The following is a 69120-nucleotide window of genomic DNA, read 5'->3' as shown; positions in this document are numbered from 1 at the left end:
CAGCTCTGCTGTGGGGACAGGCAGATTGTGTGCAGGCTTGGCCTTTGAGAGTTCTGCAGACCTCTGTCTGGCCACACAGCTGTTGAAAGGGCAGCATTTGCTCCAAGCCAAGTTTGAATGGTTGCTTGAGGCCTGGGTCCAACAATCGCTGAAGTTCACTCTTCAACATCTGCTTATGTGAGCAGGATCCCTCCTCTCTCTCCTTTTGAAAAACATTAGTCTGAATTGAGTGTCAATTATTCACATGAGCTTGTGTGTGTGTGTGTGTGTGTGTGTGTGTGTGTGTGTTGGGGGGGAGAAGGGAAGGGATACCACTGTCCCCAGAAGTGGGGATGCTTGGAGCAGGCTCAAGTTCAGGAGCCTCCTCCTGCCCCCTGCCCCCCCCCACCCACATGGGCAGTTGGAAATGAAGCAGAGCACAGGATCCAGAGTTCTGAGGAGAGGTGAGGCGGGCTGTGTGGTATGGGGGTCTTTGAAAAGGCTTGCAAGGGCCCCCTAGAGAAAAAGAGGCAGAGTCAGGGAGGCAGGGTGCCTGGCCAGGGATTAAGGGGAGCTTCAGGAGAGACACCAGAGAGTATCTTGGGGGGGGGGTTTCAGAGTACACAGCACTTGTGTGTGTGTGGGGGTGGGTGGGCTGTGCCACCTGCTGCCCACTGGCCGTCCAAACTTAGCACTGGGGCTTAGCGTGGATGAAGACAGAAGCCTGCCTGGAGGTGAGGCACTGGGGAGCAGCAGAGGGGTCTGGGTCAGAGGTCACAGGTCAGGGGGTCAGGGACCCGGAAAGTCTCTAGAGCAAAGCCTTCAGGAAAGGGAAAGTGACCATCTTGCAGGAAAGTTCTAGAAGGAAGGCAGAGGACAGGAGGCAGCCCCTGAGAGGGCCTGTGGATCTGGGGGGCAGCTGTATGTGTGTCTGGAGGTTGGCTAGGAGCTGCTGGACTTGGAGCACTGTGTTTATTTGAAAGAGGCCTTCTGGCTCCCGAAAGGAGGACTTTGATCTGAGAGTCCCCCTGCTGTGTCCCTTCCTGCTGTCCCTTTTCCTAGGCTCCTCTGGCCCCTAGAGGGTCAGGGCCTCTGTCCCCACTGCCTCTGATCCAAGCCAGGCTGTGGGGGCCCCCTGGGCCACCCTGCAGGACGCTGGGGAGAGTGGGCAGGGGCTGGGCGGAGCTACCATGGAAGGCCCTTTGTTTGGGCCTGTGTTGGTGTTTGATGTGGCCTTCAGGGGGCCGGAAGTGACCTCTGTCATCTACCAGACAAAGGGCTCTTGAGTGGCCAGGAAGTGGTGAGTGGGGGTCATCTGGGACCAGCCCAGGGCCAGAGCAGGCATCCTGGGCTCTGCTTGGAAAGCAACTGCCCTCCCCTGGGTCCCCTCTACTGCGAGCCCCCCCAGGCTCCTTCTGACCCCCTGAGGGGTCACTCTCTCTGTGCCACACCCAACTTTCAAACACTGCTTTCCCCCTCATAGCGTGGTTCATCTTCATAATGAGCCCAGAAAGGGCTGGCTAGCACCCCCACTTTAGAGCAGGGGTGAATCACTGGTCCAAAGTATGGACCAAGTATGTAAGATAGGGCTGGGGTGGAACCCAGGGGCCCCATCCAGAGTCCAACTGGGATTTCCATTAAGTCTAGGCCCCCCCCGCCCCACTTTATGGAAGCATCTCAGGGGAGGAAGTTGTGTGATTCACACAGTAAGTGAACAATGGCTAGCCCAGGCCTGTGGTGTAGCGGAGGCCCCGTTTGGGCTTCAAATGTCAGCTCTGGGATATTATTTGTATGGCCTTGGGCATAGCTGAACCTCTCTCTCAGATGCTTCTTTCCTGTGTGCCTGTCCTGGGGCTTAAAAGCATCCAGGCCCTGTCTCTAAGCTTTTTGTCTTAGGGCTGGTACTCTATCATCTGAGCCATGGCTCCACTTCAGGCCTTTTGGGTGATTCATTGGAGGTAAGAATGTCATGGTCTTTCCCGTGTAGGCTGGCTTGGAACCCTGGTCCTTGGCTCTCAGCCTCCTAAGTGGCTGGGATAGCAGGCGTAAGCGGCGCCTGGCTCCTGGATTGCTTCTCGCAGCGCCCTGGGCTGGGTGGGGGGCTGGCCACACCGAGCAGGCCAGGCGAGGGAGACAGAAGCCCCGCTCTCTCGCTGACATTTCCCAGGGCCTTTAAGTCTCAGCAGTGGCCTTGGAGTGCACCCAAAACCATGGTTTCATCGGGGTGCCAGCCCCCCATCACCTGGGGACTCCTTCAAGCCTTCATATCTAAAGCAGTGAACCCCTAGTCGTGAGATGCCTGGTACTATGTCAGATGGAGACAGAGGGACTTGGAAAGCGGAGGCTCTGGCGGGGGGATGGGGAGGGGGAGGTGGTCCCATCCCGTAACTCTGGGGTACTCAGCCTTGGCTCAAAGCCACTGTTGCTGGGTGTCCGGGCCACTGGAGTCTCCCTGGTCTTGCACTTAATTAAAGGGGTGAGGGTCCGTGTCCAGGGTTCAGGTGGCTCTGTCAGGGGTGGCAGTTCAGTTTTCTCCAGCAAGCCTCCTTTGCTCGTGTCCTTTCTTCAGGAGGACAAGGGGCTGTCTGCCCCCCCCCCCCCACTGCCTCGTGCCCCCTTCATTAGGAGTAGATGACTCTGTGGGTGGCTTCTGTCCCAGGCGGGAGGCACTGGGCGTGTTTACCTTCCTAGCCTCTCACACAGTGTATGTTGCATCCCCGTTGTCTCCATAGGGCAATGGAGGTTCTTGGACCACAAAACTGCTTGCTTGAGGCCACCCAGCGTTGGTCTGCAGGCTCTCTGGTTGGCACGTGGGTCCAGGCTGGCTCTACCAAGAGAACAGCTGAGTAACAAGGGGTCTGTTGCTCTGACACCATGGGAAAGCTAGAGAGGGAGCAGCATCAAGGAACAGGCTCTCCCACGCGGGTGGTATTTGTCTTCCAGCTTGCAAAATGCTTGCTGTGCCTCCAGCATTCACATTTATATTCCAAGCTCAAAGGTAGAAGAAAGGCCAAAGATCTTCTTGTGAGACTTTTGTGTCTTAATTTGGGAAGAAGGTCCTGCCTGGTAGATGTGTACCACCAGGTCTGAGTGAGGAGTTTCCCTCTGTACCCCCTCACCCATTGCTTGAAAGGCACGCATGGGGAGATTGTAGCCTTCTAGCCAAGGTATTGGGGTGGGGGTGCAGTTCATGTCCTTGTCTGGCTGTTGTAGTCTATGGGGGTCTTTCTGCTGTGCCTGTCGGTGGCCCCATTTACCCCCAGAGGCTGCACTCCAGGTCCCCTTCCCCCTCAGTGGGGGGAGGGGAGGAAGGGTGTCCTTGTGCCTCTGCTCTCTGCAGGACCAGAAGTCAGGAGAGCTTGGAAAGTTGGGACTCAGTTGCCTTCTCTGAAAACGGAGCCTCCCTCCTGGGTGACTAAATAGTGAGCCAGATGGGTACACGGGGCAACGCAGGGCACAGCAGCCTCTTCATCTCCCCGTGCCTCAGTTTCCCAGTGTCTCAGTATCCTCACTGTGTGTGTGTGTGTGTGGTCGCCCCACAGTCCGTCAAGGCTGAGCTCCCTGGGGTGTAGAGCGGAGGGGGAGGTGTGTCCATCTGGGGGACCTGGGGGTCGCTAGGGCTCCAGTGTCTGCCCTGCCTTGCTCTGCTCTGCGGCTGTGGGCAGCCATCTGCTACAGCCAGGGCCTCAACTGTGTGAAAAGTTCCTCCGTTCCACCCAAGTGCTAGGCCGCCTTCCAGCTCGGACATCCCTGAAGGAAAGGGTGTTCTTGGCACAGGGGGAGCTGTCGACGCGAGCCCAGAGCTCCCCTCATCCCCTGTCCCTCTGTCTGTCCCTCCATCTAGAACAGGAGACAATTGGGTTTGTGGGTGCCGTGCGCCCTCTGGTGGTTTCAGGCACATACTGCTTGGTCCTGGCCCCGGTGGTGGAGTTCTCCCTGCAGGGCTGGGATGGGTGAGGCGATTGAGCGTGGGGGTGGGTGGGGATGAGTGTGTGTGTGGGGGGGGTATACCGAGGTGACACAGTTCTCTTTCCTGTTGGGAGGTGAACGGAGGTGGTGTTGCTGCCATTCCCAGAAAGAATGGTCTCTATCCCCCGCCCCTCCCCCCAACCCAGGCTCCCATGAGGTCGGTCCTCAGCGAAGCCCAGGCCAGGGCTGGGATGTTCTTTTCTAGTAAGCTGGCTCCAGTGAGCAGGTGTGACCTCTCAACCTTCCCGGGGGGGGGGGCACTCTGCCCTCTGCTTTCTGCCCTCTGCCCTCTGCCCTCTGCCAGGGACATCTCTTCTTTTTGAAGGAGAGTCTGCCCTGGAAGTCTGGCCTCAGATACTCCTTAATTTATTTAAAAAACTCTGACAGCACACATACACACAACAGCATAAAGTTTGTCACAGTCATCATCTCTTATGTACATTCAGTGCGTTCACGCTGTTGGGCAACCATTGCCACAATCCCTTCCACTGCATTTTCCTGTTCACAAGCTCAAACTTGGTTCGCCACTAACAGCTCCTCCCTTTCCTCCTTCGGCTCCCAGCAGCCATCGATTTCCGGTGTCTGTGAACACCTTTAAACGAAGTCACACAATGTGTGCGTCCTTCAGCTTATTTCACTGAGCGCACTGTCCTCACGGGCCATTGCTGTGGTAGTATATGTCAGAATCCCCTTCATTCTGAAAGGCTACATAATATTCCATCGCATAGCAGGGTGACACTTTGTTCCTCCATTTCACTCTTCATAGGTGCATGGGCAGCTTACACCTTTTAGGCTATTGTCAATAATGCTTTTATAAAAACAAGGTGTTGAAAAAATTATCAGTTGAATTTCCTGCTTTTGATCTTTTTGGATAGTTACTCAGAAGTAGAATTTCTAGAACATAAGGCAATTCTATGTTTAATCTTTGGAGGAATCTCCATATGGTTTTCTAACAGCAGCTGTACTATTTCATATTCTTGCCAGCCATACCCAAGGTTCCCATTTCTTTTCTACCAACACTTGCTAGTTGCTATCATATATCTATATCTATATCTATATCTATATCTATATCTATATCTATATCTATATAGGTACTGGTGATGCTGGTAGCTTATGGCTGTAATCCTACTTACTTAGGAGGCTGAGATCTGAGGATTGAGGTTCAAAGCCAGCCTTGGCATAGAAGTCCATGAAGATTCTTATCTCACATTAACTACTAAAAGACCAGAAGTAGAACTGTGGCTCAAGTGGTAGTGCTCTATCCTTGAGCAAAAAAACTAAGTGACAGCACCCAGGCCGTGTGTGTGTGTGTGTGTGTGTGTGTGTGTGTGTGTGTATTAGATACATAGATAGAGATAGGTAGATAGTTTGTTAGCCATCTATTGGTGCAAAGTAGCATCTCATTTTATTTTCATTTCTTCATTTGTTAGAGATGTTGTCCTTATTTTCATGTGCTTGTCCATGTAGGACATTCTTCCCCTTCTCTGTGCCACCAGCATCATAGGCAAGGATGAGCTGAATTTTCAGTCCCAAACCTTGGGGTGACCAACTCAGCAATTTGTGGATCCATGCATCTGCATTGGACCTAGGAGTCACTTTGAAGCATTATTTCATTTATGTCACTATTGTCACCCCACCTTTGCAGATGAGAACACCCAAAATGCAGAGGGGTAAAGTCATGTACCCTAAATCACTCTGGTGTGGGCTGTGAGTTCCTACCCTACCAGGCCTTTTAAGAAAAGGCCTTCTGGGCTGGATGGTGCTTTTTTCTGGGCTGTCTATCTGGTACCTGGGGTCTCCTCTGTGGCCAGCAGGGAGAGCCATTGGCATAGAACTCGGAGTCTGGGCTGGGCTTGAAGGGTGGTTGGAGGGCAGAGCAGAGCAGCCCCAGCCATAGGCGGGACTCACGCTCAGCCTTGGATTCCCTACCACCTACTCTGCCTCTCCTCTTCTACTTGGTTCCTAGCCCATGACCTCACAGAACCTAGGACAGTGACCTGGGGTTTGGGTCACTGAGAAACTGGAGCGGTCCATTAACAAGCACTGTGACTGACCCTGAGTGCACTGCTGGGCCACCTTGAGCCCTGGGTTCCCTGCCGTTGATGTGGGGTTGCGCTGTGGCCTTGAGGACCTCCTGAGAGCAGCTCACAAAGCCACTTCAAGTCAAGGCCTTTGTCCCCGGCAGGGTAAGGTCCATGATGCGTATTCTGGTGACTTGGAAAGTGGACATTGACTGGGAGCTCTCTGTGTGCCTTGTGCCTTGAACATGGCATCTTTTTATATGTCGAGCTGATGAAATAAGGGATGCGATCCCTATTTTACACATGGGAAACATTTTGTTTTGCATGTGTGCCGGTCCTCAGACTTGAAGTCAGGGCCCTAGGCACATTCAAGGCTGATGCTTTATCACTTGAGCCACGCTCCTTTTCCTGCTTTTTCGTGGTTAATTGGAGATAAAAATATCATAGACTTTCCTGCCCGGGCTGGCTGCAAACTGTGATCCTCAGATCTCAGTCTCCTAAGTGCCTAGGACTACAGGCTTGAGCCACCGGTACCAGTGCTCAGCTTACTTGGGAAACTTTTTTTTTTTTTTTGCCTGTCCTGAGGCTTGAACTCAGTGCCTAGGCACTGTCCCTGAGCTTCTTTTGTTCAAGGCTAGCACTCTACCACTTGAGCCATAGCGCCACTTCCAGCTTTTTCTGTTTATGTGGTACTGAGGAGTCGAACCCAGGACTTCATGCATGCTAGGCAAGCACTCTACCGCTAAGCCACATTCCCAGCCCCAACATTTTTTCAAATTTAAATTTTATTGTAAAGGTGATGTACTGAGGGGTTATAGTTACATAATTCAGGTAATGAGTATATTTCTTTTTGAACAGTGTTGCCATCTCCCTCCTTTCCTTCCATGTTCTCCCTGACCCCTCTCCTTCCAAGTTGTAAAGTTCATTTTAGCATAGTACCTAGTGAGTATCACTGTTGAATTTGTTTACCCTTTGTCCCACCATTTCTGTGATTCCCCTTCTTTTCCCAAATCAGATAAACTTATATACAAGACAAAGGGTACAGAAATAAAACACGGTGACAACAGGAATAAACCAAAGGAGAAAAAAAGAAATAACTTTAAATAGTACAATAAAACAACAACAACAAAAATCCTCTTGAGCCAGATGCCGGTGGCTCACACCTGTTATCCTAGCTACTCAGGAGGCTGAGATCTGAGGATCACGGTTCAAAGCCAGCCAGAGCAGGAAAGTCCATGAGCTTATCTCCAATTAACCACCAGAAAACTGGAAGTGGTGCTGTGGCTCAAGTAGTAGAGCACCAGCCTTGAGCTGAAGAGCTCAGGGACAGCGCCCAGGCCCAGAGTTCAAGCCCCACAACCGGCAAAAAAAAACAAAACAAAAAAAAAACCCTCAAAAACCAACCAACCAACCAACCCCTCTTGTTTCCATTTCTTGGAGTTTGTTTTGATAAGCATCATTTTATATGGTCATATGCACATAGCTATTGAGCCCTTGTGATCCTCTCCTCAGAATATCCTCCTTTGTTCTGTGTGCAAATGCTTAAAGTGTTTAATCAATTATATTATGTCCAAGTGTAGTTATTTGTCTTTTACTATCTATTGGATTAGCTTGTAGATTTATAGACATATTCTAGTTATGACAAATGAGGGAAACCCTGCAGCCTGTGTTTCTTTGGGTCTGGCTTACTTGAAACATTTTAAATGTGCTAAGTGAGTCATGGAAGTGCTGGAGTCCTCACTCTTCTCTGGGATGCCGTGCAATGGAAGGGCTAGGGGGCAGTCTGAGGTTGAATGGCGCTGCTTCCCCACCTGTCTGTCTGTCTGTACTTGGAAGCAGGTCATCTGCTCTTGGCCTCCACCTGCCAGCTCTACCTCAAGGGCAGATCATCACACCTCCCAAGCCCCAGTTTCCTCATTTGTACCCCAGAGACAACCAAATGTGGCTTACCCAGGGTTTTACCAATGAAAGGGAATACTGAGGGTCACAGTGTGAGCCAGGGATGGAAATGATGGGGACCCTCTCTGTCCATCATTTCCTCTGTTAGTCTCTGTGTCTCATGGTTTCTCAGACCACCTCTCCATCTGTCTTGTCTCTGAGGGGTTGGTGGCTTCCTTCTCTCTCACTCCAGAAGGGCTTTATTGGGTGAGGACAGGAAGGGCCTGGCCATGGGCAGCACTGGGAGAGTCCATCTTCCCAGCTTAGCCATCTCAGGGAAAGAAAGAACTTCTCTGATTGGTCAAGCTTGTCTGTCCTGGGCCAAGCACTGTGGCCCAATGGAGATGAGACATTCTAACTGCCACAGCTGGGTCAGGTGTGTGCCTTGTGGTTCGGAGTGGGCTCTGAAGCCTTCAGTGATTGCTAAAGCATTGTTTTGCTAAGTACTGTGTGGTGATACTGTTATAAGTACCCTAAAGGCACCCATTCATGATTCTTACAACTGAAATCCCATTTGCCAGGGGAGAGGACTGAGTCTTCCAGCTGGCCAGTGGCAGAGCTGATTTGAACCTGGTGAGGCTCCAGGACTCTTAGTTCTGGAGGGGAACTTGTTGAGTTATCAGAAGGAGGAGAGAGAGCCATGTGGCAGACAAATACAACTCTTGCCCCCTCTGCCCCTGTGGATTCTTGGACATCAGAGAGAGCTCCAGTCTAGGGTCTGGCACACAGTAGGCCTCTTCCCTTGCATTGGAAAGCCAGGGCAGGTAGCTTTATCCCCATGAAACCAGATGGAAAGGCTCCAGATAGCCAGCTGGTGGAGCTGTCCCCACACTGCCCACCACTCCACACAGAGGTTCTCTTGGTGTGAGAGAGCCCAGGAAAGGGCTGGGGAGGGGAGGAGTCTGGTCCAGTGCTCCCTCTAGCTCTGTGGGCTCCCCATGTTGTCCTTGGAGCTGGGGCTGGGGCCTGCAAAGCCCAGGGGCTCTCCAGGGGCCGGAGTGGGCCTGGCTGGGCACACAAGCCACTCTTCCATCCGTGGCAGAGGAACAAGGCAAGCCCTCATCAGGACATGATAAAGCTTCCAAAAACAAGAGTGGGCCTTGGAATGTGCCATTCCTCCCTCCTGCCGGCAGCTGCTAATTTATGCTAATCAGATGCATGAAAACCCTAAGTCCCCAGTGGGTTCCGGGGGACAGAGAGGATCCAGCTGGCTGAGCAGAAAGATGAAGTGGCCTTGTGTTCCCATGGCTTCCCACTCCCTCCCTTAGCTGGGCCCCAGGGCAGCCTCCTTTCCTCTAGCCCCTGCCATGATGGGCCGGTGCACTGGGGGCTTTGTTTTCGCTGCCAGAGACCTAAGGAAGGTCAAGGGACCCGTCTGCTGCCTGGCCAGGGCAAGGTGACTGACTATAGGCCACACTTGGCCAGGTGTTTGCTCCAGGTCACCACAATGGTGGATACAATGGGGACAAGAGCAGTGGCAGGCAAGGTGGGAAGGAGCTGACCATTAAACCCATGTGTGAGTTTGGAGCAGTTGTTTAGCCTGTGTACCTCAGTTTCCCTGTGTATGAAACTGGATGTTAATGATCCTTCTCGCAGGGAGCATTTGTAGTGTTAAATGAAATGCTGGCTGGCACGTGTGTGTGTGTGTGTGTGTGTGTGTGTGTGTGTGTGTGTGTATGCAGGAGCTCAGTGGAGGTGGCTGTGATCTTCAGCAATTGTAGAGATGACCTTGAGTCTGGCTTCGCCTGTCTGATATGGAAGGCCAGGTCCTTCCTAAAGCCCTGCTGGGCTGTCTCCTCTTTGGGGAAGTTCTGCAGGCCAGGCCCCCTCCTCAATCTGAGCTCCTTCCTCAAGTGATGGGTGGTGGGGTGGGGACCCCAGACCTGCTCTTTGGTGCCTCCGGGGTGGCGGTGGTGATGCTAAACAGTGTACAGCTCTGTCTATTGTCTGCCTTGGTGGAGGAAGCCTTTCTGCTGTGAGGGGAGATGGCCTGTGGGAGGCTCTGTGCTCTGCAGAGCTTGTGGGTATTCCTACTTCTTTACCTTTGCCCTTCTTGCTCCTCTAGTCCTAGGCCCACCCCTGCATGCGCGAAGCTGCCCATCTCCATGTCAGTGCTGCTGACTGCCCCACCCACACTCAGCTCTATCTCCTTAAGATTTAAGCTCAGGTCTTTCAGCTTGCTTAGATTGCTCAGCTGGCCCTCTACCACTTATGCTATGCCCCTAGTCCTGGTTTTTGCTGGTTATTTTGGAGACGGAGTCTCTAATGGAGTCTGAAACTTTTCTGCCCAAGCTGGCTTTAGAACCATGATCCTCCAGACTTCAGCCTCCTGAGTAGCGAGGATTACAGGCATGAGTCACCAGCGGCTCACTTGGTCTCTTTGACCCTTTGAGGCTGCCTGTCTCCTTGGTTCACATACTCCTTCCCTCCCTCCCATATTCCCAGTTATGCTCTCCCTGCATTCTCTCAGCTGCTCACATCATTGCTAGTTTCCAGCCTCACCCAGTCAGTGATGGCTCAGCTCCTGGCTTGGGGGGTGGGGTGGTCTGGTGATCTGGCACACTGGCTGCCACCTGTCTGCAGCCTCTCAACAGGAGGTGACAGCTGAGCCTCCACTTGCTGGGATGCACAAGGAGGAGGCTGCTGCAGGCAGATGGGTGACTGAGGGGCTCAATGAACCCCGAGAGCCCCAGGCATAGTCTGCAGCTCCAAGGACTGTGCTGGACCCTTCCGGCATCATCATCTTCTCCAGGGGTTGGTGTGCAATTCATCCTTCTCTGGGTTTTTCCTAACTGGCTATCTGGGGTTCTGAGACAGGGGTCTGGCTTCCTTGGGGTTCTGGAGCCATCAGAACCCCAGAGACCGGGATGATTGTGGGGTGCAGCTGCCCTTTCCTGAGCAGGGCACTGTCCCTTTCTACTTCTACGGCAAGTAGGAAGCTGGACGCTGCGCTGGGGGAGAATTCATTGAAATTTTCCATGGACGATGGGTTCCCAGCTCTGGCCCTGTGAGTTATTTTGGGACACCCTGGCCGGAGAACTGTGCCCTTGGCCCAAACAAACTGTCCCCAACCAGTGGGCCTAGAGACCCCTCCCCCCCCCCCCACTTACAGCAGCGGTAGCTGGTCAGTAGCCAGAGCCCAGCCTGTGCCCTGCATGCCCTAAGCCCAGCAGGGTGGACTGGGCACAGGCTTGGCAAATGTGCCAGCTACCATGTGGCCCCTGGGCAGAGCAGGACCTCCAGAATGGAAGGAAAATAGGAACAATGCAAACGACACAGCCACACCCCTGTGCGAGGCCTCCACAGTGTGGGACCTGCGACCAGGGAGCAATCCATTTCAATTGATGACAGATAGACATGTGTGTGTCCTGGCAGAGGGGGACAGTGACCTAGAGAGGCTCAGCCATACAGATCTCGGTGGAGGCCCCCCCCCCCCACTATACCCCTCTATCTCATCCAAATGGAGCCTCACACTCAGCTGGTAGCACCCCACAAGATCACAAGGTGCTGCTTAGAGACACTGCTGGCTCTCCTGGGAAGTCCGAGGGTGCCTGGCCGGGGTGAGCAGGGGGAGAGACAGGGCTGGGGGTAGGGGGAAGTCTCGATCTTCTGCAGGGTCACAGCAGGGGTGGAGCTGCCTCTTGTTGAGTCTGGCAGGACCCCCTCTTGTCCATGGTGCTATGGGCTAGGTTATTCTACTCAGGATGCCCTGGTGAACAGGTTCTGCCACACAGCCCAGCCCAGCCAGTGCAACTTATCCCAGGGCTGGCAGCCAGGAAGTCTGGTTCCAGTCTTGCTTCTGTCTAGTTTCTCTGGGGAACTCCGGGAACCTTACGGCTCCTCTGGGTCTTTTATGGCAAATGATTCCCTGGATATTACAACCTGCTAAGTCGGGTTCACAAAGTCACTTATAAAACATGACCGAACCAGGGTTTCAGGATTGCTAGGCAGGTGCTCTAGCTTTTGAACCATACCTCCAGCTCCTTTTTTCAGTGCCAGTCCTGGGGCTTGAACACAGGTTCTAAATGCTGTCCCTGAGCTTCCCCCTTCCCCCCCTTTAAGGCTAGCATACTTGAGCCACAATTCCATTTCTGACGTGTGTGTGTGTGTGTGTGTGTGTGTGTGTGTGTGTGTGTGTGTGTGTGTGTGTGTGGTTTATTGAAGGTAAGAACATCACAGACTTTCCTGCCCTGGCTGGCTTCATACCGCAGCCCTGAGATCTCAGCTCCTCAGTAGCTGGAATTCCAGGTGCAAGCACCCAGCACTTGGATCCAGTTCCTTTTTACCTTGACTTTTTTTGCTTTGTTTTTGTCAGTTGTGGGGCTTGAACTCAGTGCTGGGGGCACGTCCCTGAGCTCTTTTACTCAAGGCTAGCATTTAACAACTTGAAGCCACAAAGCCACTTCCCGTTTTCTGCTGGTTAATTGGAGATAAGAGTCTCACAAACTTTCCTGCCTAGGCTGGCTTTGACCCTCAATCCTCCTGAGTAGCTAGGATTACAAGCATGAGCTTTCAGCATCTGGATCTAGCTCCTTTTTGCCTGGATTATTTTTGAGGAAGGGTCTCACTTTATGCTTTGGCTTGTCTGAGCTGTAATCCTCCTACATGGGCCTCTGCTCTAGCTGGGATCATAGGCCTGCATCACCATACCCAGCCATTGTTTGAGGTGGAGTCTCATGAACTTTTATGCCCAGATTGGCCTCCAACCATGATTCTTCCATCTTAGTCTCCCATGTAGCTAGGATTACAGGTGTGAGCCACCATGCCTTGGCTTCAGAAGAATCACAGTTCTTTAGGGACGAGGTAAATGTATGATGTTACCAGTTGTGAGACACTAGGGAGCGGTGGAGCTTGAGGAGAGCTTGACTCAAAGTCAGACACCAGGTGGATGATTGCAATACAGGCATGAGCTTGTGCTGGTCTATAAACACCAGAACCCAAGTGACTCCCTAAGGGGACAAGGATGGATACAGCTTCCACAGTACAGCTTGTTATGTTATTCCAATGCAATTTTCTTATTGTGATGAAGGTGTTGTACAGAGGGGTATCATTTCCTAAGTCAGGTAATGAGTGTATTTCATTTTTGGACCACGTCACCCCTTCCTTCGCTCTTCCCCAGTTTCCCTCTTCTCATCCCTGCCCGTGAGTTGCACAGTTCATTTTCCAGATGGTGCATATGGAATAACATTCATTCACCTTCCCTCCCTCCCTTTCTGCTCCCCACTTAGGACCCCTAAGAGAAAAAAGAAAAACCAAAGCAAAAACAAACACCCCCCCTCCAGCCATAATAACAACAAACACACCCATGTTTCCATTTCCTGGAGTTTGTTTCGATAAACAGCCTTTTAAATATTCAGAGGAACTACACCTTTGGGTTCTTCCCTTAACACTATCCTCCTTTAGACTGTTTGTGTGTGAATACCTAGAGTCCTGTATAGGTTATCATGTCAAGTTATATTTTAGATCCAGCTTCCACATATGAGAGAAAACGTGCACCATTTGTCTCTTTGAGCTAGGCTTACCTCACTTAGAATAATTTGTTTTAGGTCCACCTATTTTTTTGCAAATGACATAATCTTATTCTTTCTCTAATGGATGAGTAAAATTTCATTGTGCATAGGTACCATATATATGATATATATGATCCACTACTCTATTGTAGGACATCTGGGCTATTTCCATAACTTGGCTATTGTGAATAGCGCAGCAATGAACATGGGTGTGCAGGTGTCCTTATTGTATCCTGGCTTGTGATAGTCTCAGTAGATGCCCAGGAGTGGTACGGTTCATAGGGAAGATCTATGTCTAGTTTTCTGAGGAAATTCAAAACTACCTTAAGATTTCTTTTTTGTTTTGTGTTGGTCTTGGGGCTTGAACTCAGGGCCTGGACACGGTCCTTGAATTTTTTGTGCTCATGTTAGCACTCTACCACTTGAGCCACAGTTCCACTTCTGGCTCTTTCAGTGGTTGATTGGAGATAAGGGTCTCACAGACTTTCCTGCTTGGGCTGCCTTGGAACCATGATCCTCAGAGTTCAGCCTCCTGAGTAGCTAAGACTATAGGTGGCTGAGACTATAGGCACCCAACCTATGTTTTCAATTTTGTATCCTATGCCTTTGTTACTGACTCAGAAATTAATTGGAGCAGGAAGAGATCACAGTGTGACTTTATTCACAGAAAGAGGTCTATGGGGTCACCCTGGCCATCCAAGATAAAGCACGTCTTGTCTCGGCATGGTCTGGGAACCCCTAGCCCCAGGCAGGAACACAGCCACAGAGCTTGGCAAAGCAGCTGGGCCGGGTGGAAAATATCACATCAGATGGCCCCACTGGGAAATAGCGTATTTCTCCAACCACAAACACCTCCTCCTTTCCCTTCTTGGGGGACTGTGGGGCGGGGCTGGTGACAGGGGTGACATCTTAGGTCTTGTACTGGGGTCCTGTTGCCCATGGGTCCCTGGGGGAGGGAGAAGGCACCTGCAGAGGGCCCTGCCCTCATGGTTGTCCCACTCTATGGGGTCCAGAGCATGCACTGTTTCTGAGCTGGGCCTCAGAGAAGGTCTTGGCTTTGCTAGAAGGCCACAGACAGCGGGGGCACTCCCTTAGGGCTCAGTTGTTCAGTGAAAGAATGGGCCACCAGGCCACTGAATGTTCTTGAGCTAGGCAGGGCATTCAGAAGTGGCCTTTAAGGGAGTGTGACAGGCAGAGGGGAAGATGACGGGTTGGGGAAGGCATTGGGACCTCAGAGGCCACCTGTCCAGTCCAATTTTCCCATTATTATCACCTTCCTTCATGGTAACTCTGCAAGATGGGCTGAGCTCTGTGTGTGTGTGTGTGTGTGTGTGTGTGTGTGTGTGTGTGTGTGTGTGTGTGTACTGGGCTTGAATTCAGGGCGTGAGTATTGTCTCTTAGCTTTTTTGCTCAAGGTTGGTGCTCTACCACTTGAACCACAGCTCCACTTCTGGCTTTTTTGGTGGTTGATTGGAAATAAATTTCATGGACTTTCTTGCCCAGGATAGCTTTGAACCTTGATCTTTTTTTTTTTTAATGTCAGAATACTTTTTTTTTTTATTAAACCACAGAGATTTAAACATAGTTTATTATGTGCTTCAAGGCTAAAACAGAAATGGAACCAACAGTAAGTATATCTAAAACTACACTTGCTTATTTATATTATTACTGGTATATAATCAGACAATGAACTCTGGAATATTTAGATGATAACTGTGGTAGCAATTTGCTTGTGTGTTTTTTTTTACTTCAAGAAAATACATTTAGGGGTAGGCATAACAGTCACTTCTCTCATTGCAGCAAACAGCATGTACAATGCTGTGCTGGAAAAGAAACGTGAATCCGGGTTCTTTTTTAATCTTTTGACAGTTATACAGCTTCAACTCAAAGCTTGGGCGCTGTCCCTGAGCCTCTTTGTGCTCAAGGCTAGTGCTCTACCACTTGAGTCACAGCACCACTTCCAATTTTCTGACAATCAATTGAAGATAAGAGTCTCACAGACTTTCCTGCACAGGCTGGTATTGAACCAAATCCTCAGATCTCATCCTCCTGAGTAGCTAGCACTACGGGCATGAACCACTGGTGCCGGGCTGAATTTAGTAAACCTTGATCTTTTGATCCCAGCCTCCTGAGTAGCTAGGATTACAGGTGTGAGCTGCTAGCACTTGGCTAGAGCTGAGCAATCATACAACTTGCCAGGGCAGAAGTGGGTTACGGGTCCAGGCTTGTCCCTCCAGGACCTGGGGACTTCCCCCCAACCTGAACCCCACTCTAGGGAGGTATTTTTAACCCTGTGGTGTCTTCTCAAGTATGTCTTTTACTAAGAGGGGCTGATGTGACCCATGCCTGGTAGGTGACTACTAATGCTGAGACTCTGACCCCCCAGATGGATTTTCCGAAGGATCATTGAGCTACCACGGGAGGGGGGGATGCCCTGAGGCTACTCTGTCTGTCAGGGGCCCCACTAGAGGCCCAGTCCTGACCTGCAGGAGGAGCCATCAGGTACCACCCCCACAGCTGCCCCAGTGGCACTCCTGTGACTCCTGCTGCCCCATGTAGACTCAGTATACAGTGGGCAATCAATAAAGGCTCAATGTGAGCCTGGTCTGTGAGCAACACAGCACCTCCATGGTGGTGCTGTGGAGGAGAAATGGCAGGGCCCTGTTTCCTCTGCACAAAACATCATTAGATATGTGCAGACAGGATGTCTCCACACAAGCCTGAGTGCTTGCAACTCAGTACCTCCGAAGAGTTAATCCTTGCAGTTGGATACTTCTCCCATCTCTCCTATTTTTTTTTCCTGTTGGTCATGGGGTTTGGGGTCATGGCCTGGGCACTGTCCCTGAGGTCTTTGTGCCCAAGGCTAGTGCTCTACCACTTTAAGCCACAGCACCACTTCTGATTTTCTGGTGTTAATTGGAGCTAAGAGTCTCATGGGCTTTTTTTGCCTCTGGGCTGGCTTTGAACCCTTAGATCTCAGCCTCCTGAGTAGCTAGGATTACAGGCATGAGGCACCAGTGCCTGGCACATCTCTCCTATTTTCCCAAAACCTTTTTTTGGGGGTGGTGGTAGTAGTGATGGTGGTAGCGGCATGTCAGGATTTGAACTCAGAGCGTTGTGCTTATTTGACTGGTGCTCTACCATTTGAGCCACACACCTCCAGTGTAGCTTTTTTGCTGGTTATTTTGGTGATGGAGTCCAGCAGATTTCTCTGGTTCAAGCTGGCTTGGAAGATTGATCCTCCAGATCTCAGTCTCCTGAGTAGCTAGGATTACAGGTGTGAGCTACCAGTGCCTGGCTTGCATTTGGTTATTTATTTATCCGAAGCAGGGTCTCACTATGTAGCCCAGGCTGGTCTCAAACTCACAACTCTTCTACCTCCATCTCTCAAGTGCTTGGAGTTTTTAAGCACGTGCCTGCATGCCTGGTGTTGTCTGAAGTCCTGAACTGTTTATCTGTACCATGGTAGCTTGGTGGCCTGGCCCGTGTTGCTCTGTAGATACTCGTGGAAGGACAGAGGCCTGGATCTGGTTACAGACCCCAGCCCACGGAGGGCTGGGTGTAAGATCTCATTTCCTGTGTGGAGGAGCGGGGTGCACTGGTTGTGTGGCTGCCCCTGGAGCCCTTCTCCTCCTGGCCCCAGCCTCTTACTCCATAGCTGAGACCAGGGGCAGGCGGTGGTGACTGGACTGAGAAGGGGCTCAGGCTTTAGTCCTTGGTGCCTGGTTAGTGGTGGGGAGGCTAGAGGTCCACCCCTGCTAGGGCAGGGTGCACGAACACACGAGTGCATGACTGTGTGGCCCCCCACCTTCACGGAGGCGGAGGCTCCATGGCTTCCTCGAGGCCTGGGCTCCCAACCTGCTCTGAGGCTGCATCCAGCCCCGCCGGGGAGAGGCCTGCTCACAATCAGGGCTTTCAGCTCGCTGGCGGCTGAGTCTTTCAGCACTTGCGTGAGATTTATTGGTGTTTGTACCAGGGCTGTGGGCAGGAGCCCAGGCCTGGATGGGGAGTGGGGGACGACAGGGCCTCCCCACTATTTACCAAGCACTGAGGAATTTGAGGGCAATGCAGCTCCATCCGGTGAGAGGGGGTGCAGGTCCAGCAGCTGGGCTCAGCTGCTTCGAGGGACCCGCCCTTCCCTACCCTCCCAGGCCTGGCGGGGGGATGGGGGGACAGGCCTCAGAGATCATGGATTTGATGGATTCAGATCCTCTCCCTCATGTCACTGATGAGAAAACAAGGTCAGAGCAGTAGGCAGTGACGGTCCCAGTCCCATGGCGGAGCTGTGGTCCCAGCCACTGCCAGAAGCCAGGCTAGCATGGTGCGGGGCCCGCTGCTTCCCAAGCCACCTGGAGCAGGACCACTTGGTTGAATGTTTCTGCAACAGGGGCTTAAAAGCTGCTTTTGCCGAGAAATGCCAACTCCTTACTCGGGTTCACAGGTGAACAAAGAGCAGGGCCATTCAGCTGGGAACTGGTGGCTCACACCTTGAATCCTAGCTCCTCAGGAGGCTGAGATCTGAGGATCATGGTTGGAAGCCTAGGCATTCCAGCCTCTTCCATAGTCTGCCCTTTACTCTTAGCCATTCAATCCTGAAGTCATTTACAACCATCTTAGGAGGCAGGTAGAAGGTGACAGGAAGCCAGGACACCTGCCAAGCATCAATGCCTTGTTTGTCCTGGCCAATTTATGACATCTCCAGAATCTCTATACGGCTGAGGACCATTTAACTGCCTCCCCATCCACCCCTGCCCTCAATCTTTGTCTGTTTAAACCTATAGGTCTTTTCTATACTGCAAGATGGTGGAGACAAGTTCAAGAGCATTGTCCCATAGCTGCCTGTACCACCCCCCTTCACCATGTCTCTCTTTGGTGTACAGAGGCGAATGGCTGGATCTGTCATGGAGGAGCCTGGGAGTTTGGGCCTGGGATCAAAATCCCCCAAGACAGGGATCATGTGTATCTTGTGAATGGCAATGTTGTGAGCGTCTAACACAAACCTCTCATTCAGTGCATGGACAAAGACTTGGGCAAGGCTTTGTGTTCTCACTTTGTGAGATGTCCACGGAGAAGGAAGCTCAGGATGGAGACGGGGCTTCTGGAAGTACACTGGGTCCCTGGGCTCTTTCTGTCTCTTCCCTGTATCTGCCCTAAAGTATAGTTTCCTCCCAATTCCAAAATGGCTGCAGCTCCTCTGGGCATTGCACCTGCATTTCTGACAGGAAGAAGGGAAGTTAGGACATTGAGTAGCAGGTGGGCATGTAGATAGAATCTGTACCTTTTCAAACAGGAAAACTGTAGGCTTCTTAGAAGTACCTAATAGCACTGTTAGTCAAAGCACAAATAGTTCTTTGTCTTGCTTTTTATTTTTAACTTCTGGTAGGGGCAGGGCCACCACTTTGGTTGGTTAGTGGTTGTTGTTGTTTTTATTATTAGATAAAAATCCCCTATCTGGGGGAAAGGCCCTATGAAATAATCCTTACTATGGTGTTTGTGGCAGGTGCTAAACCACTTTCATGGAAGCTTGATCAAATGGGGTTCTTTCCAGCACACACACACACACACACACACACACACACACACACACACGCACACTGTACACCAATAATCAGAGGTCAAGGCCCGGGTTGCTGCAGCAGGTGAGGGGAGGAGAGCTGGGGAGGAGGCCCTGGGCTCAGCCCCACAACGATAGTCACTGCTAACAACCTTTGTTAGCAGCAACTCTTCTGGGAGATCAGGGAGAGGGGTTACCTGCGAATGAAAATAATCAGAGAGACACTCACAATCCAAGTCCCCCCATTGTGGAACACTTCTGTGACCCAGACCTACTCATTCTGGATGAATCGAAAGGATACAGGAATCCCATCCTCGTTATTGAGACAGAAATCTGGCAGAGTTCTGGGTTTTATTTTTACCTCCAGGCATATGGATGGAGAAAGAGATTCCAGTGAGGTTCTTGTAGCTTCAGAGAGAAGCTTCAAGTCCTTCTGCCTTTGAGGAAATGGAGCCATCAGTTCAAATATTCATTCACTATGGCAGCTTTTGACGGAGCAGGACAGTCAGCTGGCAGTTCACGCTTCCTCAGCGTCCATGATGATGGGTGTTTTAGGAGACAGGATCCTTGCTCAAGTCAGAGGATATTAGAAGATTCTAGTAAACTACCTTTGCAATGACAGCTCCAGAAGCAGGTTCGAACTGCGCTCTGCGCAGACCACTTCCTTCTTCTCACCTCAGGGAGTTTGGAAGGTTTGAGTTTTGCAGGGCTCCGCTGGCTGGTAAAGAGGTCAGGTAAGCCAGTAGCAGGCCATTTGTAATGGGAAAGGACAGAGTATGAGCAGGAGCATGCGTCATCAGCATGGGCCCGGCCTTAGGAAATTCTCACCTGAGATGTGTATTATCACAACCCCCATTTTGTGCAGGAAGAAACTGGGAGCTTAGAGAAGCTCACGGCTCACCCAGGTTCCCAGAGCTAGGAAGCCACAGGCTGTATGCGGATGGGACTCTGTGTGTGTGTGTGTGTGTGTGTGTGTGTGTGTGTGTGTGTGTGTGTGTGTGTCCTGCATCAGGGGGCCCAAGTTGCACGGGAACTCTAAGTAGCTGTGTTAGTTTCTATGGCTGTGTAACACATTATTACAAACAACACGAGTTTGTTATCTTCCAGTCTGGAGGCTGGAAGGTCAAAAATGAGTTCCCCTGAGCTAAAATCAACACACTGGAGCCCCTAGAAGAAAAAGCTCACCTCACGTCTTATCTGGCTTCTAGAAGGCACCTGCATTGCTAGGCTCATTGCCCCTTCCTTCCTTCTTCGTGTTGCTCCTTCTGATCTCCTTGGGGCTCTGATATTCCTGTCTCCCTCTTTCACCTGTGGGGACCTGTGTGATTCCTCTGAGCTGCCCAGACAATCCCAGGTAATCTCATCTCAAGAGCCTTAATTTAATCATCCTTGCAGCAAACAAAGCACGCTCTCTGGGGTTAGGAGGTAGGTGTGAGGGAGGGAGGTGCCTTATTTTGCTTACCACAGTGCCTTGGTGAAAAGTCTGATTTTGGGGAGAACACGTCTCCCCTCAGGAGGATTGGTGGAGAGAGAAGCACAGAAGGTGAGGTTTGCCTTCCCAAAGTACCTGCAGGTAGCGGAGGCTGGGGACCTAGGAAGAAGTGTAAGATTCCAGTAGTCTCTGGTTCTCTGGGGAGGTGGGTTGGGACAGTGCCTGGGGAAGGAGGGGGCACTGTTGTGATCAGCCCAGGACTCAGGCCCTGAAAGACCAGGGTTCAGATCCAAGCTCTGCCTCCTCTTGGTGGCAGTCTGAGTGTGGTTGAGCCAGGCAGGGGCTGGAAGGGAGGAAACAGATGGCTTCATGTGACCTGATTTCATCTTTTCTGTGGGCAAGCTCCTGCCCTTTCATTGTGCAACTATGGAAACAACAGCTCAGAGACATAAAGCACTCTTCCGGAGATCACACAGCTGCTCAGTACAGACTGCCATTCTCCCAGGTTCTGGGATTCCCAAGGCAAAGAAGGATTCTCATCTCACCCCAATGGCCATCCGCCACTCATGTCTGTTTATACCACACATGTGTGTGTGTACCACACGCATGCCTGTGAGATTTTCCTATGTTTTCTCTCTATCAGTGGCAGGGGGTTTTAAGTGTATGTGTTTGAAAATGGAGGTGGAAGATCAGTGTATTCATGGACTAGTTGTGTCTTTATAATGCACATGACATTGAATTTATCACCATGTAAGTGAAGATCATATAAAATCATGACACACAACTCCTCTCTGGAGTCGGCTGCCTAATTGGTTACACCAAGTCAGAATGTGGCCTTGGAGTCTTTAGTTGCTGCTCTGTGTCACTGTGCTACCATGTCAGGTCTCTTGGCAAGGCCTATGGAGGGAAAGAAACAGGCTGGAAGATAAAGTTGGAAAGGGCCTGGCTGGGTCTCCCCAGAGTTCCAGGCTTGGCCTCATTGGCAAACGGATAAGGGTTTGAGCAAGTCAAGTTTTATGGGTCCCGTGGGTGCACCTCTGGCCAGATGGGAGGGTCTTAGAGACAATTTATAACCTCTCTTGGAGCAGAAATGATGGGCAGTTGTGATGGCCAATTCAAACACCATGATGTTATGTGAGGTGGGACTTCACTCTGTGATGTCACAGGAGGCGGGTCTTCACAGTTCTTGCTTTACTGGCTGCCTGAAGCTGTATGTTACCAGCAAATTTGTCTCTGGGCTTCTTACAGGTGCTTTTGTACACACTTGCTGTTTCCTTTCTTCTCTACAATATGGATAAATTATCATGTGAGAAGGGAGTGAAGGTCCCAGGGCAGCTGGCTTAGTAGTTGAGGTTTATTAATTCCAACTTTTCCCCAAGGGTGGAGAAGAAAAATCCTTGATTTCAAGTCTGGGGAGGGCAGGGTGGAGGTGGCTTTGAGCCCCAACTGGAGGTTGGTCTAGATGAGAGTCTCCCTGACTGTTCTTTGAGTTTCAAATCCGCAGGAGGAGGAGGCTGGCCTAGGCCTGGGGCACTGCTCACGGCTTCATCTGGTGGCTCTTCTGTACTGGTGTGGAGCCAGCGGCCTCTTCAGCACTCAGGGAGAGCCCCTTCTTCCCCAGGTTGGATTCACACAGGGCAGAGGCTGTCAGCTCCAGGGCTGCCTCAACAACCAGTCAGTCTCTCTTCAAAACCCACTCCTTTGACTAGCTCGGTGACTGTGGACAAGTCATTTATTTCCATGTCTCAGTTTCTCCATCTGTAAGGTGGGGACATGAATAGCACTTCCCTCATAGGGTGGCAGTGAGGAGTATTAATCCAGAGGCTTAGGATGTGGAGAGTACGTGTGTGTGTGTGTGGGGGGGGGAGGGCAGGAGTGTTACCGGGGCTTGAACTCAGAGCCTCACACTCTCACTTTGCTTTTTCAGTCAAGGCTTTGGTGGTTAATTGGAGATAAGAGTCTCATGGCCGTTCCTGCCTGGGCTGGCTTCAACCCTGATCCTCAGATCTCAGCTTCCTGAATAGCTAGGATTACAGGCCTGAGCCACCAGGACCCAGTAACAATATTTATTTAGGCAACTAGACAGATCTAGATTTGAATCTTGGCCAGAGCAATAATTACTGTGTGATTTGAGGGGCAAGTACTTCGATTTCTCTGGACCTCTGTTTCTTTATCCAGAAATGAGCTTGGTCACTGCCCCGGCTCCTGAGGGGGTGGTGAGGAAGTAAGGGGTGTGAAAATGCTTAGTGTAGATCTGGTGCAGGGTGGGTGCCCAGGGGACAGGCTCTGCTCCCCCAGGCCCCCCTGGGAGTGGTGGCTGGCTGCTTCTGCTCTCCGAGGCAGGCCATGGCCCTCCCCAGCCCCTGCTTGGCAGCTGCCCCGCCCTAGTCATGAAGGCCTCGCTCCTGCCCCTGCCTTCTGGGTCTGGGCGGAAGTGAGGCGGGCAGCCTGCAGCTTCCCCTTTCCTGCTCGGGTTCCTTCCCTCACAGTGACTCTGAGAAGAAGGGGACCGTGCACCATGGCCCCCCGCGCAGCCCTTGTCCGCCAAACCTGCTGTTGTTTCAATGTCCGGATTGCAACCTCAGCCCTGGCCATCTATCACATGGTGAGTGCCGGCTGTGGGAAGGCCCATCCGTGTGTGTGTGTGTGTGTGTGTGTGTGTGTGTGTGTATGTTGACCTTTGACTTACTGATCCCTCTGGCAGGAGGACTGCTATCTCCCATCTTTCTGGGGGATTTAGGACAAAGCGTTTCTTATTCCAGGCCTCAGTTCTTCTCCCTTGCCCCCATCAAATGGGGGAGGAATAGCAGTTTTAGGTGCTCTATGTGAAGACTGCAAGAAGAAAGTGCATTGGAGGATGAGATCTGGGGGGTAGGGAGGGAGGGAGGAATGACATAGGCTGGGACCCCAAACTCCAGGGTACAAGATCTACACAGATCTGGCTTCAAGTCTTCCCAGGTCTCGAGCCACGGCAGGGGCTGGAAGTCTTCCTTCCGTGCTTCCGGAAGGAGTGGAGGAACTGAGCACTGTCAGCTCCCAGCTCAGCCAAACCATGGCTGTCTAAGGACCCTCTGGACGGGGTGCTGATATGTAGACTAGTAAGAACCCAGGGGCTCTTCTTCAGAGGTCGCTAGACACCGCTTGCCCGGCAGATGTCCAGTCTCCAGTCCCCGGCACTGTGGGCAACTCACAGGCCTGTGGGACAAAGCTCCCCCTCGGACTGGTGGCTGAAAGTCAGGGTCTCTATTCTGTCCCATCCAGATTTGTGCCCACTCTCCCCAATCCTGGCCACACCCAGCTCCCCCAGGCCCAGACGCCTGCCTTTCTGCTTTGGTGACGCGGGGCCTGTGGTGGATGGCAGGTGACTCATAGACCTGGAAGACCTTCCTCAAAATTAGTCCCACACTGCAGCTTTTGGTGGACTGCAAAGACCTGGCGGCACCTGCTTCCGGTCCTGCAGGGCAGTAGCGAGAGCTCCCTCAGTGGACAGTCACTCAGTGGGTGGCACCTGGCCTCTGGATCTAGACTCCTGGCTTCCCTGCTCCTTGGCTGCACAACCTTGTATGACTTGCTTAACCTCTCTGAGCCTCTTTTGTCATTGAAGTCATGGTGATGAGAATTGCTGAGGGGCGGGGTTGCTGTGAGGGTTGAAAAGGCTGGCATGGTGGAGAGCTTTCCTGTGAATGGTGCCCCAGGTAGAACACCTGTGGTGAGTGGCTTGGAGCCACCTGTCAGATCCCAGGCTGCGGGCCCCAGGAGGGGCTTGGAGTTTGTCCTGACGCCCTGGCTGTTCCCACACAGAAGCTTTAAGCCTTCAATTTGAGGCTGTGACGGCAACTCTGTGTGTGTGTGTGTGTGTGTGTGTGTGTGTGTGTGTGTGTGTGTGTGTGTACTGGGGCTTGACACAGGCTGGCCTGTTGCCCTACCAGCTTTTTGGTGGTCCATTAGAGACAAGAGTCTCACAGACTTTCCTGCCCAGGCTGGCTCTGATCTGGGATCCTCATCTCTCAGCCTCCTGAGATTACAGGTGGGAGCCACCTGCAGCTGGCTGGTAGCTGCAAAGTTCTCAGAAGGACAGCGAGGTGTGCAGAGACAGCCCTGCCCAAGTCCCTGGGTCCCTACCTCAGCACTGCCCCTAGCTGGCCTTGGACAAGCTCGTTTCAGAGCCTGTGTCCTTAGTGAAGCTGGAGGTCAGGGACCAGAGAGGCTCCCGCTCTGATGCTTCCAGGGTCCACTCAGGTTGGTAGTGGCTCTGGGGGCCGAGGGGCCTGTGGTGGCCAGTAGTCCTTGCCAGCCCACCCCCGTGGCTGCTCCTCATTTCTGCCGATTGTCAACATGGTGGCCTGTGGGTGCCGTGTCTCTGCTGCCTTTTAGAGCAGCAAGACGCGTCCTCTGTGACCCCTCTGCCCTGGAGTGGTGGTGGTAGTGGTGGTGATGGATTTTAGTTTCACACAAGATGGCCTGGACTATGTGATTCCTGACTTTTTTTTTTTATGGCATCATCTAAGGCTGTCACCTGTACATGGTTTGGGGGTGTCCAGTCCTCATCTACAGAACTGTGTGGGCGAAGTGATCAGGGAAGACTCCCTGGAGGCGGTGCCATTGGCAAGAGAGGCAGGGAGGAGGGCTTGGCTGTAGGCAGTGTGGATAGGAAGAAGAATGAGGCACATAGGTGTGTGTGTGCGCGCATGTGTGTATGTGCGTGTGCAAGCACGCAGCTCTCTAGCTTATCTTCCAGATGCCCTGGCAAGAGGGCTGTGTCCTTCCCAGAAAGAGCAGGGCTGGGGGCTTTCCTGCGACCTGGCAGGCGGGTGACAGGTGTGCTGACAGAGCCTTGAACATCTGATTGGAGGAAGAGATGCCGCTGTCCAGATGCGCCAGTCACCCGCATTGGCGTCATCTGGAACTAACCACGGGTGACGAGGGTGTACGTTGGGAGCTATTTGTGGACCTGGCCCCTCTAGGGAGGGTTAAATTGGGCAATGAACGTCCTGAGACAGCGCCCCGCTTCACTGACCACGGATTTGTGGGGTGCTGTTACGGGAAGATCGTTTTGTGTCCGATGACTGCAGTGCTGGGCCTCTGGCGGGGAGCACTCTGCTTGGGATCTGGCCGGGTTTCTGTGGAGGATGCTCTGGGCACTCCACTGCACACACATGCACACGCGTGTGCACACACACAGAGGAAGACTCATGACTCCTAAGTCAGTGGCAGGAGGACCTAGAACTCTGTCCCTCCCTGACCTCTGCTCCCCTGCATTCCCAGAATCTCACCACTGGAAATGCCATTCCAGATGGGGACACTCCACACCTGTGGTGATCTGAAAAACCCACACAGATGCCAGCCGAGCCACGTGTGTTGAGGCAGGAGTTTGCTGGCACCAAGGGCAGGGGTGTCGGGGCTGTGGGTCATAAAAGTTCTACCATCTTCTCTCTTGTTTCTCCATTCTTGCCTCCCTCCCTTCCTTCCTCCTTCCCTCCTGCCCTCCCTCCCATCTGTCCCCTCTTTTTCTCACCTCTTCTTTACTGGTATGGGATTTGAACTCAAAGGCTTACACTGTCGCTCAGCTTCCGTGCTTTGCTGTTACTCTGCTGCCTGAGCTGCCACTCTAGCCCGGATTTTTGCGGATTATTGTGCGCTGGCTTTGAACATTAGTCCTCTGGATCTCAAGTAGCTAGTATTACAGGCATGAGCCACGGCCACCAGGCTGTGCTCCATATTTTCTACTTGGTACCATAAGTGTGTAGAGTTTTTTTTTTTTAAGGTGACTATTTTATTTTGGGGGGGGGGCAGCTTTTTGATTTACAGAAGACTTGGGAACATGGTCCAGGGCACTCCCGTGCATCTGACCCCTAGCTTCCTATAGCCGAGGTCTCCTAATGGTGTGTTTGTCCCTGATGGCCAAAAACGCTGGCATGCTGGTGTTAGTAGAGGCCCTGTTTATCCGGTGGTTCCCAATACTTGTTTTTGGCTCAGGGACCCACCCAGTGCCCCCGGGGATACATATGTCTTGTCTCCTTAAGTGCCTGGTGCCCTCCCGCCAGGCTGGAAGAGCTCCTACATCTGTTTGCTTTCCATGCCCTTGACCTCAGTTTTGAGAGGGTTTTACACATACACGCACACACATGCACATGCACACATGCATGCACACACACACACACTCGTTCAAGGCATCTCCCTCTCATCTTTCCCAGGCTGCAGTCTTGGGAAGGAAGCCGTTCTGCACAGCCCACCCGAGAGCTGGGGACGAGGCTCTGCCTCCCTGAGGCTGAGGCAGCTGCAGACATTGTTGGGACCCCTCCTTGGAGGCTCTCCGTCTCCCCATTTCTCACATAGGCCAGTGGAGATCATGAAACACTGGGGACTCATGGCTGTTCATTTTATCCCAAGTTACCACCCACCTGGTGCTGCTTTATTTTGGTCAAATGCACTCAGCTCTGTGTGTGTGTGTGTGTGTGTGTGTGTGTGTGTGTGTGTGTGTGTGTGTGCATGTGTGTGCATGTACCAGGGCTTGAACTCAGCTTCTTGTTCTCACTCAGCTTTCCCCCCCCTCAGGACTGGGGCTCTATCACTTGAGCCCACACCTCCAATCCAAATGCACTACTTTTTTTTTTTTTTTTCCTTTCTGGTTCTGGGGCTTGAACTCAGGGCTTGGGCACTGTCCCTGAGCCTCTTTGTACTCAAGGCTATTGCTCTACCACTTGAGCCACGGTGCCACTTCTTCCAGCTTTGTCTGAGTAGTTTATTGGAGATAAGAATCTCACAGACTTTCCTGTCCAGGCTGGCTTTGGACCTCGATCCTCAGGTCACAGCCTCCTGAGTAGCTAGGATTACAGGCTTTAGCCACCAGTGCCTGGTCCAGATGCACTGTTTTTTTTTTTTTATTTTATTTTTTTTTATAGCTGGTACCCCATGTTGTTTGTGGAGGGAGCTTTGTGCCCTAGGAGCTCCAGCTCTGTCCTTGGGCTGTCCAGATGCCCATCCTGGCCAGGAGACAATCTCCACTGCCTGGCCTCTGGATGAATGACCTAGGGTGACACTGCCGGCTTGTGGGGAGGGGACGCAGATGGATGGGGGAGGGGCTGGGTGCAGGAAGTGGGGTGCACAAAGGCTGAGAGAGCCCCGAGGTCCCTCAGGCTGGTGCAGTGGGGGAGGCAGGCACTGGCTTCCCAACCACGAGCCACCATTTTCCATGGGTAAAGGCTGTCGTTAACATCACTGACGAAGTGGAGATGGGTGAGGATGGTAACAGAGCAGCCAGGGAGGCTGAGAGCCCAGAGGAGAGGCAGTGAGTTCTAGCAGATGATCTGTAACAATAAGTGATGTCATTTTGGGGGAAATCTGTACTCTGGAGATAAACAGGAAGCGGGGGTTTGGGAGCTGCTTGAGGGGCAGATAAGGAGCAAGAGGAAGATAACCATGTCTGGAGCCCAGCTCTGAGCTTGCAAGTGGCTGCCTACAAAGGGAAACTTGATGAAGTCTCCTCAGGGGGAAAAGGTTGCTGGGATAACCCTGGAGTCTGCCTTTGGGATGACTGGTCTCCCTTTTGTCTGTCGCCCACCCCCCTCCCCCGGCCCTGGGGGAGGGGGACAGGGCAGCCTTGCCAAGGGCTCAGATACCACATGAGCTCTCTGGCCCAGCCAGGGCTGGTTGCCAGGACAGCATTTCCTGTGCCACAAGGTGATAAACCGCATCAAGCATCATCAACACTGCTGGGCTCTGCTGCTCCCAGGGCCTTTGCATGAGCCACTGCTGCTCTTGGTGGCCTATGGCCAATGCTGTCTGTTCCCCAGCCATAGCACCCCTCCCACCACCCCCTCAATTGCTGCTGTTTGCCAGGGGCCTCCTCACCCCAAACATGTTCACTAGAGAAGCACTCCATTTCCTGCATGGGCTCCTCAGGCCTCCTGCCCGGTTGCCTGCTGGGAAAAGTCACAGTTTCCGCTCAGCAGCTTCCCACCAGACACCTGAGGTCCCTTGTGTCCCTGAAGCCTGTGTGCTGGTCCCCGCATGTGGTGTCCAGTCGCCTGCAGAACTTTGTCTGGCCTGAGTCATCTTTATAACCACCAGGCCCTGCCAGTCAATCTCTAGGCTAATGTGTGTGTGTGTGTGTGTGTGTGTGTGTGTGTGTGTGTGTACTGGTCCTGGGGCTTGAACACAGGGCCCAAAGCAGTCCCTGAACTTTTTTTGCTCAAGGCTAGTGCCCTATTGCTTGAGCCACAGCTCCACTTCTACTTTTTGGTGGTTAATTGAAGACAAGGGTCTCACACACTTTCCTGCCTAGGCTGGCTTTGAACTGTGATTCCTCAGATCTCAGTCTCCTGAGCAGTTGGGATGACAGGCGTGAGCTACTGGCACCCAGCTCAAGGCTGATTTTTCTAAGTCATCTGCTAATTCATAATTTGCTGATTCATTACCTATAGCAATGTGTAGATTCCCCATGTGTAGGTTGCGATGGGCTCTCAGAAAGTAAATACACCCTGGGGCCACCAGCTGTTACAAAGCTGGACAGGCCAGGTGCCAGTGGCTCACACTCACAATCCCAGCTACTCAGGAGCCTGAGAACTGAGGATCACAGTTCAGAGCCAGCCTAGGTAAGAAAGTCCATGAGACTCTTATCTCCAATTAACCACCAAAAAGCTGGAAATGGAGGTGTGGCTCAAGTGGTAGAGTGCCAGCCTTGAGTGAAAAAAACCTGAGACAGTGCCCTGAGACTAAGCTCCAGTATTGGCACGTAACATACAGAAATAAAGAGAGCGAGGGAGAAAGAGATCGGGGAGGGGAGGAGGAAGAAAGTGAAGAAATTGGACAGGATCAGCCCCTGGGCCCTTAGTACTTCCTCCTTGTCACTGCCTGCCCTGCATTTTGCACCCATGTTGGCAGCCCTCAGAGCTCTTACATAGTCCCAGTGCCTGCTTCCAAGCTGCATAGTATTCCACAGTTCCTCGCCAGGATGAACCGGTCCATTTCCCTGTGGGAGGATGCATGGGTTATTTCCGCTTGGGGCTGTGACAAGGGGAGTTGTGTGGCTGCTGGGACCCATGGATGGGGTCCTCCTCCATCCACCGATGGTGGTGAAACCCAGGGCCACCGGGGCTTCAGTGACCTCACTCGGGAGGTTCTAGCTGAGGTCTTTGAGCTCCAGAGTCCAGGCAGTGGAGTGGGGGATGGAGGTGGGGACCCACAGGGCAGGTGAGAAGAGGGAGATGCCGCGCTTAGGGCGGTGAAGGTGGCTGGCTGGGCTGCCACTGGGAGTCACTGGGGGGCGTGGGGCATTGGGATGGTACCTGGGCTGGCTGGAGAGGGAGATGGAGCTGGAGGGGGGCATGACCCCCATTCTGATAAGCTGTGACGGGAAGTACAGGCGGGGAGGGAACTTCCTCCAGGGGCGGGTGACTCTGCCTCCCTCTCTTCCTTATCCCCAACTGGGGCCCCAGGAAAGCAGAGAGAAGTCCAGCCAGGGTGATGATAACCACACAACGGGGTCCCAGGCCGCCCAGCCAGGGAGGCAGGGCCAGCGCAGGGCATCCCGAGGGGCAGCATTATGGGGTCTCCACGGTCAGTCCGTCTGCCCAGTGCTGCTTCTACCTCCTTCGGCCTTCACGCCACCATGATTTCCTGGCCCCTCGCCGTCTCCCTTCCCTCCCTATGCCTACCCCTTTCTCTCAGCCTGGTCCACAGAGGCACTGGAGAAAGAAACAGAACTTCTCCTGGCCCCCACCACTTCCTCCACTACTCAGCTTAGAGGGGATAACGAGGGGAACCAAAACCAGGGAGCCTCAGAGAGAAGAGGTGGAAAAGCAGAACGGAGAGTGGAGTGGACAGGGGGAGGGTTCAGTGGCGCAGGGCCTGCGGTGTGAGATGGTACCTCGAGCTGGTTCTGACTGCAACAGTCTTGCTGTGTGATCTTGGGCTGCTTGCTTCTCTCTGGGCCTCCCTTCCCCACTGGTAACCGCCTCCCCCCGAACCTGGCCCACCCCATATCCAAACACACTCGGGGCTTTGCATGTGATGTTTCCGTTTCTTGCTACTCTTTCTCTTTTGGCAAACTCCTATTTATCCTTCAAAGCCTCACTCAAAGGCTTCTTGTTGGTGAAATCTCCTCTGCACAGCATGGTCTCTCCCTAGCTGGCTATTCCTGTGAGTGCCCCACCATGGTGCTGAATACACTGTCCACGTTTGGGGTCCTGCAGGCCTCAGTGAATGGCTTATGCAGATAGAGGGCCAGCTGTGGCAGGTACTGAGGGGATCTGTGACAGTGCTGTGGGCTGGCTGTGTTCGTGTGTGTCCCTGTTCCCTCATTTTCTGGATGGGGCACCTGAGGCTGGAGAGGTCAATGGTTTTACTTGGTGTGTGTAGCTTGGTGTGGCCAGGATTATCAGCTCACGCGCATGTGAGTGTGTGTGTGTGTGTGTGTGTGTGTGTGTGATCGAGAATGGTGCTGGGGTTTCATACTCTGGCTTGGTTTTTTTCCACAGATGGCTGGTGCTCTATCATTTGAGCCATGTCTCCAGTCTGTCATTTTGCTAGTTACTTGGAGATGAAGTCGCTCAGATTTGTCTGCCCTGGCTGGCTTTGAACCTCGATGCTCAGCCTCCTGAGTAGCGAGGGCCACAGGACAGTCTTCCTCCCATGGGGTGAGAGGCCCCCTGACCATCTCTGTTCTCCCCAGATCATGAGCGTCCTGTTGTTCATTGAGCACTCGGTGGAGGTGGCTCACGGCAAAGCCTCCTGCAGGTTCTCCAGGGCTGTCTACCTAAGGATGGGTAGGTTTGGCTAAAGTGGGGAGGGGGCTGGAGTGTGGCCAGGGAAGATGGGCTGGGGAGTGAGGCCCTTTCCTTCCTCATGAGACAATTTCACCCCTGTCCCTCCTGGAGGTGTGAGGGCTCGGGGGGGGGGGTGTGAGGGGGGGTGGGCGGGGCTGGAGCTGAGGTTGGCACTGAACATACCAGCTTCTAAAGCTGCCATCCCTGTGCGGTGCCCAGGCCTGACACCTCTGCCCAGCAAACCTCCTTGCTGGGGAAGTAGGCCATGCAGCTGCCTGTAGCCTCATGCTCCAGCCATCTCTGCTCCCTAATCCAGCCCTCTCCCCCTACCTGTGGCTTGTGGCTGGCTCCTTGTCACCCGCAGGCCACTCTAGCTCAGGTAGGCCTGAGCTGACTCCATGTACACTCTGTGTTTCATCATCTGAAGTGCTCCGTTCCCTATGCTTATGCTGCCTCAAGATTGGGGGTGACATGAGAGCAGGCCAGGAATCTCCTGTCTACTCTCAAGTTCCCATTCCAGCAGTTCCCAAAGTGTGGTTCTGGGAACCCAACTGGGGTCCCCAGGGGCACCCCAGCCCTCATGACACTCTTCTGCCCTTCAGCTGATGTGATCTCCAGCTTCCTGCTCATCGTGATGCTCTTTCTCATTAGCCTGAGCCTGCTGATTGGTGTGGTCAAGGTGAGGCCTTGCTGTGGCCCAGAAGGGGTGTGGGGAGGGAGTCAGGGGCCCCAGCCACCCTCTTGCACCTCCTATTGCCCCCTACCAGGAATCCAAGAGCCCCTTTGACACCTAGAGATCAACGTACTTCCTTCTGGGGAGATTTCTCTTCCCACAGGATCCCCCACCCCAACCTGATGGCTGCAGTTCCCTGTTAAAGAATGAGGGACTCTGATGGCTTATACCCTCTTAGCCCACCAGGGCAGGCAGGGGCATAAGAGAAAAGAGGAAGGATAGCTTTGAGGCTTGGGGCAAGCTTTGAGCGGGGCAAGGCTGGGTTTTTAAACCAGGGCCAGGAGCCAAAGTGACAGAAAGTGGAGATGTGCTGGTGGCTCGCACCTGTAATCTTCACTACTCAGGAGGCTGAGATCTGAGGATTATGATTTGAGCCTGGGCAGGAAAGTCTATGAGACTCTCATCTCCAATGAATCACCCAAAAGATGGAGATGGAGCTGTGGCTCAAGTGGTGGAGCACTTGCTTTGAACAAGAAAGCTAAAGGACAGAGCCCAGGTGCTGAGTTGAGGTCCCAGTACACACACACACACACACACACACACACACACACACACACACACACAGAGACAGAGAAAGAAAGAGACAGAGAGAGAGAAAGAAAGAAAGAAAGGAAAGAAAAGAAAGAAAGAAAGAAAGAAAGAAAGAAAGAAAGAAAGAAAGAAAGAAAGAGGGCTGGGGATATGGCCTAGTGGCAAGAGTGCTTGCCTCCCATACATGAAGCCCTGGGTTCAATTCCCCAGCACCACATTATACAGAAAACAGCCAGAAGTGGCGCTGTGGCTCATGTGGTAGAGTGCTAGCCTTGAGCAAAAAGAAGCCTGGGACAGTGCTCAGGCCCTGAGTCCAAGGCCCAGGACTGGCAAAGAAAGAAAGAAAGAAAGAAAGAAAGAAAAGCAAGCAAGCATACTCTGGAAATCCCCAGGGTCCCTGGGAAAACAAATCCCTGGGGGGACAGGTGACCGAGGCTCAGTCAGATGTCCTCTCTGCCCCCCTCCCTGTAAAGTGGACACACAGCCCTCACTTGTGGGGATCTTGGGGATAAGTTGAGGATGGGGACAGTTCCTCAGACACGAAGACTTCTCCCACCTGTCCCCAGAGTTGCTCAAGAGACGCGTGTGGGCCTGGCAGGCCATGCAGCTGGTTTGGGAGGGGAGGGGACACATGGGGATGTAGGTTACATGCTGGGGACCCCCTGACAGTGCAGGGCCTGCTTTCCAGAGCCGGGAGAAGTGCCTGCTGCCCTTCCTGTCTCTACAAGTCATGGACTTCCTGTTCTGCTTGCTCACGCTGCTGGGCTCCTACATGGAGCTGCCTGCCTATCTCAAGTTCGGCTCCCGGACCCAGCCTGTGAGTTTCCAGCCCCAGATCTGGCTTGGGAAGGGGTGTGGCTCAGGGTGCTGAGGGAAGGGTCCCCATTCCTTGGAGATTTCCTTGAAGCTCCTTCCCACCTCCAGGCCTCTTGTGGAGGCCTCGTTTGTAAGGACATCCCACGGATGTGGACAAAGTCAGATTGGGGGAAAGCGTGGAGCGCTGTCTCATCAGGCCACAGCCCTGGTCTTTTCCCTTCTTGGGATCCAAGTTGAAGAATGGCAAAGACGACACTATGGGTGTCCACCAATGACTGTGAAGCAACCCCCCCCCCCCCCACTCCGGCCCGTAGGAGCGCCTTGGTGGCTGGTCAATGACACCCTCCCTCCTGCCCCAAGTCACTTTGCCCTGGTCCCCTGACTTTTTTTCCAGAAACCCTGGCATGCCATCTTGAGGTAGAGGCTGAGGTTCTGGAGTCAGGAGACCCTGACACTCCGGTCCTGGTCTGCTTTGGCCCTGCTGTGGACATCTGAGCCCCCTCCCTTGTCCTCTGTGGATGAGAGTCACTGGTGTCTCCAGCTGGGTCTCTGAGGGCTGGCCCTCATTCTCCCTCCTCCTCTCTGTCCTCCAAAGGGCCATTCTAGGGTCCCGCTGATGACCTTGCAGCTGATGGACTTTTGCCTGAGCATCCTGACCCTCTTCAGCTCCTACATGGAAGTGCCCGCCTATCTCAACTTCAAGTCCATGAACCACATGGTAAGTCTGGGATAGAGACTAGCTGTGTGGCCATGGGCAAGTTACTCCACTTTTCTGTGCCTCCAGGCTGTAGGTTGAGGTAGCTGAGACAAAGATCGTCCTGTGAGGGATACATTGAAGACATTTATAAAGTATGAGGGAAGCAGTCCAAGAAAAGCAGGAAGCCAGGCAGTGGTGTGAGTGCAGGAGCGGTCTGCCGGATCCCAGAAGGGCCCTGGACTGAATAAAACTGCTTTTATTCTTGTCTGACAAATCATTCCAAGCATCATGGCTTAAGTTGGCAGAGACTTATCCACAGTTTTGTTTTGTTTTGGTAGCTGGGCACTGGTGGCTCACACCTGTAATCCTAGCTACTCAGGAGGATGAGATCTAAGGATCTGGGTTCAAAGCCAGCCGGGGCAGGAAAGTCCATGAGATCTTATCTCCAATTAACTACCAGAAAACCAGAAGTAGTGCTGTGGCTCAAGTGGTAGAACACTAGCCTTGAGCTGAAGAGCTCAGGGACAGTGCCCAGGCCCAGAGTTCAAGCCCCATGACTGACAACAACAACAAAAAAGTGGAGCTGTGGCTCAAACGGTAGTGCATTAGCCTTCAGCAGAAAAGACTATGGGACAGTGGTTTGGCCCTGAGTTCAAGCCCAGTACTGGCACAAAAAGAATTTTTTTGGATTGTGTTGGGGTTTGATCTCAGAGCCTCTTGCTTGCTAGGTAGGCACTCCATTGCTTGAGCCATGCTCCTAGACTTTTTTTTTAATCTTACTTATTTTTCAGATAGGGTCTTGATTTTGCCCTGGCCTTGCACGGGAGGTTCTTCTCCCTCTGCCTCCAGAGTAGCTTGGATCTAAAGTGTGTACCACTGCACCTAGCTTGTTTTGTGAGATGGAGTCTTGCTAATTTTCTGCCTGGGAGGATCCCAAATCTGGTCTCCCAATTTCTGAGGGCCAGGAACTTGGAGTAGCTGATGGGGCCCTTCTGATTCAGGGTTCAGGTCAGGGTGGCCATGCAACTAGATGGAGGGCTCCTTGCCCAGCTATTCACACAAGACCCTTCCCCATGGGGGGTCATTGTGGGAAGACATGAGGACTCAACCGCTAAGTCCTTCATTCTCTTTCTCGGAACCCACCCACTGTCAGGAGCAGAGGACAAGACTTCCACCCAGAGGTCATCTCACCCACAGTGAGATATTTGGTCAGTCACTGGTCACTGGCCAGTCATTGGTCATTGGTCACTGCTGGTCAGGAGGTGTAATCTCCCAAATACTGCAAGATTAGATGGCTCATTGGCAGGAGTCAAGACTGTGCCATTAGGTAGGGCACAGTATATCCCACAGACAGCCAATACCATCATCTGTCACAGTGCCCAGCCTGGAACTAGGACCCACATGGCATAAGCCGTACCTACTTCTTTGTGTTGGGTCACCTTCCCCATGAGGCTGAGTGTCACATCTGCTTGAGGGCGTGGCTAGAGTTCCTGAGGGCCAGGGGTGTTGATGTAGCTCCCACATCTGTTGCAGAATTATCTCCCGAGCCAGGAGGGTGTGCCTCACAGCCAGTTTGTCAAAGTGATGATCATCTTTTCCATTGCCTTCATCACGGTTCTCATCCTCAAGGTGAGTGGCCCTCGTCCCATGGCTCTTTGAGGAAAAGCAGTGGCCTGGCCCCAGGCTTCCAGAAGCTTCTCTTTTCTCTAGCCCTGGCCCTACCCCATACCAGCTCTTCGAGTCCAAGGGGATCCTTGGGGACACCTTTCCAGTCCCAGGTTTGAGGGATGGTGACACACTGAGGTGGATTCGAAGCAGTGTTTCTAACAGAGGGGTCAGGTGGACATCTCAGATAGTACATATGCACCAGTGGGCAAGCCACAGAACGTCCCTGAAGGCTTCGTGGAGACGACGGAGAGGAGCTGCTGTCCTGTGTTCTCCTGGAAGGCCCTCTTCCCGTCCCTACAGTGTTCCCCCCCCCCCACAGTCATATTTGTTGGGAGAGGGCTCTCCCTCAGCCCCCATCTGCCTCCCTGGTTGCCCTGGCTTGGCCTGATTACCTGTCTTCTCTCTCCACTAATGCTCTCATTAATGCTTCTCTCTCAGCTAATGCTGGTGGTGTACACACCTGCTCACATGCTTTGCCTCCACTCACCAATAACACCTAACGCTCAACACATTGCTCTGTAGCCAGCCTTACACAAATACTGCAGGCAAGGCCTTGTTGAAGCAGACCTTTCCCACCATCCACTCTGTCTCAGGGTGGGGAAATCCTCCAGGTAGTGAGCTCTCCATCACTGGGGTATCAGGCAGGATCTGCATGGTGATGACCGGGGCTCTGGAGGAGTGCATGGTGGCCATGGGCAAGGGAAAGGGCAGAGTCTGGATGGCTTTGGGCTGCCGTGTGAGGATTCTGAGCTGTGATAGGGAGATCTGAGCAGCAATGGCAGCTGCCTGCTGCCTCTGGGGTGAGGGAGGCTCCCCAGAAAGCACCCGGCACCCGCCCCAGGCCTCTAGATGTAGTGAGCAGGAGGGTGGGCAAAACTCAGCCTGACCCTGGCTCTTTTCCAGACCTACATGTTCAAGTGCGTGTGGCAATGCTACCAACTCATCAAGCACATGAACTCGGCAGCAGAGAGGAGCAGCTCCAAGATGATCTCAAAGGTGAGCCCGCCTGAAGGCTGAGCCCAGCTCTGCCACACTCTTGCTGGGCCACTTGGGCCAGGTCCTTTTTTATTCTGGACCTTTGTTTCTCTCCTCCTAAGATAAGGCTTGGACCAGAAGAGTGTTTCCATGTCTCATCATCTAGGATTTATCTATCCGTTCACCCATCTAACTCACTCACATACATACTCATCCATCATCCACATGTCTATCATCCATTCACCCACCCAGTTATCCATTTATGTATCTATCCACCAATCCATTCATTTACTCATCCACCCATCCACCTATCCATCTACCCACTCATCTAACCATTGATTCATCTATCCATCCCCTCCATCCATCAATTCATTCATTCATCCATTTACTCATCCATCCATCCATTCATGCATTTACTCATCCATCCACCTATTCATCCGCAAACCCACCCATCTACTCATCTATCCATCTCATCCACCTGTCTACTCATCTATCCACTCATCCATTCATTCATCTATCCATCTATCCATTATCCATTCATACATCTAGTCATACATCCCTTTGTCCATCTATCCATCCTACCCATCCATCCACCCGCTCATTCACCCATTCATTCATCTATCCATTCATCCATTATATACTCACACATCCAGTCATCCATCATTTGTCCATCTATTCATCCATCATCCACTCATTCATTCATCTCTTATCCCTCCACCCATCCATCATCTATTTACTCTCATTCATCCATCCATTCACCCATCCATTCACTCATTCATTCAGAATTTACTGCCTCTCTTTTGAGTTCATGTCCATTTCTGGGGTGTAGAGAAACCTGAGCTACCACCTTTTTCCTAGAAACTTAGACAGGGCAGAGTGAACCCAGCCACAGAGCTATAAGCTACATCTGCAACTTGGTGCAAAGTACAGGGACAGTGAGCATAGTCCTATATATGTGGAGCATTAGAGAAGGCTTTCTAGGGGAGGTGACCTAGGTCTCACCTTGGATTGTCAGTGAGTGTGAGTTTGCTGTGGTGGGGAGTATGCTTTCTAGGCAGAGAGGACCGGAAGCGCTCAGAAGCTTCTGGTTGAGAAGTGATGGAGGAGAATGGCTGCTCCGAGGAACCCACTTCTCTTCTGCAGAGTGGGGGTTGCATTCGTCTAGACATCCCTGGTTGTAAGTGACAGAAACTTAATCAAAATTGAGTCAAGAAGGGACTTTATCAGCTTACAGAACTTTGAACGCCCCAAGTCAGTCTGGGTTAGGCCTAAGGAGTCCTGGCATTAGGATGTGGTCTCCTCCCCTCTAGCACTGGACTCTACCTCTTCCAGCTCTGTTTTCAGACATCCCTTCTTTAGGGTGACAAAACAGCTGCCAAAACCCTTTAGGCTGACATCCCACCCTTCTTGGTAACTAGAACAGAAAGAGAAATGTATATGCTTGAACCAGCTTCTGCCACTTATCTGTCCCTAGACTAATAAGGATATCCAAGGAGGGGCAGAGGGGTGGAATTCTCTAGATCGGGGGTGGTGGTGGTGGTGGTGGTGGTGGTGGTGGTAGGAGCACTGCTTTCTGAGAGCATGTGTGCTGAGACCTTTCCTCAGGGAAGATGGCATTTTGTCACAAAAAATGTAGTTAGGGGAGTGCCCAGGATGTGTACATCACAGTCGCCATGGTGTTGCCAGAGCTGGGGTTTGAGTTCCTTGACTTCAGATGCAATATGGGAGCCTTCCCCTCTCTGTCTCCCACAGGTGGTCCTGCCAACCTACGAGGAAGCCCTATCTCTGCCCTCCAAGTCTCCAGAGGGGGTTCCTGTACCGCCCCCGTATTCAGAAGTGTGACCTGGCCAGGCCCCAGCCCTCGAGCTGGGAGGGGGAGGCCATGCCTTCATAGCTGCTTCTTTGCTTTGGTGCCCCCACCTCCCATGAACTGGGTGGGGCCATCTAGCTAATGGCAGGACAATCTGCTTGTGTACCCCTCACCAGCCCACTCACAATTGGGTCTCCTTCAGAGTGAATGGCTCTTTAAAATGCTCAAAAAAAAAAAATCTACTCCAACAGTTTGGCTACTTTTCCCTGAGCAATGGTACTTTTTAGATGACAGTTCTGAGTTTTGTTGAGTTTAGTTAAACAGCCATTGGTTTGATCCAAGATGACAGTTCTGAGTTTTGGTGAGTTTAGTTTAACAGCCATTGGTTTGATCCACTTAACCGAGCAGCTGAGAAATAAGCCACAGCCATCAGATCAGTAAAATAATTTGGTCAAACTATGTACAACCCAACCAACCACCTGTCATTGAGAATTATGATAAAGCCCAGTAATCATGCCTGTAATCCTAGTTATGCAGGAGGCTGAGAGCTGATGATCACAGAGTGAAGCCAGCACAGGTAGAAAAGGCCATGAGACTCTTCTCTCCAATGAACCACCCAAATGCCAAAAATAGATCTGTGGCTCAAGTGGTAGAGCACTAGCCTTGAGTGAAAAAACAAAGTGAAAATGCAAGACCTTGAGTTCAAGCGCCAATACAGGCACTCCCACCCCCCCCAAAAAAAGATAAAAAAATTTTTTTAAAGAAGTGTCTTACAAATTACTCTACCCAACTAACCCAGCCACTGGTCATTCAGTCTGGCTGGTTTAGGGGTTCCGATTGGGTTATCTCAAGGGGAATCCAAATGGTTGCCCATCAGCCTGGCTCCCTGCAGGAAATAATGGTTATTTCCATCATCAACATCCACTTTGCACACAAGAGTGTTTGCTAAGAAGTTGTCCTCACCACTGCCCAGCGCTGGCCCATGCCTGGCATGCTCTCTGCCTGGGTTACCTCATCCAGAGCCAGCAGCAGGACCCAGCTGTCAGTCCATCCCACCTGCTGGGCTGGTCACATCTTCTGCCCAAGGATGTGGTCCAGTGAACCTCAGGCTGGACTCCCACAGGCCAGTGTGTTGGAGCAAATCCACAAGGCCATTCAGTCAGTTAAGGAAACCCTTTGTAGGTGGGTGCAGAGCCTGCTCCAGGGGCTGGTATTTGGAGGTATCAGTGGAGAAGGGGCTACTCCACCCATCCCCATCCCCTTCCTGATTCCTTGTAGGCTGGTGTTGAGTGAGCTAAGGCCCCCACGCAGGTCCTCTGGGTCTGTTGGGGAGCAGAGGCTGTCCCCCACGCCCTGTGTCATTGCTTTGTATGTGACCCAAAAGAGGTTTCAATAAAACAGCAGCAAGCTTCGCTCTGTCTCTTGGGGTGTTATAGGAAGGCCAGGGGTGGCTTCCTACTTCTACTTCTGTCCCTCTCCCTTCCTCCCCTCCCACCCAGCTCTTTCAGTTCAGAAACTCCCAGGGCCCACGCCCTTGTGTGCGAATGCCGTGCCCTGGCACTGTGTCTGCTCACGCACTGCTGACTGTGTAAGTGGCCTGCTGTCTTCCAAGTCAGGCTCCAACTCCACTCACCTGGACAGCACCTGCCCAGAGCCAGGGCCTGCTCTGGGAACTGGGGTGACTTGCTTCTAATTAATCATGGACTGGGATGGGGGCAGGCAGATCCATAAACCATTAGAACCACCAACCTTGGGGAGGGCCTCACCCAGCTAAGTGTGGGCCCCGCAGGCAGCTGGTGAGTCTTGTCTTTGGCAGTGGGATATGCAAGCCCACCCCCCTTCCCCTGTGGGACAGGAGTTCAATGGCCAGCAGTCGGGGGGTGGGGGGACAGGCATGGGACATTCAGGAAAAGCTTTTGCACATGGCTGGGTTGTCATTTGTTCACTTTGGCTGATTTTCTCCTGAAAGGCCTTCCCAGAAACTTGGGGTGAAGGGCAGGGGAGGTACAAATAGCAGAGAGCTTAGTGAACCCAGGTTTTTACTCCTAGCTCCTCATGGTTCTTAGCTCTCACCATAAATAAAAAGTCCAGGTGCTCAAAAACATCACTTTGTTACTCAGGAGGCTGGGATCCAAGAATTGCAGGACTCTTATCTCCAATTAACCACCAGGAAACTGGAAGTAGCACTATAACTCAAAGTGGTAGAGTGTTAGCCTTGAGTGAAAAAGCTCAGGGTCAATGCCCAGGCCCTGAGTTCAAGCCTCATGACTGACAACAAAAAAAATCTCCATTCAAACAAACAAAACCCTTTCTTTCGCCTTTCCTTGCACTCCATGTGGCCTTGAGTGTCACCCAGTGGGGAGTTGCAAGGCTGGGATGGGTTCTAAGCCCCTGGGGAGGCCAGTGAAGTTGTCCTGCAGGGGAGCAGAGGGGGCTGGGGTTGGGGAGCTGTTGCTTCTTCTTGGGGGTTGGTCGATTTCTCTGTGCATTTATCATCTTTACCAGACCCTCATACAGCTGATAAAGTGTGACTGAGAGATGGAACACCAGCTCACATTGGGAGGGAATTGGAGCCCAGAGATATCAAGCAAACGGCCTTCCCAAGGCCATGCAGCAATTAACCCTGTGTCACTGTCTTAACCCCAAGTGAAGGCTGTGGAGACAGAGCTGGGCCCCAGCCCCGTGTGAGCTCTTGGGTTTCATGAAGATCGGTATGAAGATCCCCTCCCCAGAAGCCCTCACCCTGAGGAAGGGGACAAGGGCTGTGGTCATGGGAGGAGAGCGGTTTTGTCTCTACCCGGAGGCCTGGGAGCCCCTGGAACTTCCCAGCGCTTCCCTCCCCCTCCTCCACCCTGGCTGGGAGCCAGAGTCTCAGTGAGCTGTGTGGTGGGATTGTGCCCTGTGGCTGGGCAGCTGGGAGCGGGCGGCAGAGGGACAGGAAATAGCTGGGCCTGGGGGAAGTCCGCACAGCCAGCCAAGGCAAGCGAGCAACCATTGGATCACCGGGCAGCACTCACGGGGCCATCAATGCCTTGCTTGAGGCTCAGACAGCCACTCTTTGACAGCTCCAACCAGGGTAGCTTGAGAGCTGCCCCAGCCCTGGGAGGGGGGCTTGCTGCCGTGAGCCTGGCCAGCAAGGCTGAGGTGGCAGCCATGGAGGGGAGGGCAGTCACCAAAGCAAAACAGGCTGTTGCGTGGGAGATGCTCAGCCTTTCTCAGGGTTTATGCTGGTGGCAAATCTGCACCGTGACCCTTCCGTGTGCCATGTCCACGTACCTCCCATGGCCCCCATGGATTGTGGTGTGTTCTTGGGGGACCAGGCAGGAAGGACCATGAAGAAGTCATAGATTGGCCCCGTGCAGGCCGGGGTGTGGCTCTGTTGGCTGCACTGGTCTGGCCCTTGTGGCCCTTCCTCTTAGGGAACTCTCACCCAGGTCCTTGCTTAACCCTTTGAGACCCATGGAGGCTGAGCAGCACAAACCCTTTGAGTTACAGACTCACCCAAGAAATGAAGGATTGAGTAGTGTCTTTCTATATTGTCTCAAACAGAGGATCAAGCAGTCCTCCTTACCTCAGCCTCCCCAGTATCCGGAAATACAAGTGTGCACCACGGTGCCCAGCATGAGCACCACGGTGCCCAGCATGAAGGCTGAATTCTGATCGGGAGGTGTTACAGGCCCTAGACGGCCCTCTTCTCCTGACTGGGGAGATGGAGGCTGTACTTGACTGCCAAGTCCCATCGCTGGGTGCTGGGGAAGAGCCTGGTGACATGCACACAGCTTGCCTGAGGCAGTGAGCAAGGGCCTTGCTGTCTCTGTCACCCAAGGGTCAAGGACGTAGAAATGGTAGGGTGCAGAGGGAGGTAGTTTGGAGAAGGCCCTGGGCTCAGAGGCACCTGCCTGCCTGCCTGTCCCTGGGGCTTGGCTGTGAGAACAAAGCATGGATTAAGCAGGAGACTTGGGGTCTTGCTTGTTACTACAGCCCCTCTCAACCACCAACAATTGATGTCGCATCCACCAGCGTGTGGCGTTAGCATGAAGACCACGTGCCACAGAAGCGCGAAGGGGGAGGGAAGGGTAAATTGAATTAGCTTGAATTGATTTGAGTGCAACTTGGACTAAATATGTAAGCCTACCTCAAACCAGTGATTTTATGCCTATTACTATTTTAGGCAAAGGAGAACTTTGATTAAAAAAAAAAACCCCGAGCTGCTTCAGGGTTAATGAAAGATTAAACAAATAATAATTATAGGGTTTATGTGGACTCAGCAAAGTTGCTGGCCAGGGGTGCAGGGCGGAGGGAGTGTGTGCCTCAGGAAAGGCTGTGTTTTGTTATGGTGTCCTCTAGGAGAAAGGACCAGGAGCACTGGGAAGGGAGTCCTATCCTTCCTGCTGAGCCACATGGCCTAAGGGCCTCCAGCTGGGCCAATGCTCTGTCCTGCATATAGCACCTCAGGCTTTACTATGTCTGGAAAGGCAAGATGGGGACACAGGCCAGGAATGTGGGGGTGGGGGGGGGCCCTGGCCGCCAGCCAACCTGTGAGCACCCGTGAAGGGCACCCCTTTCACCTGTGTTTTTCTCTCGCCAATACCGGACACACTGTTCCTGATTTTGAGAAAAATGTTTCACATTTAAACCATGCAAATATTTATCTTCTCTCCTCAATGTATATGCTGACCTTCCCGGGGTTCCCCAGCCCGGGCCTTGTGGTGGAGTGTGAAAGATGCCCTTCTCTTCGGAGCCTGCCTGTGCCCCTCAAAGCCCACCTCAGGCCTGGTTCTGGGCTCCGCTTACCAGCGAGCGAGCAAAGCCACAGAGAAGGCCTGTGTTCCCCGCGGCCACAGAGCTGCCATTCAGATGTCAGCTGAAAGGGGGATTCATGGGCCCAGCTGGGCCTGGCCAACAGGCCTCTGGACCTGGCTCAGGGAGGGGTGAGTGGCACTGTCCCCTGTCCTGGGCTTTGTTCTGGCCCACCTTCCTCAGACCTCTCACCACTGGTCACTATCGCTGCCCCTTTTGTGACCCGGGACAGGCTACAGAGAAATGGAATGCGCTTGTCACGATTACTTCTCTTAATTTGTTTCTTCACTTGCTCAGCAGACCCCCCTGCACCAGGCACCTTGCAGGGCGGCAAGGAGAAGATGCGGAGCCGGGAAGGGGAGAGACCCAGGGAGGGAGTGCAGGCCCGGCAGCCTCTCTGGAGGAGAGAATTGTTCAGAGCTGCAGAGGAGCAGCCTGCACCCGCTTGTGGCATCTGGACTTGGGGAGTAGGGGACAGGGGAGGCCCAAGGGAGACAGAGGACCCGCCGTGGACTCCTCTTTCTCTTCCATGGAGGGGAGGGGCTGTCCTCCAGTCTTGGCTCCAAACTGGTTGGGTGGCTTCAAGCTAGATCTAGGACCACCCGGGCCTCAGTTTCCTTGTTTGACAAATGGGCTAACCTTCTCCGTCTGGTCTGTGGGAAGGGCACTGGAAGCCATGCGTGACTGCCACAGGGCATGCACAGGGGCTGCTGCTGAGCCCCACTGGCTGGGTCTGTTGCCTAGAATCCCTAGGGTGGAAAGACAGTGACCTATGACCTCGCGACGGTGAACTCTGACCTCAGCCTTTTGACACCCTCTCATTGCTCATGTGGTCCCACAAGGCAGACAGACAGAGCTCCCGTTTCCGTGCATGGTGACAAGGAGGGGCTCGGAGTGGCGAGGCTGCCAGCCGCAGGCCGCACAGCTGGTCCGCCGCAGAAGTGGCTTTGGCCCTGGCTGTCTCTGGCAGTCAAGCCATGCTGCCTCTGCCATCAATGACAGGACTGGGCAGGTCAGCCCAGGGGGGTGTCTCTCATTTTATTGTTTTATTACTGCCACAAAATGCCAGAGGCTGAATAGCTTTGTATGGAAAAGAGGTTTGTTTAGCTGGCAGTACTGGGTTGAAGCTTCTAGCATCTGTCAGGTGCAGGTGGAGTCCTGAGACAGTACAGGATGCAACGCCACCGTGTGAGAGACAGCAGTGTCCTCTCTGTCCTTCTTCTCTGTGTCAATATTCTCTCTTTCTCTCTCTCTCTCTCTGTCTCTCTCTCTTTCTCTCTCCACCACCCCCCCATTTATTGATTTTATTGGGAACAGTACTGGGATTTGAACTCAAGACTTCATGCTTGCTAGGTGGCTTCTTTTTTTTTTTTTTTTTTTTGCCAGTCCTGGGGCTTGGACTCAGGGCCTGAGCACTGTCCCTGGCTTCTTTTTGCTCAAGGCTAGCACTCTGCCACTTGAGCCACAGCGCCACTTCTGGCCGCTTTCTGTATATGTGGTGCTGGGGAATTGAACCCAGGGCCTCATGTATATGAGGCAAGCACTCTTGCCACTAGGCCATATCCCCAGCCCCGGTGGCTTCTTTCTTGACTGAGGCATGACTCCAGCCCCTTTCCTTTAATTATTTTTGAGAAAGTCTCCTGTATCTGCCCAGGCTGGCCAGGTGACCACGGTCTCCTGTTTGTGCCTTGCTGGGTAGTCGGGCCATGCCTCTGTACCTAGATACTGGATGAGATGGGGGGGGGGGGGGAATCTCATCACTAGTTTTATGTTGGTTGGCCTTGAACTGTGATTCTCCTGATATCTGCTTCCTGAGTAGCTGGGCTTACAGGCACGTGCCACCATGCCCAGCCATCCCCTCCCTCTTGCAGTATTGGGGAAGGGACCCAGAATCTTTGTGCATACTGGGTAAGTGCCCTACCACCGAGCCCTTGCCTTTGCTCCCAGCCCTCTCTTCTTCAACTGTGGGGCTCCAGCTGTTGGTTTTAATCTGATCCTTGTCCCCTCTCAAAGGCTTCACCGTCCCTCAAATGTCAAAGTTCACTGCCTCACAATGGGGCCTACATTTCACCAGGTGAGCCTCAAAGCCACCCAGACCTGCGCACCAGCCCTTACCTTGTCTTCCCTGTGCCGGGGGTGGGTGCTGCCTGGCTCAGTGAGGAAGGGGACTGGGTCAGCACAAGGCAGGGAGCTGCAGGGCCGAGTACACAGACCCTTTCCCCACAATGGTCCCTCTCAGCTGTGTGATTTCAGGCAAGTTACCTCACCTCTCTGTTCTTAGATAGGAGTTCTAGCAGTACTGGCTCCCAGGGTTGCCATGACAATGAGCCAAGCGAGACTTTTCTGTCCCCCAACTCCACCCTTGGAGGGAGGCGCCAAGATTACCTGGACACGAGGTGTTCAGGTGAGGAAGTGGAGGCCCAGCACGGCGAAGTGATTTGACCATGGTCACATAGCTTGTGTAGAGCAAGCTGAGGTGGCCTGGCTGCTCCATTCTCGTCCCCTTCTTCCTGTCTGCCTTGCACCAGGAGAGGGCAGGCCGGCACCCGTTAGTGCAACAGGGATCCTGAAGGAGGAAGCCAGGCACAGTTAACAGGAAGAAAGGGCATGTCTTGCAGACCGTTCCACCTGTGCAAGGGTCCAGAGGCGATTTTTCAGAGAATCTAGGGCTTCGTGAGAAGGGTGTGTGTGTGTGGAGAGATGGGGTAGGGAATCTGGAGAGGGGTGGGGTGGGGGTGCTGAATGAGACAAGTTGGAACTGTGGGTGGTGTAGGATCTGGGTGTGGGCTGGGGGCAGAGGCCACAGCACTCGAGTCTCTGGGAGGTGGCTCTAAGTCAGCCCTGGCTGCCACCCCCAGAGGGGCCCCCCCACCCCCCCACCTGAGATTTCCTGAATTCCAGCTGCGGCTCAGCTTGCTTCTGCAGGCAAAGGGCCCTTGTGGCCGGGCACCCCGCCCACCCTGGGCAAGCAGGAGGCACACACACCTCCATTCAGCCGGGCCCCGCCCCTGGGGGCTGCGGCAGGGGCAGGGGCGCCGTCCCCCCCTCAGCAAGGTTGATAAGAGCCAGGTCCCCCCCCACCCCCTGCTCTGCTCACGCCACCACGGCCATGACGCTCCTCTCTGCCACCAGCCTCGTGCTCTGCAGACTGCTGCTGCTGCTGCTGCTGGCCCAGGTGCCACCCAGCCTTGGTGTCAGCCCCCAGCCCAGAGGTGAGGGGCCGAGACCCATGGCCTGGAGACAGGCTAGGAGGGCTCTGGGAGGGGGCGTGTGTGAGGCTGGGGCAGGCTGAGGCGCAGGGCCCACGCGTGGCGTGAGGGACTTGGATTTCCAGAGAGGCGCCAGCTTTGGGAGCCATGCCAGGTCTGAGGCTGGGCTCTTTGATGAGTGTGGCTCTGGGGGTGCTGAGCGTTGCCACTCTCTGCCAGCCCTTCCAGCTTTGGGCTCCTGGGCATCGCACTGCTCGATCACGAATTTCAGCTTTGGGCATGGAACCTAGGATGCCCAGCTCTTCCCTGTACAGATGGGGAAACAGAGGCCAGAGAAAACCTGCTGAGGGCCCCACGGTGAGACTGGGGCTTCCAGGGTCCCTATCTCTCTCTGGACCTCGGTTTGTCCATCTGTTAGTAGGGCGCCAGCTGCAGGCAGGGACTGGGATGCTGCGGTTTAGGGGTCAGGACAGCCCCATGCGTATTCCTTTACCTGGCTCTGCTGCATCCTTCTGTGAATACACGCGGGGAGTGGGCTGGAGAGAGCCGGCCGCTGCACAAAGCCCCGCCCCCCCGCCCCCCGGGCTGCCTCTGATTCTGCCCACGGCACAGACAAGAACACAGGGGCTTAGAAAAGTGCTACCAGCAGCCCACTTCTGGGCCCCTCCCAGCACGCAAGGCAGCCTCTCTAGGGGCAGAGGGACATGGCTCGTTGGGCAGGTTCTCTCATGCCCACGGAGATCCGAGCCTCCACCTCCACCTGCTGATGGTGGGAGGGACCATGTCGGTGACCCCCACAGAGGCACCCTCAGGGCCCCTCCTGCCCAGCGGGGAGAGCTAGCTGCCCTGCGTTCTGTAGCTTGAGAAGTGTGTTTTAGGGACCATGGCCCCCTGGTCACCTCCAGGGCACTTGTGTGGAGACAGCCCTTGGGGGTTGCTTCTGTTTTTGCTCCTTTTCTAAGGATTCTTCAAGGGAGAGGCTGTCAGCTCACTGCACAGATAAGGAAACTGAGGCACAGGCCTGGAAGGATCTTGAGCTGGGGGGGGGGGTGGGGGGGGGGTTGTAATCCACCTGCTCCGTGTGACCGGCCTAAGCCTCGGCCGCAGCCTGGATGGATGGCAGGCGGCCTGGCCCCTCAGCCTTGCCCTGCTGCCCTCTTCCCTTCCTGCCAGGGCACCTATGTCGGACGCGGCCCACGGACCTGGTGTTCGTGGTGGACAGCTCTCGCAGCGTGCGGCCTGTGGAGTTTGAGAAGGTGAAGGTGTTCCTGTCGCAGGTCATCGAGTCGCTCACCGTGGGGCCCAACGCCACGCGGGTGGGCGTGGTCAACTACGCGAGCACCGTGCAGCAGGAGTTCCCGCTGCGCGCGCACAGCTCCAAGGCCGCGCTGCTGCAGGCCGTGCGCCGCATCCGGCCGCTCTCCACCGGCACCATGACCGGCCTGGCCCTGCAGTTCGCCATCACCAGGGCCCTCAGCGACGCCGAGGGCGGGCGCGCCAGGTCCCCCGACATCAGCAAGGTCAGTGCGCCCCACTGGCGGGGCTCTGGCTGGTTCTGGTGGCAAGTCTGTGCCGGTGAGACGGCCACTTTGGAGATGAGGGTCAAAGGAGAGGTCCTTTTACAAAGATCGGAAGTACCCTGTTGGCATCTGCTCAGGAAGATGAAGCATGTGCCCCAGGTCACAGAAGAACGAGGGCCCCAGACATGGGCCAAGCATCTCTCCCCGACTTCCTCCCCCTGCCCTCCATGGTGTGCATGGGGCTTGAACTCAAGGCTTAGGCATACTCAAGGCTAATGTTCCACCGCTTGAGCCACAGCCCCACGTCTGGCTTTTCGGTGGTTAATTGGAGACAAGAGTCTTACCATGTTCCTGTCTGGGCTGGCTTCAAACAGCAGTGCTAGGATCCCAGCCTCCTGAGCAGCTGAGGTTACAGGCATGAGTCACCAGCATGGGCTAAGAGATCCTTTCTTATGGGTGGGTACCCTACTCTAGTACATGGGCAAGGGAGCACCGCCTTATCCAGAGACAGTAATCCCACATCCCACAGATGAGGAAACGGAGACACAGAGAGCTTAAGTTACTCATCCAGCTTCTAAGTGGATCCACACAGTCCACAGTCCACTGCGTAGCCCGTTGGTTTGTTCCGTGGCCTGTTGTCTTATTTTGCTGCAGCAAGAGGGGCTGTGGCTGCGTCGGATACCCATGGCGGTGACAAAGTCGTGGGGATGAAATCCAACGTGGGCGCCTTCCCCAGATCCTCCACCAGTGGCCCGGGGTGGGCCAGGAGGGTCAGCACTCTTTCAGTGGGTGACAGCCAGACTGCAGGTCTGAGTGTGCGGGAGGAGGCTGTGGGGGTCTCCTCTCTGGAGGGGCCAGTAGCATGCCCTGGAGTGGAGGGAGGCAGGGCTGGTGTCTTTCTTCCCCGGGCCTCTCTGTGCCTGCGGTGCTAGCCGGGAAGCAGCTGCCAGTCTGCGAGCCTCTGCCGCCCTCTGCTGGCCGCCGTGCAAAGCTACACAGCGCTGGGTGCTCTGGCTCCGCTCCCGGGGAGGAGTGACCCGGGCTCAGATGGGGACGTGTGGCCCGGTCGGCAGAGGCTCGGGCCTGCAGGGGCCGTCTCTGACCCGAGAGCGCAGGGGGTTTCATTTCCCCGGGCGGAACCCTGGCAGGGGAAAGATCTAAGTGCTCCAATCAGACCAGCTGTGTGTCCTAGGACCGCTCACTGCCTCTCAGACCCCCAGGTTTCCAGGAGAGACCGGGAGTATGGAGGGCAGGGCCCCGGGGTATGAAGGGCGTGGCCTGGCGGGGGAGGGCGGGGCTCTAGGGCTCGGTAGGCGTGGCCCAGTGGCGTGGAGGGCGTGGCCTGGCGATGGAGGGCAGGGCCAGTCCTCTCACACCCCCTCCTCCATGTGGCAGGTGGTCATCGTGGTGACTGATGGGAGGCCCCAGGACAGCGTGCAGGACGTGTCTGCGCGGGCCCGGGCTGGCGGCATCGAGCTGTTCGCCATTGGCGTGGGCCGTGTGGACAAGGCCACGCTGCGGCAGATCGCCAGCGAGCCACAGGACGAGCACGTGGACTATGTGGAGAGCTACAGCGTCATTGAGAAGCTGTCCAAGAAGTTCCAGGAGGCCTTCTGCGGTGCGCAGGGCGGGGCGTGGACGAGGGCGGGGTGTGGTCCAGGGCGGGGGCGGGGCCGGGGCGTGGGGGCGTGGCTATGTCAGTAGTGTTGGGCGGCTTAGGGCTGAAGGCGGGGTCTGGAAGGGGGAGGCTGAGAGCTGGAGTAAGGGCAGGGCCAGGCCAAGAGGGAGAGGCCTGGTCAGGATCTTGGCTTATGAGTTAGCATCAGGGCTGGACCAAGGCTGAGGTGGGGGGGTGGAACCTAGGTCAGAGCAAGGTAGGGCAAGTACTCAGGATGGGGCCGTAGCTGAGGGTGCCTCATCCCAGGATGTCAAGGGCCCTTTTATGTGAGGCTTAAGGAAGCACCTTAAAAAACATCATAGGTTTTGACAGCAGTTTTCTTAGGGGTGGGTATGACCAGCCCAAAGTGGCAGGGTCTTGGGCGAGAAGGGCGGAGTCACGGCCTGGACTTCTCTTTTGCAAAATGGGTCTAAGTAGAGCACATACCTAGTGTTAGGATCTACGCGCAATGCCTGGTGTTTGACACGTTTTTATCGGGTGGGTTTGATGTGTTGTGCTCATTGCTTTGTGAATGGTACCCTTGGGGTACAGCAGTGAACAAGACTGATGAAAGGCTCTCCTCCTGTAGCCTTTACCCCTTCAGAGGAGCCTGGACCCCATCCACTCCGAGGTCTCATTTTCCTTGCGTGTGCCAGGGGTCTTGGTCTCCGTGGGCAGGGAGGCAATCTGGTTGAGATGTCCAAGATACTCTTGTAATTGTGAGCACCAAGTCTCCCCTTGTCTCTCCCCTCCCCTCAGTGGTGTCAGACCTGTGTGCCACAGGAGACCATGACTGTGAGCAGGTGTGCATCAGCTCCCCAGGCTCCTACACCTGTGCCTGCCATGAAGGCTTCACCCTGAACAGTGATGGCAAGACATGCAACGGTCAGTGGCTGGATGTAGGCAAGCCCTGAAGAGGGACAGGGGAGGGGGCGGAGCCTTGGCTGCCCCCAGGAAACCTACCTAAGCTCTTGGCATTGCCTCTGAACCAGTCATCAAAGGAGACAGATATCACCTGGGCACTAGTGTCTCGTCCCTGTAATTCTAGCTACCCAGGAAGCTGAGACCTGAGGCAGATGAACCCGTGAGACTCCTATCTCCGATTAACCCTCAAAAAGCTGAAAAGTGGAGCTGTTGCTCAGGTGGTAGAGTGCCAGCCTTGAGTAGAATAAGCCTAGCAAGAATGTGAGGCCCTGAGTTCAAGCTCCAGTGCTGGCACTAGAAAGAGGAGAGAGAGGAGAAGAGAGGAGAGGGGAGAGGAGAAAGGAGAGAGAGAGAGAGAGAGAGAGAGAGAGAGAGAGAGAGAGAGAGAGAGAGGAAAAGAGAAGAGGAGAGGAAAGGAGAGGAGAAAGGAGAGAGATTCTAGAATATGATGTATTCAGAGTTCCCTTCTAACTTCAGTTCCTCTTTTATCACAATGGCATTTAGTATGGTGGAAGTCTTGAGTTCAAATCTCAGGGCCACCATGAATGAGCTGTGCGATTTATTGACCACGTTATGGGGCCAGTAATGCTGGCTCTGTATCCTGGGAATGCTGAAAATGAATGAGGAGGATTCCCCAGTAAGAGCTTGTGCTCTCGTTGCTTCTGTGCCCTCCCTAGTCTGCAGTGGTGGGGGTGGCAGCTCAGCTACGGACCTGGTCTTCCTTATCGATGGATCCAAGAGTGTGCGGCCAGAGAACTTTGAGCTGGTGAAGAGGTTCATCAACCAGATTGTGGACACGCTGGACGTGTCCGACAGGCTGGCCCAGGTTGGGCTGGTGCAGTACTCGAGCTCCGTGCGCCAAGAGTTCCCGCTGGGCCGCTTCCACACCAAGAAGGACATCAAGGCTGCCGTGAGGAACATGTCCTACATGGAGAAGGGCACCATGACTGGGGCTGCCCTCAAGTACCTCATTGACAATTCCTTCACCGTGTCCAGTGGGGCCAGGCCTGGGGCCCAGAAGGTGGGCATCGTCTTTACCGATGGCAGGAGCCAGGACTACATTAACGATGCTGCCAGGAAGGCCAAGGATCTTGGTAGGTATCACCTGCCTGGATCTTGGATCTCGCTGATGGCCGGGGGCACACATGGGTACAGCATGGCTGCAGCTAATCTTGGTATTTTTCTAACTACTGCCCTAAAGCCAAGTGAGGGAGAGGATTTGTCATTCTGTTGGTAGAATCTCATTTCCTGGTTGTTCTTGTCCCAGGCATTGTGCCTGCAATTCCACTCATTGCCGCTAGGAGGCGTGGGGATGTCGGCTTGGCTGTAGGGCTGCCATCACCTAGTAGCAACAGGTATAGTGGTCCTCTGCAGGCTTTAAGATGTTTGCCGTGGGCGTGGGCAATGCCGTGGAAGATGAGCTGAGGGAAATCGCCTCGGAGCCCGTGGCAGAACACTACTTCTACACAGCCGACTTCAAGACCATCAACCAGATCGGCAAGAAGTTGCAGAAGAAGATCTGTGTCGGTGAGTTAGTGGGGTACTGGCGAGAGAGGTTGGTGAGAGTCTGGGTGTGGGTGCAGAGAAGCAGGGTGGGGGTGGCACCAAGAGTGGGAAGTACCAGGAGATGGCTGGCCATAGCAGTGGATAGTGCACTATTCTTGCACGAATGTTTTCAGTCTCTCCAAAGGCTGAGTCCTTTGTCCTCTGGTGGGAAGATCAGTGCATGGCTGCTTTATAGTCCAGAAGGGCGGGACCATTGGTGATCAGCCAGGACTGACCCAGAGGCTTCCCTGTGCCCATGACCACTGGTTCCTGATGAGGAAGAGTTTAGGCTCCAGAGCCAGATGGGGCTGACACTCATAGCCATTAGCGAGAGGTTTCACTCTCGGAGTCGCCATTTGGGCCATGGGGTTAGTGACCCCAAATCCAAAGGGTTGGGGTGAGAACCACTGAGGTGACCTGACACATAGTAGGTGATCACATGGTTTCCTGTCAGGGCTCTGAGGACCGGGAAGACATTCAGGGGTCCCCTCCATCACTGTGAGGAACTCTGCATCAAGTGCCCAGGGTCGTCCCGCTGTCTTCCCATCCTTCTGCCTTCTCGTTTTCCTTAAGCCCTTTGTTCCTTCCCAATGTCTCCCTCTCACCACCCTGGGATGGGGACTCAGTGGTTTCCCCCTCTCTCCACCTTCTCATTTGTCCTCTAGAAGAAGACCCCTGTGCCTGCGAGTCCATAGTGAAATTCCAGGCCAAAGTGGAGGAGATGCTGAAGGCCCTGACCAGGAAGCATATCCTTCCCCGGCTGCTGCGCAGGGCCTGGGAGGCTGGGGGAACCCGAGGGCTCTGAGGACGCTGGGGGGACTGGGCGGGAGGGGTGGGCCTGGGGGTTGGACCAGGAGGCGCCTCCTAGCCAGTTGCTTCCTGGATTTTGGCCAGATGGGCTGGAGTCATGCTGGTACAGACCTTGTCAAAGGAGAGGTTCCTGGAGGGCAAACAGAGAAACTGAGGCAGAGCCAAGCTCTGGGGACTGGGCACGTACAGAGTCCTGGGCTTGCACAGGAAAGCATGGGGCCCTGAAGAATGGCCATTTCTCAAGCTCAGGGGATATGGTCAACACCATCAGAGGGGGACTGACCCCAGACGGCTCCCCAGGCTACGCTGGGGTCCTCCGCAGAGCTGACCATGGATGTCTGTATTTGCTGGAAGGCCCCATTCTGAACCCAGAGAGTGGGGAGGTTCAGATGGGGGTGGGGGGCAGTGCAGGGCACCTGCTCCACTCTGGCTACTCCATACTTCTCCTTAACTCTGAGTCCACTGGAAGTGGTCAGCAAGCGGCTGTCCATCCTGGAGAACAGAATCGTCTAAGGCTGCCCGCCTGTCCCGCCACAGCTGCTCCATTTCCCATCTAGTGGGGGCTGGGGGCGCCCTGCGCGTGCTCCCTGTAGCCCGAGTTAGCTTAGCGTTGCTGTTCTACCCAGGGGCTGGGAGAGAGGCTGGCCCCAGGGGCCCTGTCGCTGGTGCCCTCAGGGAGTGAGCGCTGGTGTCCGGGGGGCTGTGTGTGCTTGACTGCGAGTGGGCACAGTGTGCATGGTAGACACATGGAATGAGTGCGAGGCAGATTGCGTGTGTGTGTTTCTCCCAATCAAAGGTTAATATATTCCTTTATTTTTTAGCAAACCCTTTCTTAACTCCAAGTGCTGTGAATCTCTTTTCTGATTTGTCTGTTCCCTGAGGAAAAGAACAAATTAAATGTGATTTGACTTAAGCACTGGATTGGATTTTAGGTGCTGTGATTCTTGGGGGACTAGAAGAAAAGGTGTGGGGTGATGGGCTGTCTGTAGGGATGGGGGTGTCAGCGGCCATATGCGTTTGTGCTGCCTTTTCTGCCATGACTTCAGTTTCACTCTCTCAGGAACACCCCGACCACCATCTACAGACAAGCACATTCCCCATTGCACAGGCAGGAGCCAGCCATGGGTCAGTTAGAGAGACAGATCTTGAATCCAGGACTGCAGGACATAAATAAAAATGGTGCACAACCCCCACTCCCCCAACAAAACAACAATAACAGCAAAAAAATAAGGGCGCTCTGGGAATGTGGCTTAGCGGTAGAGTGTGTACCTAGCATCCAGGAAGCCCTGGGTTCGATTCCTCAGCACCACCTAAACAGCAAAAGCCAGAAGTGGCGCTGTGGCTCAAGTAGTAGAGTGCTAACCTTGAGCAAAAAGAAGCCAAGGACAGTGCTCAGGCCCTGAGTTCAAGCTCAGGCCCTTAGTTCAAGCCTCACGACTGGCAAAAAACAAACAAAACCCACACACACACACACACACACACACACACACACACACACACACACACACACACCCCAAACAAAAACAAAGGCAACAGGATCAAACAGGACTCTTTTTAAACAAATAATTTGCTGGCTCCAGCCCTGCTTTTTACTGGTTATTTTGGAGATGGAGTTGCATAGCCTTTTCTTCCCAAGCTGGCCTTGATTCATGATCTTCAAGATCTTGGCCTCCTGAGTAGCTAGGATTACAGGTATGAGCCACAGGTACCTGGCTGGGTAGATACTTGTTTAGGCATCCCTCCTTCCATCCAGCTATTGCTTGCTTACAGAGTCCCCCCAAAGCCCTCCACTTAGGCAGAGGGGGAAGGGGATTGATGAGATAGAGTCCTTGCCCACAAGGGCCTTCCACCACCTCATCTCAGCTGGACAAAAGAGACACAAGTGTGTCTCCTTTTGGTACGTGGGAGCCCACAGTGTGTGTGTGTGTGTGTGTGTGTGTGTGTGTGTGTGTGTGTGTGTGTGTCTGAGATAATAGGGAGGCCACTGGGCCTGGGCTGGCCTGTCCAGTCCATCAATCAGGCCGGGGATAGGGGTATGCACCAAGGCTAGGAGATTGCAGCGTAGAGGCAGGTGTGTCCCTTTGGGGGTCTCAGCTTGTGGTGGCTCTGCAGGTTAGGCCTGGCTCTGATTCCTGTGCAGGCAGAGCAGAGGTGAGCTGGGAATCTGAAGCCCCCCAAAATAGTACGTGTGTGTGTGTGTGTGTGTGTGTGTGTGTGTGTGTGTGTGTGTATGCAAACAGGCCCAGGATAGCCTTTGGGGAGGGGCTGCTTTCTGCTATCTGCGGTCCTGCCCTGAGGAATTCCATGAAGAGTGAGTGCAAGTTGAAACCAGGGGAACAGCAAGGCTTCCCAGGAGACTGCCCCCCACCATGCAGGCGGGGTGGGGGGTGGGGGGGCATGTTATAGCCCTGGGTTGTAGGACAGGCCAAGAAAAGAGAGTAAATAAAAACCTGAAAGGGATCCACTACCAAGATTCTGAGCCTAGCAACGTGGCCTTGGAGCATCCACACGCTGGGCTCTGGTGTGGGTGGAAGGCCTGGCCCAGGCAGGCCTCTCCCAAGACTCCCTGGAGCCCCCTCAAGTCCAAGGTTACAGATCTCAGCCCGTGGCTCTGCCTGGCCACTGGGCGGTCGCTCGACTGCACGAGTGGCCAGAAGGATACAGGTTCCGCCTAGCGAGAGCTGGCTGGGGCTCTGTCCATCTGTAGGTAGAGTGAGGGTGGCTAGGGGTGCAGGACACCCCCCCATCCCTGCCCCAAAGGACTGAGAAGACTGGCAAGTGTTCCCCTAAGGAGAAGGGGCTTTTACCAGATGCCGAGCGTTGAAGCTGAGGGTGCGGCGGGGTGTGCAGAAGCCATAGATGTCCCTGCTGGGTGGGGTGGGTGGGGACCCTGGGCCACTCCCCTCCCCCATACGGATGAGCTGGCGCTCTGTGCGCTGATGAGGGAGACTTGAATTCTGGGAGAATCTGGCTTCAAACTCCCATGGTAACGTGCCCGATTTCATCTCACGCCTGCTGGCGTCTGGTGAAATCTGTGATTTCCATCTCTCTGCTCCAGGTTTGATCCACAGAAGACAGTCACGGTGGCCCCAGAAAGCCACAATTTCCTGACAGATGGCAAGTTACTTTGTAACCTATAATTTCGTGTGCTCTTTTTTTTTTGAAGCTTGTCTAGATAAATAAGACTAAACTAATTAGAATTTGTTTTACAGTTTTTGTCCCTTCAGGCTTTGAGCTGCAGTGGGGTCTTTGGCTCCACAGTAGATTGCTTACCAGGTTTCCCATAAAGAGTTTGTTTTACAATTGCAGTTCATGAATGGATGTACAAGGAGGAGAGTCCTCAGAGGAGATTGGTTTTGCATTTTCCCTCCTCTTTTAATTACATGGCTTTGTCCTGGACCAATACTCTGTGAAATAAGAGGGTGGGAGAGTCTCTGTACCCCATCTGTTCCTGCTACATGCACAGTGATCATGGAAGACAGGAGCAGGCAGGAGTGTCCATTTTCCCCGTATCCAAGGTACAGTTGTCTGCTGGCCGGAGGCTCGGGTCTCCAAGGCTCAGAGCCCTGTGGGCATCAGATGTGTTAGCTCAGGGGAAGGGCAGGGGCGTGGCATCTGGGAGTCAGATTTGCATTACCCTTGGGGTTCCTGGTTTTCATCATCCTCACCAGGAAGGTGGGGGTAGAGGGCACGATTTCCAACTTGGACACTAGTGACTCTTCTAACCTGGTTCCACAGACTGGGAGCCCGAGGCTGCCACCTGTCAGGTGTGCCACAGGCCACAAATAGCAAGGCTGGGCTTTGAAGTCTCAGATCTCTGGCTGCATAACCAGGACTCTTTGCAGATGATAGCTTCTCTGACTCCTTCTGTTGGCTGGGGGCTGCATTCCTTTCGCCACAAGCGGGGCTTATTGCTGGTGATTGCCCTGTTTACCTGTAGGCTCTGGTTCTTTAGTATCATCTGCAGACAGACAGCAGAGTGATTTTTTTCCTGCAGGGCCCATCTGAGAAGGTCATACCCTGGCTCAAGAATCACCTCTGGCTCCAGACTGGCCCCTTGAATAAAAGTTGCCTGACTCTGTCTTAGTTATCACTGTGGCTCTGCATGCAGGGTCCCTCCTACATACTAAAACTGGCTGATCAACAGTCCACGGACAAGTACCAAGTGGAGACAATATGGGGACTCGAACCTATCGCACAGGTGATTAGACACACACAGAGGTGGGGATGGCCCCTCCCAAGTCTTGTGTGGTCCAGCTGGGCCAAATCCAGGCCCATTAGTGTCCACAGTGGCTCCTCTCCCACCTGCCTGTGCTTCCATGCCCCTGGATGAGTTCTGAGCCTGGGACCCTGACCCTGGATAGGACAGTATCAGGGCTTGGCTTGGACTTTAGGATTATAGGATCAAGAATGAAAAAGAACATTTATCTATGTATTTACTCTCTAAATTTAAGGCCCACAGTATGATGTCTTCATATACATTTGCTTAGCTATGAGGATGGTGAACTCTGTGATCTTTCTAGTTGCCTGTATTGCAAGCCCAAGGCTGCAGTAGAGAGATTAGGCCACCAGGTGGCACCATTGTCCCAGGAATGGGCTGATGGGCCTCTTGTAGGGCGGGTTGGACGTGGTCATTGTGGGCTGAGATAGTCCCTGTCATTTTGGGCACCTGTAGCATCTAACTAATACCTGTAAGCTCCCCCCATTCCTGACACACAAAGGCACCCTAGCCTAGGGGTTGGTGACCTGCAGCACAGGTGTCTGAGACATTCCTGCCTGGCTGTGCTCTCTGGTGGACCCCTGTCTGTCCAGCACCCCTGGGGTTCTGGGGGGTGGGGGGGGATGCGTCTGTGACCTAGGGCCTGCTCCTTTTGAGGAGTTGGCAGACAAGCCCTGCATGGAAGAGTGAGGTGGCCCCAGCAGGAGCAAAAGGAGGTCCTTCTGCCCTACCGCCCCTCGCCTCTGCCCCCAGGTGAATGCAATTGCAGTGGTTCTGAAGCAAACTCCCTGGGCCTGGTGTGGGAGGGGGTGTCAAGCACTCATGCAGAGGAGTCTGGGGGACCCCAAAACAGATGCTGTGGAGGACCATGGCTATAGTCCCAAGCCTTGGCACTGTGGGTCAGCTGTCCCTGGGGTGCCACTGGACCCTGGGGACCCAGCTGCTGCCCTAGGTAGGGGGGAGGATTGTCCCTGTCCCTGGTGGACAGGGTGGGGTGAGGCGGTGTGTGAAGTGCAAGGAGAGGGCGCACCAGACAGGGCAGACACTGGCCATCCTGGGCCCCCTTCCTGCAGTGTCAGGGCCGGGGCCAGGGCTGGGGCCGGGCGCAGGGCTGGGTTCAGCCTCAGGCTCCCGCAGGCTTCCTTGAGGCGGTGGTGACTCCTCCACAGGACAAGCTTCGGTCCCAGGCCCTCCCTGGTGGTGGCACCTCATTTCCTCCCTTCTGGGTGCCCTCCCAGACTCCTGGTGCCCCGTGACCCCTTGCCGTTCTTCCTGTCCCTTCTGCCCTGTGAAGGGTCAGGAGACTGTGGGACCTGGGGGGGGGGCCTGAGTCTAGGGGCAGTGTGGGGGTGGCTGGCTGGGCTGAAGTGCCAGCAGCTGGGGGTGCAGGCAGCGTTCAGAAGGTTCCAAGCGAAGCCCATCACCGGTCCTCACTAAGTTGCCCTGTGGGTGTCCAGCGAGCTGGACTCTCCATTGTGCTGGCCGCCCCGGCTCCACAGCATGGGTGCCTGGTCTGTGCGGGTTCATGGGAGGATGCAGTCATGCGGGGGTCCCCTCCGGAGACCCCAGTTCCCACTGCCCTTTCCAGGGCTGACTGCTGGCCAAAGAAGCTGGAAGATGAAGTGGCTCTGGAACTTGCACTTAAAAATCTTTTAAAAATTGTTCTTATGAAGGTGATGTACAGAGGGGTCAGGCAAAGAGCACATTGGTTTTTGGACAATGTCACCCCTTCCTTCTGGAAGTTGCATTTTTAAGGAGTTTCTAGGGACTCTGAGTGGGAGAAGGAGAGAACAAATCCGCTCCTTCTGTTTCCCATAGTCCTAACAGATACTGAGAGGTGTATACATTCATAGCATATTGAGAGTAATAAGTACACAGCCTGTTAAACACTTACATGGAAAGTGAAGTACAACTGTAAATAATAAACATGTAGAAATAAGCATGAAATGGGAATAAGTACATGTACTATGACAGAAAACTATAATTATATTGTATTTCTATAAAGAGTAATTACTGAGGATAAATGTACAGATATGATAGCTAGGACCTATTTGTACTTTAAAAAAAAATGGAAGTACCAGAATTTGAACCAAGTACTTGATGTTTGTGCTGTTTGATTGCTTGACTCTATCGCTGGAATCACACCTCCAGGCCTACTTTTTGCTGGTTATTTTGAAAGTAGAAGGTCATGAATTTTTCTGCCTCAGTTGCCTTTGAACCACGACACTTTAGATCTCAGCCTTTCTTCGTAGCTAGAATGACAGGTGTGAACCACCAGTGCCCAGCTCTGCTTGTGCTTTCTACAAGCTGAACAAGGCTCTGGGAAGTGCCAGCTTCCTTCCTTCCTCCCATCCCTGTGGGACAGTCTTGTTCTGCAGGCTGAAGCAAGGCTCAGAGGGCAGAGGAGCTCCAGGCAGCCATAGAAGCGCCCAGGCCTGTCTGTTCCGTGCAGCCCTGAGCCAGCCTCCCTCTACTGCCCTGGGTGCCCTTGGGGTTCTAGGTGGTGTCCCTGCTGGTCCTCCCTGTGGGCCTGCTCCAAGTTGGCTGTGACCCTGGATGGAAGAGGCTGGAAGGCCCCTCAAAGCCTCTGCCTGCTCCCCTCTCCCACAGCAGGCTGGCCTAGTGGCTGCTTGGACAGGTGGCCACCATTTGGGAGGGAGCTCCCCGCCCCCTTGGTGTCAGATTTCCCTTGCAGTTTCCATTCCAGGCAGGAGTCCCTGGCCGGAAAGGGCCCCAGAGCCTCCAACCTGTGGTGGAGCACACTGGGAGTTCAGTTCCTTGCCTGGGCCTCCCGCAGGGGCTGGGAGGTGTGGGGCTCCAGTCTACCCCGCCACATCCCATTCTCAGGGGCCACCACAGCCTCCAGTCCCTTCCCCGTGGGGCTTCTTTCAAGTGACCTGTGGTCAGCCACGATCCCAGCAGCTGTGGAGGGCCAGCTGGGAGCAGCTGGCAGGGTGGAGCTGCCCCAGGAGGAAGAGAGAAGTCTGGACATTTCTACCTTCTGGAAACTCCTCCTCCTTCCTCTCCTAGCTCCTCCCATCTCCTCCTACTTGGCCCAGCTCCTTCCTTCCATCATCTTTTTCCCTCCTCTTCCCACTTAGCTCCTTTCAGTCCCCTCCTCCCCCTCTCTCTTCTTCCCAGGTCCTCCTTCCCTTTTCTTCTGCCTCCCAGTTTCTCCTATCTCTCTATCTCCTACTTCTTCCTTCATCCTCCTATTTCTCCCTCTGTCTTCCAGTTCTTTCCTCCTCCTCCTCCCAGCTCCTTCCTTCTCCTTCTTCCATTTTCTCCCTCCTCCTCGTCCTCCTCCTCGTCGTCATCGTTGTTGTCGTCCTCGTCCTCCTCCTCCTCCTCCTCCTTCCCCCACCCCGTCCCCCCCTCTTCTGGAGTCTTGCAGGAAGTTGCTCACTGGGGATCTGAGAGGTGACTTGAGGTTGAGCATGGACAAATATTTTTAGAGTTTGTATGGTACCAGCCAAATGTTTGTTTTAATGAGCATTAGAGAAAATTCCCATGAGCAATTAGGACATTGAGCTCTTAATTTCATGACATTACTGCTTAGGATGAGGTACATTGAGGGGGAATAAACCTCATTTCTGGGCAGTTTAAAGAGACCCAGGGAGGGGCTGGGGATATGGCCTAGTGGCAAGAGTGCCTGCCTCGCATACATGAGGCCCTGGGTTTGATTCCCCAGCACCACATATACAGAAAATGGCCAGAAGTGGCGCTGTGGCTCAAGTGGCAGAGTGCTAGCCTTGAGCAAAAAGGAAGCCAGGGACAGTGCTCAGGCCCTGAGTCCAAGGCCCAGGACTGGCCAAAAAAAAAAAAAAAAAAGAGAGAGACCCAGGGAGGCCATGCTGTTTCAGATGTGAGGGTTGAAGATGGGGTGGGGAGGGGGAGAAGCCTCTAGAGCTTGTGGACACCTCTGGTGTAAAGGGCTTGGGGTCTAGCCTGTGGCTGAGGGCCCTGGGCAGGTTGCTGCACCCCTGTGAGCCTCAGTGTCTTCCTCTGTCCCACAGGATGAGCAGCAGCTTGTGGGGTGTGGCAGCCTGAGATAAGAGGAGGAGGATGGAGCACTGAGGGAGGAGCACTGGATGGGGCTGGTCACAAGTGGCTTGCTTTGGCTGCTGTGCTTGCACCAGTGTCTCCGTCATCTTTGCACTGAGTGAGAGGATTACGGCTTGGCACTGGGAGCTCAGCCCCTCATTGTCAGCAGAGCTCCACCAGAGGGCCCTGCTGGACAGGCAGGCCTGGCTGGAACCCACTCAGCCACCCGCTGGGTGGTGGTACAGCCTTTTGGAACTCTGCCCTGGCCCTGACAGGAGTCTGGGGCCACAAGGTCCCCTTCTGAAGGGTGTGGCTGTGAGGAGCAGCCAGAAAAGGTGCAGCAGGACGCTGAGTGGTAGTAGGGCTTAATCCTGTGAGATTCTGTCCTCTTGTGGGGTGAGGTTCTGTCAGTCAGGTGGGAACAGGTTTGATTTAATTTCTGGATGGCTGAAACAAGCTCTGAGTGTTAGATATGCAGCTCCTGTCTCATCCATCCACCAAGCATCCATCATCATCCATCCACCAACTATCCATCACAATCCAGTCATCTACCATTCATCATCCACCCATCATCCATCCATCCATCCATCATCCACACATCATCCATCCATCCATCTATCCATCCATTCATCCATCCATCCATCCATCCATCATCCATCCATCCATCCATCTATCCACCATCCATCCACCGACCATCCATCAGCATCTAGTCATCTACCATCCATCATCCACCCATCATCCATCCATCCATCCATCATCCATGCATTATCCATCCACCAACCATCCATCACAATCCAGTCATCTACCATCCATCATCCACATCCATCCATCCATCCATCCATCCATCCATCCATCCATCCGTCATGCATGCACTATCCATCCACCAACCATCCATCACCATCCATTCATCTACTATCCATTATCCACCCCTCATCCATCCATCTATCCACCATCCATCCACCGACCATCCATCAGCATCTAGTCATCTACCATCCATCATCCACCCCTCATCCATCCATCCATCCACTATCCTTCCATCACCATCCATTCATCTACCATCCAACATCCTCCCATCATCCATCCATCCATCTACCAACAACCAACCACCTAGCACCTACCCACCATACATCATCTGCCATCCATTCACCCATCTGTCTACCCACCCACCCATTCATTGATTTGAAATAATTTATTCATTATCATCCATCCATCTATTATCTACCCACACATCTACCCATCAACCATCCATTCATTCATCATCTATCATCATCTGTCTACCCACCCACTCATTCACTGATCTGTAATCATCCATCTATTCATTTAGCATCCATCCATCATCCATCCATGCCTCTATCCACCATCCATCCACCTGTCCATCCACCAACCATTCATCCATTCGTTTATTATCTGTCACCATCCATCTAAATCATCCACCATCCATCCATCATCCATTATCCATTGTTCAAACCCACCATACATCATTATCCATCTGTCTATCTGCCATCCACCTATCATCCATTCATCCATCCATCTATCAACCATCTATCACCTACCTACCATGCATCATTATCCATTCATCCATCTAAACCATCCATCCATCCATCAACTATCAATCACCTTATCACACATCTCCATCATTATCCATTCATCCATTATCCATCTTCACCCATTGAAACCATCCATCAATCCACCTATCCACCCACTCACCCACCAACATCACTTAATCATCTACCCATCATGCATCTATTATCCATCCATCCATCCATCCATTCACCCATCCATCCATCCACTACTCATCAATGACCCATCATCCATCATCCATCCATCCATCCATCCATCCATCCATCCATCCATCCATCCATCCATCCATCTATCCACTCATCCATTCGTTTTCTTCAGCCAACAGCCAACTTACATGTTCACCCTCAGTGCATCCATTTATGTGTGTTCAGGTGTGGTCAGCTTGCCATTCAGCCTTTCTCTGCACAGTCCAGGTCCCAGGAGCAACTCTGGCCTCAGCTGATGGGAAACAGGTAATCAGGGCTAGGGCATAGTTCAGTGGTAGGATGATTGCCTGGCATGTGAGAGGCCTTGGATCCCATGCCAGGCATAAAAAGTATAGAAATAAATACAATCAACAACACAACAATTTCACTGTCACAACACCTGAGGATGAAGGCTCTGGGAATCCCTTTAGGTCCGCAGGAGCCCCTGGATCCCACTTTGCCTTGTCACTTGGTAACTAAGCATCAATGGCAGGATCCTGGAAGCTACAACTGCCCCTCTGCCTTGTGTGTGACTTAGGCAAAGCTGCCTGTGCGCTCTCTCTCTCTCTCTCTCTCTCTCGTTCTTTCTCTCTCTCCCCTTCTTTTTCCCTCTTTCCTGAGTAGAGAGAGGCATGCAAGCAGGGAACAGGGGCTTTAGTTTTATTGAGGTAGATTGTGGAGCTAAAACACGAAACAGCAGTCTCTTTATTCCATAGTCATTTTTCTGTAGTCATCTCATTGGAAAGAAAGCTCTCTCTCCCTCCTTCTCTCCCTCTCTTCCTCCTGCCCTCTCTCCCTTTCTCCCTCGGAGACTCAAAGCTGATATTCATCTAAGTAGAGGAGTCCTGGCTGGCTCTGGCCCATCATGGGGTCTCCCTAGTCCTGCCTCGAGGCTCCCGCTCTCTCTCAGCGTGGCGGCTTCCTTTCCACTGAATTCTTGCTTTGCCTGGTGGGGTCTCTGCTAATCCATGGGCTGAATCCTCAGGGTCTGTCCTGTTAAAGCTCTTAAAAGCAGACATCTGTGCCCCGGAATAATTCCTGTTTCCTGCAAAGGAGAGAAATGTTAATTATGGTCAGTGTCTTCAGGCCTTTGTCCTTTGGAAGACTCCGTCTCTGAGCTCTGGGATAAAGGAATTAGGTCCTGATTAAAGGCAGGCTGTACTGTTTGGAGCTCACGATTCTCAGTTCCCAGAGATTTCAGGCAGCAAATGAGAGTGAGGGACGAGGGAGAAAATAAAAGGGAGAGCAAGGCAAAGCCAAGCAAGGAGAAAAGAGATGTCTGCTGTTTGGGATGGGGATAGAAGCCCAGGGCTTTGAGAGCAGCAGCCAGGACTTAGGTGACCCTGGGCTGGGCAGCTGGTGACCCGGGAGAGCCATGGCCCCCTGGCTGGGTTCAGACCCAGGCACCTGCGCACATTCTGCTCCCCATGCTGTGGAAAAACCACACTGTTGATTTTTTTTTTTTTTTTTGGCCAGTCCTGGGCCTTGGACTCAGGGCCTGAGCACTGTCCCTGGCTTCTTCCCGCTCAAGGCTAGCACTCTGCCACTTGAGCCACAGCGCCGCTTCTGGCCGTTTTCTGTGTATGTGGTGCTGGGGAATCGAACCTAGGGCCTCGTGTATCGGGGCAGGCACTCTTGCCACTAGGCTGTATCCCCAGCCCCACACTGTTGATTTTTGATTTGTTTGCTTTGTATTGGCACTGGGGCTTGAACTCAGGGCCTGGGCCCTATCCTGTGTTTTTGCTATTTTGCTCACGGGTATTGTTCTACCATCTGAGCCATCCCTATAATTCTATTTTTTTCTTTTCTTTTGGGGAATGTTTAATTGGAGAGAAGAGTCTCATGAACTTTCCTGTCTGGGCTAACTTCAAACTGCGATCCTCAGATATCAGCCTCCTGAGTAGCCAGGAGCCAACGATGCCTAGCATTAGAGGCTATTTTTAAGGTTTTTTTTTTTCAACAGGTGCATGGGGGGAGTTGAGGATCAAGGTGGACACAGTCTCAACCAGCAAGGAGTGAGGATGCTGGGGTTCGGCTGGTGTTTCCATTCTCACTGCAGTGGGGAGCGCTTTTGCAGTAAGATCTCGCGGCCTTGCGCACCATCCTACTTTTTTCTTGGATTTCCTTTATGTAGACTGCAGTGGTTTGATTCATTTGCTGGGTTTCTTGGTGATTTCTCTTCCTCCTGGATTATCGGTCCTGTTATCAGCAGTGGGGTCAGGGGTCCTGAGGTTGGGGCTCCAATTTTCCTTTGTTCTTGTGGTCCTGAGGCTAAAAGTGCAGCTGGGGCTATAGAAGAAGCTGGATGGGTGCTGGGGGTAGAAGGAGGGAGAGAGTGAGGGAGAGAGAGGTGAGAGAGAAGGAAGGAGGGTGGGAATGAGGGGGAAGGGAAGGAAGGGAGGAAAAAGTAGAGGGTGGAAGAAAGGAGGATGAAGAGACAGAGAAAGTAACATACACATAGATACATAGATACATAGATACATAGATACATACATACATACAGTGGAGTATTACTGAGCCATGAAGAAGAATGAGGGCTGGGGACATGGCTTAAGTGGCAGAGTGCCTGCCTCCCAAGTATGAGTTTAATCCTCAGTACAGAAGAAGTAGAAGGAGAAGAAAAGCAGACTGAGAAGGAGGAAGAGAAAAAGAAGAGGAAGAAGGAGGAAGAAAGAGGAAGAGGAGGAGGAGGAAATCCTATCATTTGTAGCAAAATGGGCAGTACTGGAGTACATTATGCTAAGTGAAATAAGCCAGGAGCAGAAAGATAAATAATGCACTTTCTTTCTCATTTGTGGGAATTAAAACAGAAAACAAAAGACTCAACCTTTTCCCTGGGTGTGGACCCAGGACAGGTACCTGGGCAATTGTATTGGTTTAATGATCCGCTAGGGTTGGCACTCAGTGGCACTCAGTTCCCGAGTCCCTTTAGAATTCCAGAGCAGCATGTGAGGTGTAGAAGACACAGAGAGAAGCCCTGTGCTCCAGTCAGGTGTTGCGTTTCACAAAGTTCTGCCTGGGCAATGTTTATGACTCCTCTGAACCTAACTTTCCTCTTTTGTAGTTTTTGACTTCAGAAGCTATTTTGCTTTCTCTCCTTTTTTTTTTCCTTTGGGTTCAAATCCAGTTTTATTAAAATCATTTATTTGGCAATTTTGGCAGCAGTAAACAGTCTTTGACCATGACAGCGAAATATATTAGATGTGAGTTCCCGTTTTGGTTTGCAGGAGATTTGGTTCCATATACGTTTCTAAATCCTCTCATGACCAGCTAGTGAATTATCTTAAGTTTCTCTATTCATCATAGTAGAGGAACTTGTAAAATAAGGTTGAAAAAAATAAGTGCACAGATGCAAAACATCCTCTTCAAATATTAAAAACATACGAAGTATATTGAAAACATTTCGTCTTCCGGGTATCAAAGCAGACATTTGATGTCTGTGGGTTTTTGATTTTACTTATTGTTAGTTACAGTTCATTGAAATCTTTAATATAGTTTCAATAGAATTTAAGGATAGAAGAACCAGGAGAGACACAGCAGGGGAGGGGTGGGGGTGGGGGCAGAAGAGGCACTTTAGAATCCAAACCTTTTGTCCTCAGGGCAGTAGTACTGTGTGCTTACTTAGTACCTTACATTAGCATCTGCCTGGTAGTGGATCTAAGTATTGGCTTATTTAAAGGTATTGATTAATGGATACCCGATGGCCGGAGGTCTTCCTGGCCCAGCAAATGTTCAGCAAGCCTGAATGCAAAAGCTCACAGGGTTCAATGCTTTTTAGTTGTTTTCTAGGGAACCTGAAGTTGGGAAGGGAGTCCTGGCCCCAGATTTGCTGTGGAATGATGATGTTGTTGTTGTTGTTGTTGTGTGTGTTTGTCAGTCATGGGGCTTGAATTCTGGGTGGGTGTGCTGTCCCTGAATTCTTCAGCTCAAGGCTATCGCTCTACCACTTGAGCCACAGCGCCACTTCCGGTTTTCTGGTGGTTAATTGGAGATAAGACTTTCATGGACTTTCCTGCCTGGCTTTGAACCGTGATCCTCAGATCTCAGCCTCCTGAGTAGCTAGGATTACAGATGTGAGCCACTGGTGCCTGGCTTCAGAAGCTATTTTTGAGAATTAAAAAAAAACCCAACAAACTGCATGTGGAGAATTTAGGATAGAGCTGGCTGTACATTCAACAGATAAGGAATGGAATGAAGAGGATAGTTTTTAGTTTAACTTTGTTGTGATGGTTGTCTCTGGGAAGGGGGGGGCTGGGGGGGGTCTTGCCTGCCTTTCTGGCACTTGCTCTGGGCTGGCGCATAGTAGGTGTAGCTTACTTAGCCCTCAGACTCCACGGCCAGCAGCTTGGGCTCCCTGCACAGCTGTATGGAACTGCCTTCGTGCTTCTTTTCCCAAAGAGTCAGCAGCAGCATGTCACTGTCAAGAAAGAGGCAATTTTGTGGGAGTCTCTTCTCTCTGCCTTCAGGCCTGATCCATTCCAGTATTGACTTCAGGGGCTTAATGCTCTGCCTCGTCTCGGGGAGAGCTAGGGCTAAACTAACCGGGAGTCAAGGTCTCCATGCCCTTTGCTCCGGCTTTTATCTGCCTGATTTCATGCCACTGGAGCCCCGGCTGCCGCTCAGCTGGAGAAGCATCACAACGATATGAAACGGAAGTACATAGGCAGGTGTCAGACACTTGTCACCCACCTCTGGCCTGTCTTCCCGCTTGAGAGCTCGTTGTACAGAGAGCCTGCTTCATTGCATCTGCACTTCATAATCCCTGGCTTGTAATGGAAGGCTATGTTCTCAGAGCTCAGGGGCTTGCTCTCCCAGGCTGTGGCCAGTGATGGCCCCAAAGTGGGAGCCAGCCAGACATGTAACAGCAACTATGGGCTGGCTGGTGTGTGTGTGTGTGTGTGTGTGTGTGTGTGTGTGTGTGTGTGTGTGTGTGTGTGTGTACCCAGACTTAAATTCTCGGCCTCTAACTCTTAGTCAGCTTTTTCACGTGTAGCTAATGTTCTACCACTTGAGTTGTGCCTCCAGTCCAGCTTGTTTTTGCTGGTTAATTGGAGATAGTGTCTGTCAGACTTTTCTTCTCAGACTGGTTTTGAACTTTAATTTTCAGATCTCAGCTTCCTGTGTAGCTAGGATTACAGGGGTGAGCCAAGTGCTTGATCTCTCTGTCTCTGTCTCTGTCTCTGTCTCTCTCTCTATATCTCTCTCTCTCTCCTGGAGCTGGTCCTGGAACTCAGGGCCTGGGCACTGTCCCTGATCATTTTTTTCCCTCAAGGCTAGGGCTTTACTATTTAAGCCACATATCCAGTTCTGGCCCTTGGTTGTTGATTGGCGATAAGAATCTTTTGGATTTGCTTGGGCTGGCTTTGAACCACAATCATCAGATCTCAGCTAGGATTATAGGTATTAGCCAACAGCTCCCAGTTTCTTTTCAGTTTTTAATTTTTAATTTAGTTTTGCAGTGCTGGAGATCAAACCCAGGATCTCATGCATGCTAGGAAAAAGTTACATGGTTGAACTATATCTCCTGCCCCTTCTTGGGTTTTTAAAATGTAAAAGAGATATGAAGCAATGTTCAAGTGTATAAGGATTTAAAAATACATTTTTGGTACTGGGGCTTGAACTCAGGGGCCTTGAGCTCTCACTTGGATTTTTCACTAAAGGCTGATACTCTACCACTTGAGGCACAGCTCCGTTTCCAGTGTTTTGCTGGTTACTTAGAGATAGGAGTCTCACAGATTTGTTTTTCTTGGTTGGCTTTGAACCAGGGTCATCAGATCTCAGTCCCCTGCCCCCTCTTGTGAGCAGTGAGAATTAAATCAGCTGGGATTATAGGCATGGACCATCATGCCTGGCTTATTCTCCAGCATGGCAGGTGCTGATCCCAGCGAGCTCTGTATGCTGCTCACGCTGTCTGCTCTCTGTGTTCACTTGAGCCTACAATTCCTCATCAACTCTGCACCTTAGATCCTACCATTGTCCTCTTTAAAGGATACGTAAAGGGGCATCAGAGAATTGGGGGTGAGGCCAAGGCTACTGAGCTGATTTCAGTGCAGGGACTGAGCTTGGAACTGTGCAATTGTGAGGGTGAGCTCTCTCTTTCTCCCCGGTGACGTAGCAGGTAGCTTTCCTCCCTTAGATGTGTATAAGTCTCCTGCAAACTCAGGAGTGCATTCTAAGCATCACTTTATAGCTTATGTTATTTTATGTTTCCATTTCAGAACATTTTT

General features: G+C 53.0%; 2 protein-coding genes and 1 long non-coding RNA gene across 3 annotated transcripts; 2 read left to right on the top strand and 1 right to left on the bottom strand.

Moving 5' to 3' along the window:
* The first annotated feature begins 22852 nt into the window (after positions 1-22852).
* On the top strand, positions 22853-38600 carry Laptm5 (lysosomal protein transmembrane 5). The gene is made up of 8 exons (XM_048350701.1): positions 22853-23008; positions 31076-31169; positions 31772-31848; positions 33122-33250; positions 33845-33967; positions 35480-35575; positions 36518-36610; positions 38342-38600. Exons 1-8 carry the CDS (start codon positions 22922-22924, stop codon positions 38429-38431), a joined length of 789 nt encoding a protein of 262 aa, XP_048206658.1. The 5' UTR covers positions 22853-22921; the 3' UTR covers positions 38432-38600.
* Positions 38601-46308: 7708 nt separating this feature from the next.
* Positions 46309-53377, top strand: Matn1 (matrilin 1). Its single transcript, XM_048349859.1, has 8 exons — positions 46309-46411; positions 47582-47928; positions 49324-49546; positions 50345-50470; positions 51187-51603; positions 51884-52036; positions 52720-52800; positions 53328-53377. Exons 1-8 carry the CDS (start codon positions 46309-46311, stop codon positions 53375-53377), a joined length of 1500 nt encoding a protein of 499 aa, XP_048205816.1.
* A 5939-nt stretch (positions 53378-59316) lies between these two features.
* On the bottom strand, positions 59317-66286 carry LOC125354256. The gene is made up of 3 exons (XR_007211471.1): positions 66161-66286; positions 59938-59943; positions 59317-59327 (listed from the first exon to the last, which is right to left on the bottom strand). It is a non-coding gene; the product is annotated as an uncharacterized LOC125354256 (long non-coding RNA).
* Positions 66287-69120: the final 2834 nt, after the last annotated feature.

The sequence above is a fragment of the Perognathus longimembris genome, chromosome 7 (genome assembly GCF_023159225.1).
Source record: "Perognathus longimembris pacificus isolate PPM17 chromosome 7, ASM2315922v1, whole genome shotgun sequence".
In the NCBI taxonomy this organism is placed as follows: Eukaryota; Metazoa; Chordata; class Mammalia; order Rodentia; family Heteromyidae; genus Perognathus; species Perognathus longimembris.
This window is presented reverse-complemented; position numbering and strand designations above follow the sequence as displayed.

What these genes read in the sequence shown, in the direction of transcription:
- Laptm5 (XM_048350701.1), top strand. Translation starts at nt 22,922, where the DNA reads ATGGCCCCCCGCGCAGCCCTTGTCCGCCAAACCTGCTGTTGTTTCAAT. An exon ending in TCGGCTCCCGGACCCAGCCT is followed by an intron (nt 33,251 to 33,844) that starts GTGAGTTTCCAG and finishes TGTCCTCCAAAG; the next exon opens with GGCCATTCTAGGGTCCCGCT. An exon ending in TCACGGTTCTCATCCTCAAG is followed by an intron (nt 35,576 to 36,517) that starts GTGAGTGGCCCT and finishes GCTCTTTTCCAG; the next exon opens with ACCTACATGTTCAAGTGCGT.
- Matn1 (XM_048349859.1), top strand. Translation starts at nt 46,309, where the DNA reads ATGACGCTCCTCTCTGCCACCAGCCTCGTGCTCTGCAGACTGCTGCTG. An exon ending in CAGGAAGGCCAAGGATCTTG is followed by an intron (nt 51,604 to 51,883) that starts GTAGGTATCACC and finishes GGTCCTCTGCAG; the next exon opens with GCTTTAAGATGTTTGCCGTG. An exon ending in GCAGAAGAAGATCTGTGTCG is followed by an intron (nt 52,037 to 52,719) that starts GTGAGTTAGTGG and finishes TTTGTCCTCTAG; the next exon opens with AAGAAGACCCCTGTGCCTGC.